The sequence below is a fragment of the Piliocolobus tephrosceles genome, chromosome 8 (assembly GCF_002776525.5).
Source record: "Piliocolobus tephrosceles isolate RC106 chromosome 8, ASM277652v3, whole genome shotgun sequence".
NCBI lineage: Eukaryota > Metazoa > Chordata > Mammalia > Primates > Cercopithecidae > Piliocolobus > Piliocolobus tephrosceles.
The window spans coordinates 41,524,626-41,596,714 of NC_045441.1; the positions used below are offsets into that span (position 1 = coordinate 41,524,626).

At 37.0% G+C, this 72,089-nt stretch overlaps 1 non-coding gene and 1 pseudogene across 1 annotated transcript; one reads left to right on the forward strand and one right to left on the reverse strand.

Moving 5' to 3' along the window:
• Positions 1–23,908: 23,908 nt before the first annotated feature.
• Positions 23,909–54,522, forward strand: LOC116418872 (annotated as a pseudogene).
• A 2,719-nt stretch (positions 54,523–57,241) lies between these two features.
• On the reverse strand, positions 57,242–57,425 carry LOC111555743. Its single transcript, XR_002735628.1, has one exon. It is a non-coding gene; the product is annotated as a U2 spliceosomal RNA (small nuclear RNA).
• Between the last annotated feature and the right edge of the window lie 14,664 nt (positions 57,426–72,089).

Genomic DNA, 72,089 nt, shown 5'->3' on the forward strand with positions numbered 1-72,089 from the left:
CTATGACTTTGCAAGGTTCAGACCTCAAGGCTGCTCTCATGTGTTGGCGTTGAGTGCCTGCAGCTTTTCCAGGCACAGCGTGCAAGCTGCCAGTGGATCCATCATTCTGCTGTCTGGAGAACTGTGGCCTCCTTTGCAGAGCTCCACTATGCAATGCCCCACTGGGGTCTCTGCGTGGGTGCTCCAACCCCACATTTCCCCTTGACATTGCCCTGGTAGAAGTTCTCTGTGAGGGTTCTACCATTCAGGCTTCTGCTGGGCTTTTCCACACATCCTATGAAATATAGGTGGATGATGCCAAGCCTCATTTACTTTTGCAATCTGTGTGTCCACGGGCTTAACATCATGTGGAAAATACCAGGGTTTATGGTAGCTTGTGCTCTCTGGAACAGCTGCATTAGTGTTATATGGGGCCTGTAGAGCCAAGGCTGGAGCCTTAGGCTGGGATACGGGGAGCAGTGTTCTGACACTGGGCAGGTCAGTAGGGCTCTAGGCTGGTCCTGGCTCAGGAAATCAATCTACCCTCCTATACCTCTAAGTCAGTGATGATACAAACTGCCATGAAGGTCTCTGAAATACCTTTGAGGCCTTTTTCCCATTGCTTTGGCAATCAGCACTTGTCTCATTTTTAGTCATGCAAATTTCTCTAACAAGTGGTTCATCATACCCTCTCCTGAAAATGTGTTTTCTTTCTCTGCCACATGGCTAGGCTGCAAATTTTTCAAACGTTTCTGCTCTACCCTTTTAAATTAACTTCCACTGTTAAGTCATTTTGTTGCTTCCACATCTTAGCACAGTTGTAAGAAGCAGCCAGGCTACATCTTGAATTTTGCTGTTTAGACATTTTTTCTGCCACATACCCTAAATCATCACTCTTAAGTTCCAACTTCCATACGTATCTAGGGCATGAACAGAATAAAGCCAAGCTCTTTGCTAAGGCATAACATACATGACCTTTGCTCCAGTTCCCAATAAGTTCCCCATTTCCACCTGGGACCTCAGCAGCCTGGACTTCATTTCATGTCCTTATCAGCATTTTGGTCACAACCCTTACAGCCAGTCTCTGAGAAGTTCCAAAATTTCTCACATCTTCCTGTCTTCTTCTGAGCCCTCCAAACTCTTCCAGTCTCTACCCAGTTCCAATGCTGCTTTTAAACTGTCAGGTATGTTTGTAACAATATCCCACTCTTGGTACCAATTTTCTGTGTTAGGCCATTCTTGCATTGCTGTAACGAAATACCTGAGACTGGATAATTTATAAAGAGAAAAGGTTTAATTAGATCATGGTTCTGAAGATGGTATAGGAAGCATAGTGCTAACATTCCTAGACTTCTGAGGACACCTCAGGGAGCTCTTACTCATGGTGGAATGTGAAGCAGGAGCTCGTATGTCACATGTTGAAAGCAGGAATGAGAGAGAGTGGAATGAGAGGTGCCACATACTTCACAGATCTCATGTGAACTCAGAGTGAGAGCTCACTTATAACCAAGATGATGGCCCAAGCCACCCATGAGGAATCAATTTGCATGATTCAAAGGTGAATCCAGGCTCCACCTCCAACATTGGGGATTACATTTCAACAAGAGATTTAGGTGGGAACAAATATGTAAAGTATATCAATCTTCTCATCAAATTGATCTTTTTATTATTTCATAACGTCTTTTTTCTCTCTCTTGTGACAGTTTTGGCTCAAAGTCAATATTCTTTGATATTAGTATAGTCACCTCTGCTTTCTTTTGGTTACCATTTGCATGGACAGTTTTTTATATTTTTTCACTTTCACTCTATATGCATTCTTAAATCAAAACTCAGTCTTTTTCAGAGAGCACACAGTTATATTTGCTTTTGTTTTTATCAATTCAGCTAACCTGTTTTTTCATTAGAATGTTTCATCCATTTACTTTTAAAGTAATTGTTGATAGTGAATGACTTGCTGTTGACATTTTTTTCAGAGTAAAGGTTTATATAATTTTATAACAATTTGACACTGATGAGGCATTTTTAGTGTATTTTACAAAAGTATCAATCCACAAAATATTAAGGAAAATCCCAAAAGCTTGGTCCTTCACTATAGTTTGACAGAAGGAGACAAGAACAAGAATGCACATAGCTATGCAGTTTAGGGTAGCAAAAATTTAGATACAACCCAAATGCTCATCAACAATAAAATGGAAAATCTTCGATATACCCATACAGTAGAATACAGCAGTGAAAGTGAATGAAGTTCAGCTACATAGTATTTATATATGGATGAATCTCAGAAACATAATGTTGAGTAAGATAAGCAAGTCACTAACAAATATAGTATAACTTCACTCATTTAAAATGAAACATATATTGAGATATGATTATTAGGAATATAAACATATGGGAAACTGTAAAGAAATTCAGGATGGTGATTATCTCTAAAGGAGAAAGAAGTGAACTGGATGGATCTAGGAGTGGCATAAGGGGAATTTTAACGTTAATGGGAATGTTCAAAATTAATGGCAACAGTGGGTAGATGGTTTCTTCAGTCTCCATACTTTATGCATACTTCATAAATATTTGTCTGGCTTTAGTTAAAAGTTGAGATGAATTTAGGAAGGCAAACCAGTAGAGAAAGTGACTAGAGAAACCCTTTTTGAAAAAACTCCTGTAAAGGCAAGAATGAAATGGAACAATGGAGCAATAGTTAGAAAGTAATGTAGGAATGCTATTTTTTTTTAACATATAGGTTCTTTTAAAAAAATTTTTTGGCATTTTATTAATTGTTTTGTGTGTCTCATAGTTATGTTGCCCTTTTTTCACTGTCTCACTGCCTTTCTTTATGTTTCATTGATTTTTTTGTGAGCGAACTGTTTTGATTGTTTATTCATCTTTTATGTATCTTCCATAGGAATTTTATTTATGGCTACCATAGGGATTATATAAACAATATAAGGTTATGCAACAATCTATTTTTAACTGATAACATGTTTAATAGCATATTAAAACTCTAATTTACATCTCTACACACCCCATTTATGTTATTAATATCCCCAATTAAATCTTTTAATATTAATTAATTAACACAGATTTATAATTATGTTATGCTTTAAATTCTATACAGAATTTAAAGTGACCTATGCACCAGTATTATGATACTACCAGATTCTTTATTTGTCCATGTTTTTACCTTTAGAAAGGAGTTATATATTTTTCATACGGTTTGAGTTGCTGTCTAGCTTCCTTTCATTTCAACTCAAAGAACTCTCTTAGAATTTCTCGTTGGGCAGATCTAGGTAGTGAAATGCCTCAGCCTTTATTTATCTGTGAAAGTCTTAAACTTTTCTTCATTTTTGAAGGACACTTTTTGTGGATTAGTATTCTTGTACTATAAAAAATGATTTCTTAGTTTGAGTTTTTGTTAGGTAACCATAGTTCATTTCTTTAAGGTCAGTTTTTGGAAACTCACTGTTACACCCTTTGATTAAGTCATATTTCTTTCTCTCTTGCTCTTGCTCGCTCTCCTTCCTTCCTTCCTTCCTCCCTCCCTCCCTCCCTCCCTCTCTCTCTCTCTCTGTCTCTCTCTCTTTCTTTCTCTTTCTTTCTTTCTTTCTTTCTTTCTTTCTTTCTTTCTTTCTTTCTTTCTCTTTCTTTCTTTCTTTCTTTCTTTCTTTCTTTCTTTCTTTCTCTCTTTCTTTCTTTCTCTCTTTCTTTCTTTCTTTCTTTCTTCTTTCTTTCTGTATATCATGTACTCTTTTCCTGGTATTTGACTGTATGAAAAAAAACCTTTCTCCAGTCTTCTGAACTGCATTTGTACAGGAGAGCACTTCCACCAATCAGCCTTGCTAGAGCTTCTCAGCCCTTCCCTGAAGATGCATCATCTCTGGACTTGCATGTGTAATTTTCTTGTGACAGAGGCTTGACTTTTCTTCTCAGTTGTCCATACTCTCTGACTTTTCATTGTATTTGTATGTACTACTTCAGTCTTTCTTGGGCTGTAATTCACACAGTAATTTTTTCTTTGCAGCTGGCATCTATCCTATGCTGCCTTTCCAATCAGTGTTCTGAGTCAGGCTAGACAGAAACTACTCTCTAGAGCATGCTTGTTCCCAAAAAGCCAGAACACATAGCTCATTCTTCTCTTTCCAATTGAGGGAAGAGCTGGTTGCTGATAGATCTTTAAATTTTGGAGTAAAATGGGAGATAGGGCTTGGAGCTGGAATAAGCAAATCCCTGCTTTGGTGTGAGTCTTCTTGGCTTTGACCTCATTTATGTGCTACAATTTTTTAATTGGCTTCTGGAATTCTCAGAAAGGTAACTTGATCCATATATTGTTGTTAAGTCAGTCTTACAGACACGGGCAGTGGCCTGGTGCTGCTTCTGCCATCTTTCTGACTTCAATTCTTGCTGTTTTCGTCTTATTTTGTGACAAGTTTAGACCAGTTTCCCAGAATGTTTTGATTTAAATCAGCGCTCATCCTTTACAATTGCTTCAAAAGTATCAAAAAGAGTAAGCATTATCTCCTTATTAATGATATTATAATACTTTCCTTAAAATGTTTTCTGCCTGTATGTAAATATTTGTGGCATTTCATTAAAATAATGTCCTTAATTATTATTATTATCATCTTACTTATTCTATATATTTTAATTTTACTTTTTCTAACTTTCCTATAATTTTGTTAAATTTTTTTAGAAAAAACTATGTTTACTACATTTTAACATTTGTTTCATTTATTTGCTTGTAGTACTTTATTTTAAGACTCTCTATATTAATGCTTTTATCTGTAGTGTTATCAACTTTTAAACTTTTTCATTAATTATCTATTGTCATATGTTTTCTCTAGGTTTTGTGGTGTATTTTGCTGCAGGTTTGTATATTTCATAAGCTTTGTGAATTTTTTTCTAATGCACCCAATTTGAGTTAAAATTCTCATTTCATTCCTTTCTGGTTTTATTAATTCTCATCTATATTTTTATTATTTATTTTATTCTATAAATAATAGGTATATCTTGTCGATATTAGGGCCACTGAATTTAAATGCGTAACTATTTATTTTCTTAGATATCTTACTTATTTTGTTTTATTTTTAATGCAATATATATGCATCCTATAGATTTAATTAAGTAGTTCTGAAAATTTTATATTACCAATTGTGTTTTCTTTTTCACATCCTGAGTTAATTAAGAGTAAACTTTAAGCCTGATAAACTTCATTTATTGAGTTTTGATACTTTCATATTAATGACTCAAATTTGATACTACTGTAATAAAAATAACCTGTTCTATGTAATTCCTATTATCTAAAATTTTTGAGACTTCCTCTGTGATCTTAACTGTCTGTAAATATGTATGCACATGAGTGTGTCTCTGTGTGTGTTTTGATTTTGATAAATATTATTTTTCAAATACACTTTTTATTTCTGCTATTTGATGTATTTTAATATTTACTCATATTTTAGGTAATTAGCTATTAAGAATTATTTCTAAAGTCAGATTGATATTTTAAATTTATGGATTTTTGCATTTTTCTGCCTTCTGTTGGACTGACAGAAATTTTCTTCATAGAAACTTTATTCACCTTGGTATTTCTGGGAGTGAACAATTGTATTTTATAATTTTTGTGGTCCCTCTTGAATTCCTTTTTCTTTTTTTGAGATGGAGTTTTGCTCTGTCGCCCAGGCTGGAGTACAATGGCATGATCTTGGCTCATTAGAACCTCCACCTCCCAGCCTTAAGCGATTCTCCTGCCTCAGCCTCCCAAGAAGCTGGAACTACAGGTGCCTGCCACCATACCCAGCTAATTTTTGTATTTTTAGTAGAGATGGAGTTTCACCATGTTGGCCAGGCTTGTCTTGAACTCTTGACCTCATGATACGTCCACCTCGGCCTCCCAAAGTGCTGGGAGTACAGGGGTGAGCCACTGCGCCTGGTTGGTCACTCTTGAATTTTTAATATATATGTTTAAATATTTTTAAATAAGTATGTACATCTATTTTGTAATTGCATCTTTCTAAATTAATGATCATAGCATTCATATGCTTTAATTATTCAACTCAAAACATCCATCTTGGCATTTTTAAAACTCTGAATTTAGCATTGTTCCTTTGTTTTTCTGATAACATAGGTTTTAATTTTTTAAATTTATTTTTAGGCTCATTTACAGACTTAGGCATGTTATAAAATGTACAAATATTACACTTTTTGTAAATGGTCTGTATTACTGTAATAAGATATTTGTTGATAGCATGATGGTCATTACACTTAAGCTATATATTTTCTCCTCTTATGACAGTGACAATATTTGATGTTCCACAATTACTCCACAATATCACTATGCTAGTTTTACTTCAATTAGCTTATGATAGAAGATACCATTCCACTTTGAAAAACTGAAGCTTTCATTAATTATTTTGTACTTTCAATTATTCAATAGAATTTCAATTACTTTCAATAATTCAATAATTCTCATGGATTTTTATATTACTTTTCTTTTATCTCTAATGTTTTTTTCCCTATGGAATGCCACTAGAAACAAAACTGAAACATCTCAATTTATTATTTGAATGTCTTTTTTTAATTTAATTTAAGTTCCAGGATACATGTGCAGGTTTGTTACATAGGTACAGGTGCCATGGATGTTTGCTGCTCCAATCAATCCATTACCTAGGTATTAAACCCAGCATGCATTAGCTATTTATACTGATGCTCTCTTTCCCCAATGATCCCCACCAAAAGCCTCAGTGAGTGTTGTACCTCTCCCTGTGTCCATGTATTTTCATTGTTCAGCTCCCACTTATTATTTTTGATACTTGCTTTATTGTGGTGGTCTGATACCAAACTGCCGTGTCTCTGAGGAATTCCTATATTCTTTTTTTTTTTTTTTAATTTTATTTTTAGTTCTGGCATACATGTGCAGGTTTGTTACATAGGAAACATGGGCCATGGTGGTTTGCTGCACTGGTCAACCTGTCACCTAGCTATTAAACCCAGCATGCATTAGCTATTTTTCCTAATGTTCAACTCCCACTTCTAGGTGAGAACATGCTGTGTTTGGTTTTCTGTTCCTACACTAGTTTGCTGCGGATAATGGCTTCCAGCTCCATCCATATCCTTGCAAAGGACATGATCTCATTTCTTTTTATGGCTGCATAGTATTTCATGGTGTATATGTACCACATTTTTTTTATCCAGTCTGTCATAGATGGGGATTTGGGTTGATTCCATGTCTTTGCTATTGTGTGTAGTGCTTCAGTGAAAAAATGCATCCATGTATCTTTATCATAGAATGATTTATATTCCCTTGGGATTGCTGGTTCAAATTATATTTCTGGTTCTAAATCTTTGAGGAATTGCCACACTGTCTTTCACAATGATTGAACTAATTTATCAACAGTGTAGAAGTGTTTCTATTCCTCTACAGCATTGCCAGCATCTGTTGTTTCTTGACTTTTTAATAATCACCATTCTGACTGGCCTGAGATGGTATTTCACTGTGCTTTTGATAATGATCAGCAACGTTGAGATTTTTTCATGTTTGTTGGCCACATAAATGTCTTATTTTAAGAAGTGTCTGTTCATGTCCTTTGCTCACTTTTTAATGGAGTTGTCTTTTTCTTGTAAATTTGTTTAAGCTCCTTGTAGATTCTGGAAATTAGCCCCTTGTCAGATGAATAGATTGCAAAAATTTTCTCCCATTCTGTAGGTTGTCTGTTTACTCTGATGATACTTTCTTTCGCTGTGCAGAAGCTCTTTAGCTTAATTAGATCCCAGTTGTCAATTTTTGCTTTTGTTGCAATCACTTTCAAGGTTTTCGTCATGAAATCTTTGCCTGTGTCTATGTCCTGAATGATATTGCCTACATTTTCTTCTTGGGTTTCTGTACTTTTGGATTTTACATTTAAGTCTTTAACCCAACTTGAGTTTATTTTTGTATAAGGTGTAAAGAAGGGGTCCAGTTCCAATTTCCTGCATATGGATATCCAGTTATACCAGAAACATTTATTAAATAGAGAATCCTTTCCCCATTGCTTGTTTTTTTGTCCAGTTTGTCAAAAATCAGATTGTTTTGAAGGTGTGTGGTCTTGTTTCTGAGTTCTCTATTCTGTTTCATTGGTCTGTGTGTCAGTTTTAGTACTACTACCATGCTGTTTTGGTTACTATAGCTTTGTAGTATAGTTTGAAGTTGGGTAGCATGATGCTTCCAGCTTTCTTCTTTTTCCTTTGGATTGTCTTGGCTATATGGGCTTTTTTTGTTTGTTTCATATGAATTTTGAAGTAGTTTTTTCTAATTCTGTGACGAATATCAATGATAGTTTAATGGGAACAACATTGAATCTTTAAATTTCTTTGGGCAGTATGGCCATTTTCACGATATGGAGTCTTCCTATCCATGAGCATAGAATAGATTTTTTTGTGTGTGTGTGTCCTCTGATTTCCTTGAGCTGTCATTTTGAGTTCTCCTTGAAGATGTCATTCACTTTCCTTATAAGCTGTCTTTCTAGGTATTTTATTCTCTTTGTAGCGATTGTAAATGGGAGTTCATTCATGATTTGACTCTCTGCTTTTCTATTGTTGGTGTGTAGAAATGCCTGTGATTTTCCCACATTGATTTCGTGTCCTGAGACTTTGCTGAAGTTGCTCATCAGTTTAAGAAGCTTTTGAGCTGTGACAGTGGGGTTTTCTAGATATAGGATCCTGTCATCTGCAAACAAAGACAGTTTGACTTCCTCTCTTTCTAGCTGAATATGCTTGCTTTCTTTTGCCTGATTGCCCTGGCCAGAGCTTCCAATACTATATTGAATAGGAGTGTTGAGAGAGTGCCTTTTTGTCTTGTGCCAGTTTTCAAGGGGAATGCTCCCAGCTGTTGTCCATTCAGTATGATATTGGCTGTAGGTGTGTCATAAATGGCTATTATTATTTTGAGGTATGTTTTGTCAATATCTAGTTTACTGAGAGTTTTCAACATGAAGGGATGTTGAATTTTATCAAAGCCCTTTTCTGCATCTATTAGCTCTGTTTATGTAATGAAATGCATTTATTTGTTTGTGTATGTTGAACCAGCCTTAGTTCCCAGGGATAAAACTAACTTGATCATGGTGGATAAGCTTGTCGATGTGCTGCTGGATTCAGTTTGCCAGTATTTAATTGAGGATTTTTGTATCAGTCTTCATCAGAGATATTAGCCCAAAGTTTCCCTTCCCTTCCCTTCCCTTCCCTTCCCTTCCCTTCCCTTCCCTTCCCTTCCCTTCCCTTCCCTTCCCCTCCCCTCCCTTCTCCTCTCCTCTCGTCTTCCCTCCCTCCCTCCCTTCCTTCCTTCTTTCCTTTTCTCTCTTTCTCTCTCTCTCTTTCTTTCCTTCTTTCTTTCTTCCTTCCTTCCTTCCTTCCTTCCTTCCTGCCTGCCTGCCTGCCAGGTTTTGCTATCAGGATGATGCTTGCCTCATAAAATGAGTTAGGAAGGAGTTTCTCCTTTTAATTTGTTTGGAATAATTTCAGAAGAAATGGTACCAGCTCCTCTTTGTACCTCTGGTAGAAATCAGCTGTAAATCCATCTGATCTTGGGCTCCTTTTGGTTGGTATGCTGTTTATTACTGCTTCCATTTCAGAACTTGTTATTGTTCTTTTCTGGCATTCAACTTCTTCCTGGTTCAGTCTTGGGAGGATGTATGTATCCAAGAATTTATTCATTTCTTCTAGATTTTAGTTTATTTACATAGAGGCATTTATAATATTCTCTGATGGCTGTTTGTGTTTCTGTGGAGTCAGTGGTGATATCCTCTTTTTCAATTTTATTGTGTCTATTTGATTCTTCTCTCTTTTCTTCTTTATTAATATAGCTAGTGATCTTTTTATTTCATTACTTTTTTCAAAAAAAAAAAAACTACTTCTGGATTTGTTGGTTTTTTTAAGGGGTTTTCATGTCTGTATCTCCTTAAGTTCAGCTATGATCTTGGTTATTTCTTGTCTTCTGCTGACTTTGGGGTTTGTTTCCCTCTTGCTTCTCTAGCTCTTTTAATTGTGGGGTTAGAGTGTTGATTTGAGATCTTTCTGTCTTTTCCATTGTGGGCATTTATTGGTGTAGATGTATCTGTTAACATTGCTTTAGCTGCACCCCAGAGATTCTGGCATGTATGTTGTCTTTTTGTTCTCATTGATTTCAAAGAACTTTTTGATTTCTGCTTTAATTTCATTATTTACCCGGGAGTCATTCAGGGGCAGGTTGTTAAATTTCCATATAGTTGTATGGTTTTGAGTGACTTTCTGAATCTTGAGTTTGAATTTGATTGTGCTGTGGTCTGAGAGACTGTTTGTTATTATTTCAGTTCTTTTGCATTTGCTGAGGAATATTTTACTTCGAATTATGTGATCAATTTTAGAGTAAGTACCATGTGGTGCTGAGAAGAATATATACTATGTTCTCTGTGGGTGAAGAGTTGTGTAGATTTCCATCAGGTCTGCTTGATCCAAAGTTGAGTTCAAATCCTGAATATTTTTGATAATTTTCTGTTTCAAGGATCTGTCTAATATTGAGAGTGGACTGTTAAAGTCTCCAACTATTATTGTGTAGGAATCTAAGTGTTTTTGTAGGTCTCTAAGGACTTGTTTTATGAATCTGGGTGCTCCTGTATTGGATGAATATAAATTCAAGACAGTTAGCTCTTCTTATTAAATTGAACCTGTTACCATTATGTATTGTCATTCTTTGTCGTTCTTGATTTTGTTGGTTTGAAGTCTGTTTCATTCGAAACTAGAGCTGCAACCCTTGCTTTTATCTGATTTCCATTTGCTTGGTAAATTTTTCTCCATCCTTTTATGTTGAGCATATGTGTGTCTTTGCATGTGAAATGGCTCTCTTGAAGATAGCACATTGAAGAGTCTTGACTCTTTATCCAGATTGCCATTCTGTGTCTTTTAACTGTGGCATTTAGCCCATTTACTTTTAAGTTTAATGAGGTTATATGTGAATTTGATCCTGTCATGATGCTAGCTGGTTATTTTGCAGAGATGTTGATGTAGTTTCTTCAGTGTCATTGGTCAGTGTTGTACTTCAGTGTGTTTTGTAATGGCTAGTAATAGTTTTTCCTTTCCATATTTAGTGCTGCCTGCAGGAGCTCTTGCAAAGCAGTCCTGGTGGTGACAAATTCCCTCAGCATTTGCTTGTCTAAAAATGATTTTATTTCTCCTTTGTTTATGAAACTTAGTTTGGTTGGATATGAAATTCTGGGTTGGAAATTCTTTGGATTTTGTGGGGGCATTTTTGTTGATGCTGCTGTTGTTATTTTCTGTTTGTTTGCTTTTCTTTTAATAGGGCCCTCTTCTGTAGGGTTTGCTGCAGTTCCACTCCAGAACCTATTCACCTGGGTCCCTCCCGCACCTGGAGGGGTCACCAGTGGAGGCTGCAGAACAGCAAAGATGGCTGCCTACTCCTTCTTCTGAGAGCTTTGTCCCAGAGGGGCACTGACCCGATGCCACTGGGAAATCTCCTGTGCAAGGTGTCTGGCAACCCCTGTTGGGTGTCTCACCCAGTCAAGAGTCACAGGATAAGGAATCGGCTTAATGAAGCACTCTGGCTGCTGCTTGGCAGAGGGCGCGACACATTGGGAGGAATCCCTCTACTTCAGACTGCCCAGATTTCTTGGAGCCAGCAGGATGAAAGACTAACTCCACTAATTCATGGAGACTGTGGGCACCCCTCCCCGCAGGGGCTCCATCCCAAGGAGATCAGAGTTCTGTTGGTAAATCCGTGGCTGAAATTGCTGCAATTCTGACAGGGAGGCCCCACCTTGTGTGGAGGGATGTGTCAGGATCCAGACCAAAGAGGCAGTCTGGCCACAATCTGTGAGTGCTGCCCTGTGGGGAATTCCTCCCAGGTCCAAATCACCCAGTCTGCCTTATACCAGCAGGTCAAAATGGCAGACTACAGCTGCAGTAACAGCTGCCAGTCCTCCTCCTGGGAATTCAGTTGTCTTAGGCAGCAGACATCCATAATGATGACAGCCACCCTTTTCCCCAAGAACTCGGTGGCCTTAAGTAGTCTCCAGCCTAGTGGCCACTGAGAATCTGCGCATCTCTGTGCTTGGGACGCAAGGCCTTGGTTGCATTGACTCACCGGGGAAACCCCTGATCCGTGGGTTGACAGATCCGTGGAAAAAGCGTGGTTTCTGTGGAAAAAGCGTAGTTTCCCAGGTTTCCCAGGCAGGGTAACACAATCAGTCACCACTTCCCATAGCTGGGAGTGAGGGCTCCCCTTGATCCATGTAGCTCCCAGATGAACTGCTGCTCCACCCTGCTTTTCCTGGCTCTCTCTGGGTTGCACCAACTGCCCAGTCAGTCTCAATGAGAGAACCTGGATATCTTGGTTGCCGGTACAGGATTCACTCATTGTTTTCATTTCATTGTCGCTGGGAGCCTCCAACTGCAGCTGTTTCTAGTTGATCATCTTGGCCCCTGCCTTATTATTGGCATTTCTTACATGGTTTCTCACATTTTTATCTTTCTCTATTGTAATTATATTCCGAGTATTTTCTTCACAATTGTGTTTCAATTAGTGGATTGTCTCTTACTAGTTTTGAGATTACATCACATTAAATGTTTTAATTTGGGTACAATAATATTCTTTTAAATACGTTTCATGTGATTTTCCCATATTTTTTATATTTGTCATTGTCTTAACTTTATTTCTAGCTTAAAATTTTTTGTTAACTATTTTCTTGCCACTTTAATAGATTTTCTTCCCTTTTCTTCTTAATTTGTTCTTGTTTGTAAAAAGGAATGCTGAAAAAATACTGAATATTACGGTTATCTTCAAGCTGTTGAATTACTTTATTGTTTTAAAACTGAAATCAATTAAGCCATCATGTTCCCATTTTAACCTACATTATAAATTTAATAATGATTCTAGCTTTTTCTTGGTTAATTCCTTTAAGTAGTATATTCACAACATAATTGAAGGGTTTTTTTTATTCCCAGACTTAATTGAAATATTGGTAAATATCACACTGTTTAACACATTTTAAAAACAGAATAATATATATTTTTTATTTCATTATATTCTCATATATAATTTTTTAAACAAAACTGAGATATGACTCATCACCTATCTTTTTTGCTTTTGTAGAAAAATAATTTTATTAATAACCTGAAATAATTTACATAATTTTTAATATTGAATCATCTGTGTATTCCTGGAAAAATTTTATTTGGTTGGTCATGATATATCTTTTTATAATGCAGTTAGTTCATCTTGCTATTTTATTAGAACTTATACAATCATGTACTTACTTAGACTGATTTGTAGTATTGTTTTCTGTATCTCTTCAGTTTATGACCAATGTTATGCTTGTTTCATAAAAATGATTTTCAAGTTTTGCAGCTGTTGATAAGCTATGATACATTTATTAGCATTTTTCATAACTAGTTTTATGAATATTTGGAAAATCTTTTCTGAAAAATTTTCTGGGCATGAACTTTTCTTGGGAGATGTACATTAAACTTTTGTATTCTACAGAGATTTTTCATTTCATTTGTATCAGTTTATATTTTACCATAACATTATCATTCGATCTCTCTCTCTCTCTGTGCATATATATATATATAAATAATATATAATATATATAATATAGAATATATTATATATATACATTTTTTGGATTTTCTTGAGACGGACTGTCACTCTGTCACCCAGGGTGGAGTGCATTGGCACAGTCTCCACTCACTGCAACCTCTGCCTCCTGGGTTCAAGCAATTCTTCTGCCTCTGCCTCTGAGTAGCCGGGACTACAGGTGTGCAACACCACACTCGCTAATAATTTTTTTGTATTTTTAGTAAAGATGGGGTTTCACCATGTTGACCAGGCTGATCTTGAACTCCTGACCTCAGGTGATCCACCTGCCTTGGCCTCCCAAAGTGCTGGGATTACAGGTGTGAGTCACTACTCCCAGCCTCAATTTATATTTTTAAATGAATTTTTTTATATCTAAGAAATAAATTTTTAATATTTTCATTAATTTATACTCAAACTATTTCTTTTTTTCTTTTTGATCTATTTATTCTTTCTCATTAATATCTCAAATTAATCATTTTACTTTCATTTTTATCAATGTATGAAACAGTACATTTTCCTCTGAGGAGAATTTTAATTGCTTTCCATTGAATCTATGTGGATGGTTTATTATTGTTAACATTATCTTTATTATTAAGGTTTTCTTCTTCTTTTTTTTTTTGAGACGGAGTCTCGCTCTGTGACCCAGGCTGGAGTGCAGTGGCGCGATCTCGGCTCACTGCAAGCTCCGCCTCCTGGTTTCCCGCCATTCTCCTGCCTCAGCCTCCTGAGTAGCTGGGACTACAGGTGCCCGCCACCGCACCTGGTTAATTTTTTGTATTTTTTTTTTTTTTTTGTAGTAGAGACGGGGTTTCACCGTGGTCTTGATCTCCTGACCTTGTGATCCGCCTGCCTCGGCCTCCCAAAGTGCTGGGATTACAGGCTTGAGCCACCGCGCCCAGCCTATTATTAAGGTTTTCTATATATCACATCATTTTGTTTTTATTTCTTGTTTAATCCTATTTATGTTTAAGAAAGTTTTAACTTTCTATGCACTAGAGATATTTTTGTTTCTAGTTTTGTCATTAATGTTTAGTTAAATTTATTGTAAAAGTAGGATATTTCCTGAAGCATTTTCATTTCTCACAAAATATTACATTATCCTCAATGTCAGCTTCTGTGACTGTTTCATGGTGTTATCTAGGATTTTGTAATACTGAATTTGCATATGTGTTGCTGTGTATGTAATAATACTAAGATCTAATTAATTAATATTTGTTTTCTCTTTATCAATAAATAGCTAAAATAATAGTCTATTATCAAGCAGAGTGGAAGAGATGAGTAACATTTTCATACTATCAAAATGATGTTCCAATGCTTCTTTAAGTTACTTAGAGTTTTGCGAATCAATATATATTTACAGAATTTATTTGCGATGCTGAGGTGGGTGGGTCACAAGGTCAGGTGTTCAAGACCAGCCTGGCCAAGATGGTGAAACCCCATCTCTACTAAAAATACAGAATTTGTTTGTTACCATTAGATTGTTTTTGTATCATTACAAGTTGCTCTCTTTTATTCCACTTATAATGTTTCTTGATTTAAGACTGAAAATTAACTTTTGTTTTAGATTCCCCATTTAATACTTGAGGTTAATATTTTTACTTGTATTGATAACAGCCATGCTTTTTAAAATTCCTGTATCATATGTTATGCCATAATTTGTTTTTATTGCTATATTATTTTTAAAAATTTACTATAAACCTTTTATTTTTCAACGTTCATTAATGTATATGTACTTATATACAGCTGTGTTTTATTTTTTAATTCTTTTAGTCTGATAATTGGAAGGCTTTTTCAAAAAAAAGTTGATGTAGAAGTGTTCAAATGCTTTAAATCATGAAATAGTATAATTATATCTTCCCATTGTAAATTGCAGTCATTTCATGATTTTAGGAAAATCAAATTTAATTCTTTTTCTCAGTGCTTGGTTTTAATTTTCAAATATCTACATAGGGCTTAAATGTACTAGAAATATACTTGAGGCCGAGTGCAGTGGCTCACGCCTGTATCCCATCCCAGCCAAGGCAGATGGATCATGAGGTCAGGAGTTCAAGACCACCCTAGCCAAGATGGTGAAACCCCATCTCTACTAAAAATTCAAAAATTAGCTGGGTGTGGTGATGGCCACCTGTACTCCCAGCTACTTGGTAGGCTTAGGCAGAGAATTGCTTGGTTCTGGGAGGCGGAGGTTGCAGTGAGCCAAGATCACGCCACTGCAGTTCAGCCTGGGCAACAGAGCGAGACTCCGTCTCAAAAATATATATATATGTGTGTGTAGATATGTGTATATATGTGTGTATATATTTGTGTATGTATGTGTAATATATGTGTATATATGTGTAATATATGTGTGTGTGTATATACTTGAAAAAGGGAATGATTTTTTGCATAGAATATTATGTAGTATATGTTTAAAGCTTGGAGAATGAGATAAAAATCAAAAGTGATTTTGACACGATATTTTGCGAGGGATTGACATACTCTAGTAATTACTAAACATTGTGACTTAATCATTGTACACTGCTAGATCCTTTTCCAAACGGTAGCATGACTACTTTCTGACAGGCCTAATTTAATTTGAGCAGCCAACAAAAATAACAAAAACTCAGATAATAAAATATCTTTTAAAATCATGAGGAAATACACTCATGCCTACCTCTCAAGAAATGTAAAAAGGAAAACATTTTAAAGAGCAATTGTAAATTTGTGTTTGTATTTGAAAGATTTTTAACATATACCAATAGCAATTATATTGGAATCATTGGGTAATATAATATTATATCATAGAGGGAGGGAGCCAAAATAGAAAATAAATAACTCAATATAGTAGAATTCCTGTATTAGTTTTATGTTTCTGTGTATCAAACTACCACACAATTGGCAGCTTCATATTCACAGTGGATCCCTGAACAATGCAACCTTGGCACCAATGCCCGAGTAGTTGAAAATCCGAGTATAACTTTTGGCTACCCAAAAACATAGCTACTAATGACCTACTGTTGATTGGAAGCATTATTAATAACATGAACTGCCTTACCCGGGTGTGGTGGCTCACTCCTGTAATCTCAGCACTTTGGGACACTGAGGTGGGTGGATCACAAAGTCAGGTGTTCAAGGCCAGCCTGGCCAAGATGGTGAAACCCCATCTCTACTAAAAATACAAAAATTAGCTGGGCATGGTGGCAGGTGCCTGTAATCCCAGCTACTCGGGAGGCTGAGGCAGAGAATTGCTTGAACCTGGGAGGCAGAGGTTGCAGTGAGGCGAGAGCATGCCGCTGCACTCCAGCCTGGGCGACAGAGCGAGACTCCGTCTCAAACAAACAAACAAACAAAACACAAAGCAAAACAAACAAAAAAAGGAAACTGCCCATTCTTCCATTAAATTAAGTCTGAGAAAAGGAAATGTTATTCAGGGAATCATAAGAAAGAGAAAATATATTTAATAATCATTTAGTGAAAGTGGGTCATCATAAAGGTCTTCATCCTCATGGTCATCGTGTTGAGTAGACTGAAGAGGAGGAGGGAGAGGGGGAGCTGGTCCCACTGTCCTAGAGTGGAAGCGGAAGAAGAGGTGGTAGATGTGGAAGGGGAAGCAGGAGAGGCAGGCACACTCCATGTAACGATGTGAGGGTTGTGGGCACCAATCCCCTGTGCAGGTGAAAATCTGAGTATGACTTTGGACTCCCTCAAACCTGCAGATACATTGTAATTTTTGTCTCACGTTTTCTGCTTTTTTGTTTCTCTAAAAAATGTTTCTCTATTTTTCTTCTTCCACAAATTCTTCTACCATTTGCTTTAGTGTCAGGGCTCAGTTATCATAAAAGGATACGTGTTGTAAAGAAGTCAAAAGCAGCTCTCTTGGGATAAGGACAACCTTTCTGCCACATTTTCTACTGTCTATTTGTTTTCTGGCACTAGTTATTCTATGCCTTCCTCATTATCTGCCACTGGTTTGAACGCACTCATCTCCATCAAGTCATCTTCTGTTAATCCCTCTGGTGTGGTGCCTATCAGTTCCTGATATTTCCAAGATTCATAACTTGAAACCATTTACACTACCACCAGTCCCATATTTTTTTCCATATGTACAATCTCTTTCATGATTTCCTTGATTTGCCTCTGTCTTTAATCCTGTGGAATCATGTATAACATCTAAACATAGTTTTCTCCAATAGAAATTTATTGCTTTTGGTTTGATGGATTTCACACCTTTTTCTGTAACAACAATGGCATCTTCAATAGTGTAATCCTTCCAGGCTTTTCTGTAACAACAATGGCATTTTCAATGGTGTAATCCTTCCAGACTTCTGTGATGTTCTATCAAGAAGCTCTTCTATAGCCTTGATCATCCTCTCCACAGAGGATTGACAATTCTCCTCTTACTGTGCATAAGAACCCAATTTATGACTTCCTGATATAAAAGCTGAATTAGAGATGTTGTGTTTGGGAGCAAGTAGACCACATTAACACCTCTGGTGTTGAACTAATGAGTTTATTGGAGAACAGGGGCATTGTCCAATATTAAAATAACTTTAAAGGCAGTCCCTTACTGGCAAGGCACTTTCTGATTTCAGGAATAAACCATTGATGGAACCAGTATAGAAAAGGGGTTCTCATTGTCCAGGCCTTCTTGTTGTACAAACAAAAAGCTGGCAGCTGGTGTTTATCTTTTCCTTTGAAGGCTCTGGGATTAGTAGCTTTATAGATAAGAGCAATCCTGATCATAAATTGGACTGCCGTTTGCACAAAACAGAAGAGTTAGCCTATCCCTTCCTGCCTTAAATCATGATGCTCGTTTCTCTTCCTTGCTAATCGATGTCTTTGTGGCTTATTTCCCTCCCAAGAATGGGGCACTTTTGTCTGCATTAAAAACCTGTTCAGGCAGATAGTCTTCCTCCTTAATGATTTTCTTAATGGCATCTGGGAACTTTTCTGCTGCCTCTTGGTTGGCAGAAGCTGTTTCTCCAGTTATCTTGACACTTTTTAAGCCAAAACTTTTGCTAAAATTATCAAACCATTTTTACACCGGTATTAAATTCTTCAGCTTTAGATTCTTCTCCTTCCTTTTGCTTTAAATTGTCATATAATGATTTACTTTTTCTCAAATCCTATCAGTCTATAGTGATGCCTTTTACATAGTCAGCCTGCACCCACATAAAAGCTGCATCTTCAATATGAGATTAAAAAAATAGTTACCAAAAAGTATACGATTTTCATGACTGCTAAAAGAGGTGCAGCTATAGCTTCATGAATTTTCTTTTCTTTTTGCACAATAATATTTATGCTGAATTCATATATCTTAAAATGGCAGGCAATCACAGCTGCAGACCTTTGTCTATGGTACATCCCAAGCAATTCAACTTTTTCTTGTGATGCCATAACTTTTCTCTGCTTCTTGTGAACACTTCCAGCTTAAACAGTGGTATTTTGTACAGGTTATTCAAGACTTACTATGTCGCATGGAACACAGTGAAAAAATACACAAGAGCCATGAGATATTGCTTTTTATTGGGATAAGCAATTTACTGAAGTGATGAGAGGCTCACATGGAGACGATTATCTTCACAGAGCATTTTGAGTGGATCCTAGCAATGCTTGGGTTCCCTGCAATAGCAACAGGGGATGGCTGTGAAATTATTACAGTAGTACAAAATTACTACAGCTAATTTTATGCAGTTATTATTTAATATTCCATCTTTATGTTTGTTTACATTTCTCTGGACTGAATGGTACCATGTATGCTTTGTGTTTGTGTGTGTAATTTTGATAAATTTTAATTTTTATAACAGATTTGTGTGCATTTTATGGTTGTGATAGTGAAACAGACTAGTAGCTACAAATATTTTCTGTCTTCATGACATATCTAATTTTTTCTTAATTTTTTTGATATTTCTAAGCTACACCATTTGCAAGTATTTTACAAATTGTCACAAATTCCCTAAAAAGTATTTTAATATATTTGTTGAAAAGAAATGTTTGTGTAAGTGATTGCATGCAGTTTAAACTGGTGTGGTTCAAGGCTCCAGTCTATATGGTGGTCAGAATTCCTCCTCAGGGTGATTGGATTCTCTGTTCAGAGTCTCACTGGGCTGAAATAAAGGTATCCACTGGGGCTGCAGTTCCTATTGGAGGTTCAAGATCCTTTTACCAGTCTTGAATTTTTTTTTTTTTTTGGCAGAATTCATTATCTTGGGAACGCAAGGCTAAGTTCACTGTGTTCCTGCTATTGGCTGAGAAAACTCTCAGCTCTTTGAGGCCACCAGTTTCTTACCACTAGACTCCCTTAAGTAATAAGTGACATGATATTTGTCATTTTCCAGGCTAATCAGAGAATGTCTTGTAACCAGCTGGAAAAAAAGTGGCATCTTTAAAGTGCACATGCCCAGGATAACTTCCCCCATTGTCATAATACGTAATATAATCAAGGGAGCGATATCTCATCTTAGCCGCGGGTTTCATCCACACTCAAGGGAAAGGAGGCTGTAAAAGAAAGATGGCTTTCTAAAACCCATGGGATTTTAATTTACAGCGGTGACAGGTCAATATCATTGAAAGAATATTACTGAAACGGTCCAAGAGAAGGTAGCCAGGCTGCATCATGCAAGGGCATCTGGCGAAGCACCATGGTCAGCCAGGAGGCAGAAGGTGCAAGAGAAAGCCTGCCCCAGAGTCTGTATTCTGCTTTCTATGGGAAAGAAGGGAAGAGGAGACCGTTGGAATAATTTTAATGGGCTCTAGAACATAAGGGTAGTCTCTAGTTTGCTCCTGGCCCTGGGGTGATTTAGGGAAGGGAAAGAATTGGCATTGTGTGTGACAGTTAGATAATGAAGGTGATTTGAGACATGAGCTGTACTACTTGATATCTATATGAAAAGTATGTTCAAAGGCAAGTTGTGTTTTATCTCTAAAAATTCCTAGGAGTTAGCTTGAATTACACTGGAATGAGCAACCTCTCCATAGGCAGGAAGGCTCTCAAGATGTCAAACCATCATAAAATATGGTGGGAAAAAACGTGATTAATACAGGATCATGGGAATCATCTTAGAATTCTACCTACCATAAATTGGTATCAAATTCATAGGAGTTTGTTATGATAACTGAAGGGACCCAACATTGTTTAATGAAAAGATTATAAACAAAGAATAAAAACTTTAGCAGTGTATGATCTTCAGCAAGCATCTTTATTATTCTGAAGTTTAGTTTCTCTAACTGTAAAATTAGTGTAATAGTATACATGCTGTAAATATGTAGGATGAAGTGAGAAAGTATATTTTAAGAGCCTACCATAGTATTGGCACAGAGTTGAGCTCCAAAATTACAAATATCATTATTATTAGTATGTTATTATATAAATTTGATTATTCTTAGATTCTTTCAGACTGTCTGCCTGCCTTCCTTCCTTCCTTCCTTCCTTCCTTCCTTCCTTCCTTCCTTCTTCTTCATTAAATTCCAAACTATGGAAACTCCTGGTTTTATTATAGCAGTGTCTGGACTTGTACCCTTTCTTATTTCTGAGATCTACATTGTGTTTTTCACAATGTTCCATTAATCATATTATTTACAAAAACACCTAAAATATGTAATACCACCTATTTTGTAGAACAGCAGGCACCAGAAAACAGGCAGACCAGTTTGAATCAATGAAGACTCATGCTATACTGGGAAAACTTTTGGATTCTTACTTGACAAGATTAGAAATAAACATATGTACATAGGACAGAATTGACTAAGGTCACAAAGTACGAACGAAAGGGAGCTGAGTTTGGAATGCATGGTGCTGCAGGGTTAAAAAGCCTACTTTTGGAAGTGTCCTTTGAATTGAGAGGGCAAAAGTGAGTGGGGGGTTAGTAGAAGAGAGATAAACAGACAACAAACACACCATGGTAAGGAAACAAAGGAAAAGGCCTAGCATGGTGGCTCACACCTGCTATCCTAGCACTCTGGGAGATTGAGGCAGACAGATTAATTCAGCCTAGGAGTTGCAGGCCAGCCTGGGCAACATGGTGAAACCCTTTCTCTACAAAAAGTACAAAAAAAGTTAGCCAGGTGTGGTGGTGCACACCTGTAGTCCCAGCTACTTGAGAGGCTGGGGTGGGAGGATCTCTTGAGCCTAGTAGGTGGAGGTTAGAGTAAGCCAGGATTGTGCTACTGCACTTCAGCCTGAGCAACAGAGCAAGACCGTGTGTCACAAAATGAAACAAAAACAAAGAAATAAAATCAGGAACTGTAATTATGTCTTGATATAATTTTGGTTGTTTTAATCAACATAGATATCTGACTATAATTAAATATGGCAAGAGTTTTAGACTAAAAATTCTTTGCTTGTTCAGGTTTTAAAACAACATTATAACTTTTTATCTAGGAGCTCTAACAAGAGAATAGCTGAGAAAGCTTTAGAGTTCTGCAGAAAGTGTGCATACCAATGATCCCTTCAGAAGAAGTTAGGGTGTAGTGGTGATTCTCAAGCTCCCAAAGGAGCTATAACAGGTGGAATCAGGGACCAACGAAAGACATTTTTATAGTCTCCTATACAGGTTTTCACTATGTTCTAAGCATTAGCATTTGTGAGATCCCTAGATGGCTGTCCAGTGAGTAAGATGTAAATGTTTTATTTTATGAAACCATTGTGTTTTGGGTATTGTTACAGCAACGAACTGTACGTAATTCAATAGTTAAAAAGAAAAAAAAAGGTCACTTTTTAATAGGTAATAAGTTATTAGGATGTCATGATGTCATGAAGACAAATACCAAAGTGCTGTGTAACACTCTTGAAGATTTATGGATATAAACGTTCCTTGGGCTTCCAATGGTGGATGTAGGTGTGGGGTTAAAGAAGCAGTAAATTGGAAAAGACCCTGAACCTGTAAGCAGAATAGATTAGATTCTCTTCCTTATATTGGACACTACATATTACATTTCAGATGTATTTCAAGAAATGGTATACTCACAAAAAGATGAGGAATGGAGCAGTATTATGATTGTAGTCATGAAAATCTATATCAAAGATGAAAGGAAAACATTCTAAATTAGGAAATTAGAGGAAACGGTATGTTCAGTCCTTGCTATCTATAGAGCTGTAAATTGCTGCAAATGATGAGACTGATTTATACAATACAAAGACCAGACAAAACATAACAAACAAATCAGCAAACAAAAAACAACATCGTTTTGATTTCATAGCAATCTTGCTGGAAATAAATAAATTCAGTGACAGCAGAAACTCCGATTCGGCAGAGACCACAGCAATGTCAGGTTTATTCGCAGAAATCTTGGGAAGGTGATGGACTTCACACAAAATACAGGCTGAAAGTCTAGAGTCAATTTTATTTCATTGCAAAAGTCAGGATGATATAAATGGATTTCTGAATTATATTTAGTAAAAATATGAATTTTAGAAGGCTTATTGCAAAATCAAATTTTGGGATTTTTAAACTATACTTCAGTGCTTCCCAAATATATTAAAAAATTCATAATCCTGGGTTTTCCAGAAAATTTCTTTGCAGTTTTTTCTTCACATCTACCCATCATTTCCAAGAAGTCTCATAAATTTTAATATTTTGTGACAATATTCCATCCTTTATCAACCCAGAAAACAGTATTGCTTTTGAGATATTTCAAACTAATGATTTTTTTTTTTTTTTTTTTTTATTCAGAAATTTTGGTCATTGATGCTAAAAGACGCCCCGGCTACTGGGAAATCTAACCCAAATGGTTGAAGAAAGTTTTTTTAAATTAGTTAAATATAATCTGTCTACATAAATTAAGTTAATCAAAAGGCTTCCATTTTGTCAACCAGCATGTTCTGTAATCACAGTTGAAATCTGCAAGGCGGGCCGGGCGCGGTGGCTGGTGCCTGCAATCCCAGCACTTTGGGAGGCGGAGGCAGGTGGATCACTTGAGGTCAGTAGTTGGAGACTAGCCTGGCCAACATGGCGAAACCCTGTCTCTACCAAAAATTGCAAAAATTAGCCGTGCGTGGTGGCACACGCTGGTAATCCCAGCTACTCGGGAGGCTGCGACAGAAGAGTCACTTGAACCAGGGAGACGGAGGTTACAGTGAGCCCAAATCAGACCACTGCACCCCAGCCTGGACGACAGAGTGAGGCTCAATAAAAAATAAATATTCACGCAGACAAATACTATCTGTGATGGCTAATCCTAGGGGTCAGCGTGGCTGGAGGAGGGTGTCTACGGCTGGGCAAAGTTCTTTCTCAAGTGACTGTGAGGGCGTCGCCAGAGGAGATTGACAGCTGAGTGGGTGACTGGGAGAAGAAGACCTGCCCTGAGTGTGGGAGACCAACCAATCCGCTGCCAGCGCGGCTGGAACCAGGACAACAGAAGATGGGGGATGAGCAGTGTGCAAGGTCCTCATCCTCTGGCTCACTCTCTCTTCCCGTGCTGGGCGCTTGCTTCCTCTCCTGCTGCCCTTGGGAGTCAGACTCCACGTTCTTCAGCTTGTGGTCCCTGGGGCTACTGGGCCTGGGAGGACTGACTGGGAGCATACTGTGGACCTCCCTGGTTTGGGGGCCTGGGACGTGGCCGAGCCCTGCGGCTTCTCTGCAGCCTGTTCCAGGCATTGCGGTAAAACGCCAGCCAGTTCCCCAAGTAAGCTCCCTATTCACACGCCCGATAGTTTGTTGGTTCTGTCCCTCTGAGGGACTTTCACTACCACTGTCGAACTCACACACAGAGGAAAGAGTGTTATGGAAGAGATGGAGCAGTCCACTCCAAGAACATTCTCATCCTATGGATTACGAGAATTGCCTGAAACAGTTTGGGTATATGCATAAATGTGATTTTATGTACAGCATCTTTAAGCATGTGGTACAGAGGGAAGGTGGGCAGCCCATAACTAGTACCTTGGCTTCCAAATTTGGGCTTCAGTTGTAGTTCTGACACTAGTTTCATGATTTTTAAAACTCATCACCCATTTGGGGAACTTTGTTTTGCCATCTATGAAGTATGGATAATTGTGCCACATAATATTTATTTGAAGAGTGACAGGATATCTGAAGGTCATGAATAGTCAAACATCACTTAAACAAAATTTATAGTTTTTTACAAAATTGAATCAAAATTTGATAAGGATTTATAAAGAGTAAGTCACATTTTTACCAGGACTTCATACCTGATATGCCCATCTGTTTTATTAAAATCATACGCGTTTTTTGAAGATAAAAATAGCAGCTAGACAAACTTTCAGAGATATAATAAAATGTTTTCCAAGCTACCAATGATTTAACCTAAATACAGAGTTCACCATTTTCTAAGCAATTAAGAAAATGAGATCTCTTGCTAATTAAGAATCAGTAAAATATTATAACCTGGTTCAAGTGACTCTTCTGTCGCAGCCTCCCGAGTAGCTGGGATTACCAGCGTGTGCCACCACGCACGGCTAATTTTTGCAATTTTTGGTAGAGACAGGGTTTCGCCATGTTGGCCAGGCTAGTCTCCAACTACTGACCTCAAGTGATCCACCTGCCTCCGCCTCCCAAAGTGCTGGGATTGCAGGCACCAGCCACCGCGCCCGGCCCGCCTTGCAGATTTCAACTGTGATTACAGAACATGCTGGTTGACAAAATGGAAGCCTTTTGATAATATATAATCTCATATATTATATATAATCTGTTATATATAATATATAATCTCATATATAATCTGTTATATATAATATATAGTTTCACATATATAATCTGTTATATACAATATATAATCTCATATATATTTTATATAATCTCTTGTATATAGTATATATAATCCCTTATATATTTTATATAATATCATATAATATACATAGCCTCTTATATATATTATATATAATGGCATAAATATGTATAAAATAAAAGATAAAATATATATGGTTCTGTCTCTCTGGAACCCTAACATAGGTGTTAAACATATTCATAATTTACTCTTTTAATAAACATTATTGAAAACGAAGTATCTTTCAAACATTGTGCCAGGTAATTGGGATTTAACGGTGAAAAACTACAGTTTGTGCTATCAATTTAGAAGGAAAGACATTTGAGCAAGCAATCATTTCAAAACCTAAGATAAGTGAGTAATTTCAGGACATTATGCTATGTGCTAGATTTATACAACCAAAAAGAGTGGAATGAAGGGGGAAAAAATAGTCTTTATTTAAATAGAAATCACAGGGATTGGGCGCAGTGGCTCACGCCTGTAATCCCAGCACTTTGGGAGGCTGAGGCAGGCCAATTACCTGAGGTCAGGAATTCGAGACCAGCCAGGCCAACATGGTGAAACCCCGACTCTACTAAAAAAATTTTTTAAAAATTAGCCGGGTGAGGCGATGGGTGCCTGTAATCTCAGCTACTCAGGAGGCTGAGATAGGAGAATGGTTTGAACCTGGGAGGTGGAAGTTGCAGTGGGCTAATATTGCGCCCGTGCACTCTAGCCTAGGTGACAAAGGAGACTCCACCTCCAAAAACAAATAAATAAAAATAAATGAATAAATAGGAACCACAGTAATAAGAGTGAGTTTATAGGTCCATTCTTTAATATTCCCAGCTTTTTTTATTAATAAATCTACAATTTTTAATTATTATGTATATATAATAGTTGAATATATTTCTGAGGTGCATGTAAAATTTTGATACAAGCATACAATGTTAAATGATCAAGTCAGGCTAATTGGGGTTCCATTACTTCAAGCACTTATTATTTCTTTGTTTTGGAAACATTCCAATTTCATTCTTTTAGTTATTTGGAAATATTGGCAATAATTGCAACATTGCTCTTCCTCCAGCACAAATTTCCTTTAGTCTTATTTACAAAACTATTGTAAGGAAGTTTAAAATAAGTTCAAAGTACGCCATGTTACAGGTAAAATTGTTCCATAACAAAGCACACTGAAAAATTGTTGTATTTATTAGTTGAGGAGACTAAGTCACAGCATCTGTTCCAATATATAGAAAACATATCTCTCTAACATGTGTGTATACAGACACACACACACACATATTTATAGTGCCAACCTAGGCAGCTAATAAATGTGTTCAGCAGCAATATACAAATCAATAAAATAACAAAGGGATAGATTGAATTAATTTTGTTAGAAGACACAAAAGTTGAACATTTATAAATTTTAGGTGGCTTGAACTTGATTGTTTCATTTCACTCTTTCAAAAAATAAAAGGTGAATTTTGTTTTGCTTTCACCCTGCAGAATTATAGTAAATGCATAATTCAAAAAATATAAAATAAAAACAAACCTAATTAGTACAGTGCATCATATAATATGTTCACTTTCTTTAAATTTAGTAAACTCCATACTACTTTATTACTGCAAATCTAATTACAATGAAGTTACGTTTTACTGACTACTTTCTATTTGTTAAGTTCTAGAGACTTATTTTTCAGGATAATAAGTACACAACAGCAAAAAATATGTATCGTATATGAGATGAAAGTGTCTAGAGGATACTAATTTTTTGGTGTATGAGCGTAAGCTATTTTTTTCTTCGTATTTGTATGAATTGCACATTGTGAGAAAGCAGTGCAGTTTTAGATAATTATTCTTAGACTTCTGATGATAATTCATTTTATTGAACATTAAAAAGGAAAAAGTAGTAGTTGTAACATTAATATAACACAAAGTAGGACTCTGCTGAGATTTTTTTTTTTCTTAACAATATATTTAGTATTTATTTCAATAAACATTCAGGTCTTTTTTTGTTTTAATTGTTGTAAAGCCAAAGGTAAAAATACCATAATTTATAATATTTCCTGGGTGAAATATTTAGGTTTAAATATATATTTTTCTCACATATTAACATGACTGCATAAAATTTGTGGTTATTAAAATAAAGCCAGCTCTGATTTAAGTAAATGATTTTTTCTTCTAAAAACTAATGAAAAAAATAGATCCTAAATCCTCCAGAGCAAAATAACCTTTAAAATTGGGACATAAAAAACATCTCATTTGGGGGTCTGCTCAAATGAGAATCTAAGAGATTTATTAGTTTTCTTACATGTCTTCTGTATTATGCCAGATTTAATATGGTGACTGAAATAGATCATATAATTCTATGCATATCATTAAGTAGGTCTCATTACTATATATACTTGTATATTTTTCTTTCCTTTTATTCTATTCATATACTTTGGAGTGTCATTTCCACTTGACTTTACGTTTGCACTTCTGCAGTTTTTCTCTGTAAAAGCTTTATGGTAATATAATGAATATATCGTACAATTTAGCCGCTTAGTGTACAATTCATTGCGTCTTAATATATAAACAATGTTGCACAGCCATCACCACCATCAATTTTAGAGCATTTTACCAGCAGTCCCTGTAAAAGAAACTCCATCCCACATTAACAGTCACTCTACTTGTAAATTTTCTTTTCTTTTCTTTTCTTTTCTTTTTTTTTTATCTGAGACAGTGTCTCACTCTGTCGCCCAGGCTGAAGTGCAGTAGCGTGATCTTAGCTCACGGCAACCTCTGCCTCCCAGGTTCAGGTGATTCTCCTGCCTCAGCCTCCCAAGTAGCTGGGGCTACAGGTGTCCGCCACCACACCCAGCTAATTTTTGTAATTTTAGTGGAGACGGGGGTTTCACCATATTGGCCAGGCTGGTCTCGAACTCCTGACCTTGTGGTCTGTCCACCTCAGCCTCCCAAAGTGCTGAGATTACAGGCGTGAGCCACTGTGCCTGGCCGCAGTCACTCTACTTTTACAGCCACCCCCACCCTCAACTCTAGGCAACTACTGATAAAAATTCTGCCTCTATAGATTTGCTTCTTCTGGACATTTTATATAATTGATATAAATGAAGTGTGAATTTTTGTCAAATGACTTTTTCTGTGTCTTTTGAGATAGTGTGTGTTACATCAATTAACTTTAAGATATTATGGCACTCTTGCATCCTTGGAAGAAATTGCCCTTGATCTTTGTGTATAATCTTTTTATGTTTCTGGATTCAGTTGCTAGTATTTTCCTGACACTTTTTACATATATTTTTGTAAGAGATATTCGCCTCTAGTTTTATTTTCCCTATCTTTTTCTGGTTTTGATACAGCATAATACTTGCCTCATAGAATTACTTGGAAAGTGCTCTCTCCTAATATTTTTGTAAAAGTTAGTGAAGAATTTATATTTATTATTTAAATGTTTTGTAGAAATCATCAAGCAATTTGGAACCGAGATTTTTTGTTTGTTTGTTTGTTGTTTGTTTTTTTGTTTGTTTTTGGTTTTGTTTGTTTCTGTCACCCAGGCTGGTATGCAGTGGTACAATCTCGGCTCACTGCAACCTCTGCCTCCCGGATTCAAGCGATTCTCCTGTCTCAGCCTCATGAGTAGCTGGGACTACAAGTGCATACCACCATGCCTGGCTAATTTTTGTATTTTTAGTAGAGATGGAGTTTTACTATCTTGGTCAGGATGATCTCGATCTTTTGACATCATAATCCACCCTCCTTGGTCATCTAAAGTGCTGGGATTATAGGCGTAACTAACCTTCTCCAGCTAGGACTGAGTTTTTTTTTTTTTTTTTTTTTTTTAAGAAATGTTTAAATTTTTAATTCAGTTTCTTGTTATAGATCTATTCTCATTTGATATAATTTTGTGAGTCAGTTTTGGTACTTTCTCAGAATTTGTTCATTTTGTCTAAGTGACAAAATTTTTTGGCATAAGTTGTTTTTCGTGTTTTCTTATAAGCCTCTTTATTATTCTACAACATTGGTAACCATGTCTCCTCTACTTCCACTCTTGATATTAAGTTGCATCCTGTCTCTGTTTTTTTTTTTTTTTTCTTTACTAATATAACTAATGGTTTGTCAATATTTTGGTCTGTTCCAAGAACCAAATCTTGATATCATTAATTATCTGTCTTATTTTCCAAGTGTTTATTTTACTACTTTCTACTCTAATCTTTATTACCCTTTTCTGCTTTCTGTATGTGTGTGTGTTTACTTTTCTCAGTGTTTTAAGAAGGTGGTTCTGGTTATTCAAATCAGTTCTTTTTTTTTAAATATAAACTTTTCAACTTTGAAGTTCTTGTTGTATAATTTAAAAATTGTCTGGCCTTTCTTTCACTTTCTTACCATGAAAGTTCTAAAAACTCTTATAACTTTCCAGTGATGGAAGTATCTTGGTTATTCAATGCTCCCTTGAAATACACCTGAAATTGTACTTATGAGGTGACTCATGGTAAGACCTTAAATAGCTTTTAAGATTGGGGCTACTAATGTCAGAAAGGCCACTCATATGATTAGAGGCTTGCAGGTTTGTGCAAACAATATCAGCCTTACCCTTAACCTCTGTGGAAGGGAGGGAGGCAGTACATTGAGTTAAATTATGTGACCAATGGATTACATTGACCATGCCTGTGTAATTAAATTTCAACAGAAACTCTGAACACTAATGCTTAGTGGAGTTTCCTGATTGGTGAACACACTGACATGCAAGGAGAATGATGCAACCTAAGAAAGCATGTAAATTCTGTATTCCAGACCCCTGGGAACCTCACCCTCTGTATCTCTTTGTTTTGCTATTTCTGAGTGGAGTCCTTTATAATAAAATTGTAATGCCAAGTGTAGTGTTTTCATCAGTCTTATGAGTGGTTCTAGTGAAATTATCTGACCTGAGGAGGGTGGTGGAAATATTCTCGATTTGTAGCCAGTTGATATGAACTGAAGTCAATCTTGTGGACTGTGCCCTTTAACTTCTTGAGTCTGTGCTAACTCTGGGTGATTCATCCCAGAATTGAATTGCGCTACCTCAGTTAGGGTTGGTGTCAGAATAGTTGGTGTCAGATGTGGGAGTCACTAGCATGACCCTGGCTCATTGAAATCTGTGCTTTGAGAAGAGAAGTAATGAAAGGGAAGGAGATGGGGAAGCTTGATTTACAAGTGGCCATGAGGTTCCCCATGGTTTAAAATAGCAATATGATATGCTGTAGTCAGTTTCTGAAAGTAAAGGTTACAAATGAAATTCAGCTATGATTGATTCTTCTCCTAGAGAGTTGCATTACTGGGTGTATAAGAAAATGTAAAATAGAAAAAAAAAATAAGTTTAGAGAAAAACTGGTGTTTGAATGTGTAAACTAGTTTTATTTAATTTACCTAAATGTATTATGGAGATAGTTAGTGTGTCTGACTAGGGGACATTTCCTCTATGTACTGTTATAAAACAGAAACATGGAAATCTGCCTTTAAAACTATATTAATTGGACCTGCTAAATAGGAGTTAATATGATTGTGTGAGCCCAAGCAAGAAAGAATAGAAACAAGAGTGCTAGTATAGAAAAGTTATCTGTGCGATAACCTCGTGTGGAGCACAGGCTGGGGCTTATAATAAAAGCCTGTAAGTGTCTTCTAGTGAAGGATATTTCAACCACAGTTTGAAACGTCTAATGTTTGTCCTCAGATGGGTCAGCCTTTGGCATGTGGGCTTTCATTATGGAAGAGTGGATTCAAAGAGTTGCTTTCCTTGATATCTCAGTTATGCTGCCAGCATCTTCTGATATCACACCCAGAAGTTAGGCTCCACTAATTGCCAGCTGATTCTATTGCTTTTAACAAGGCCTGGGTGGAGCATAAATTGTTCCACTTCTGGTATAATTGATGTTGGACCCTTTTATAGACTTTAAGATTGATCTTTGAGGCTTTCACTGACATGCTAGGTGGACTCTTCTCATCTTTCTCTTTCCTGATTTTCTCTGATAAACTTCTAGCTGGTCCAATGTTTAGCTTGTTGCTTCCTCTTTATTGTTTACTGCTAAAGCCTCCACTGTTTTTGAAAGCACCTTTAGGATCGAACTTCTTCACAATCTGTTCCAAACAGAGGCAAGGATGCCCAAGGAGCTCTCTGCTCTTGTGTTGTTCCTCTCCTTCCAAGAAGCAGCTCCAAACCCTGCTCCAAAGCATGGGTAGGGATGAGATGCTTTTCTTATTCGAGTTACTGCCTTGCTTTATGAATAGGGTAATGACAAGTGGTGATCACTTCTAGTCTTCTTGGGCTGCCTGACCAGCATGGAACAGACAACTTACAAGTCATCTGGGGTGAGACTGATAGGGGTTCAGTGTTCCTGGCCTGCTGTTCCTTTGTTAGGGCTTCTTCTCTCTAAATGAGGCCTGGATGGAAGAAGAAAGTCCTGTGCTTCTTAGCCACTCTTGTCTGGAATAGAGCTTATGCAAAACAAAGCAGGGGTGGAGGATGAGAAATGATGGTATTCTGCTCTTCATGCAGAGATGCCTTAATTTTAGAATAAAAGGTAGAGGGAAAGGGAGTCCTGCGTTCTTGGCCATTGCCACTAGGATTCAAGCTTCCATCATTCTGAGCCACAAGGCAGGAAGACAGAACGAGCTATGGTTCAAATGCCACTGACCACTGACTTTCCCTGTTCATACTAAGATTTGGTAGATTCCTTAAGTTTTCTTGTTCTCCGTTCCTACTTACCCATAAGACAGTTTCCAGAGACTTTAAATAGTTCTTTCTTTAAAAAAATAATTTTTATCGGTTATGATCATTTGTCTGGGAAAAAGATTCTGTAGGGTTTCTCATGCCTTCATTCAAAAACCCTTTTGTGTTGTCTGCTTTCAACCTGTGGTGACACACAAACTGAAACATCCACAAACTTCAAGTCTAAAGATAATAATTACAGATGAGTATACGTTACTACAATTCAAACCCTTATAATCATTTTCAGAACTCAGCTTCAGGGAAAGGAATTAGAGAAAATGGAATAGCAGGCAGATGACCCATCCGCTGATATAAGATAAAACATGGCTAGAAGAAGTCTTTTTGTATTTTTTTACAAATAGATTTACAAGCATTTATTCATGTATTCTTAAGACGATCACTATTGAATATAAAATGCCTGTTAACACTGCTTCTTATTTGTTATTCATGTAAAATAATCACAGGTTCCTTGGTATTTATTTATTTATTTATTTATTTATTTTAATGTGGTTCAGGAAAACAACACCTACCTTCTCTCTATTCTTTCAACTCTGGAGTTGACAACGAAGGGAAAAAGGAGTAGAAGAAATGTGATAGACAATTTTTTAGTTATTTTGTATTCATTCTGGTGAAATGAACATTGTTTTCAGTTTTTCTACCATGTAGAGAATATTGCACTAGAAATGATAATTTAAGCCTAATGCTTCTCTGGGTGGGGGAAATAAGAAAATATTAAGTGATGAAGAGTTTTAACGAACCAGATAAGTTTTTTTTAATGCCATAAAATATCTTGCATTTATGATTACTGATTTTTAATTTATTTTTGGGGGAAATTCAGTATGCTGTCATAGGTTTATTTTTTTCTTATTTTAACTCTATTATTCGAATTGGTATACATTTATTTTAAATCTGTAGGTAAAATACAGATATGATAGGCAGGCTAGGATGATTAGCTGTGGTTTTTGACTGGCTTGGCAGTTTGGGGATATTGCATTTAACCAAAATATGCTTGTTTTATAAATTCTTGAATTGCTACAAGGATCACTATTCCATGGCTAAATAAAATAACAAGGGGTGCTCATTTCTGATTAAGTGATTTGAAAGATTGAGTCGGCCAGGCATGGTGGCTCACGCCTGTAATCCCAACACTTTGGGAAGCTGAGGAGTGCAGATCACCAGGTCAGAGGTTCGAGATCAGCCTGACCAACATGATGAAACCCTGTCTCTAATAAAAGTACAAAAATTAGCTAGGCTTGGTGGCCAGTGCCTGTCATCCCAGCTATTCAGGAGGCTGAGGCAGGAGAATTGCTTGAACCTGGGAGGCGGAGGTTGCAGTGAGCCGAGATCGTACCACTGCATTCCAACCTGAGTGACAGAGCGAGACTCTGTCAAACAAACAAACAAACAAACAAACAAACAAAATACACAAAGAAATAAAAGAAAGGAAGAAACATTGAGTTAATGGGAATCTGATGAAAATATTTTCATATTTTAAATTTTAAAATGCGATTTTGGGACAAAAATAAGCTATAAGCTAACAATTACAGGTTTTTGTAATTGATGAAGTAAGTGTAGAAAATATCACAGCCAGAAATGTGGGAAATGAGCAATGATGATGAAAAGGAAATGGAATTGCTCAGAAAGAAAATAAGGGCTACACAGTAGCTAATTTACTGCATGACTGATTGCCTATAGGTATGGAGACAAAGTGAAAGACATGTGATATTAGATACTTAGATTTTAAAAACTTCATTAAATAAATAGAATATTTATGAATACGTGTAGGAGCTATATCTGCCTACAATGTTTATACTGGCAAACAATAGGATATTGTTGTTATTTCATACTACAAATATTAAGACAAGAATAGGTACACACTTTAAAAAAATGTAATGAAGCCCCAGAAACACATTTTAAGATTGACGTCAAGAAATTAAGGAATATAAAGTCAACTTTAAAGAACATCCTCTTTCAAGCTTGTCAAAAGCATTGTAGTATGGGATGGGAATGTAGAATCAAAGGCGAAATACAACTTATGTCAGAATCACCTTCGGTGCCAATTAGCAATGTAAATTCCTTTGATGAGATTTGCTGGGATAAGCAATTTTGAGGACAAGGGTTGGAAATCAACAGTTTACAAGATATCCAGGTGATTCTTATATATGCTACAATTTAAGAATCACTGCCCCAGTCTATTACATTACTAGACAACTTACAATACGGAATCTATTCAATAAAATATACAGTGATTTCAGAAACTGAGGAATGAAAATGCATTTTTCCCTTCATTCACTTTAAAGAGCATGGAGCCGGGGAAGGACTGTGTGGCCTGTGTGATGCAGGAGGAGATGCCCTTAATGCACCCGATGCTTTCTTAAATAATAAAATGTGAAAGTTATTTTTTATTTAATGATGATTTTCTTTAAAGGCCTGTATCATACCACTGATAGTTAATTCATTATGAGTTATTACAAACGGTTGAAATATACATGCTTCAGATAATCTGGTTTGATCCATAGCTAAAATTAGTAACAATTAGACATACCATCTAAACTTTAGTTTTTTTTTTGTTTTTTTTTTTAAACGGAGTGTCACTGTTGTTGGCCTGGGGTTGGAGTATAATGGCATGATCTAGGCTCACTGCAACCTCCGCCTCCCAGGTTCCAGCAATTGTCCTGCCTCAGCCTCCTGAGTAGCTGAGATTACAGGCACCCGCCACCAAGCCCAGCTAATTTTTGTATTTTTCGTAGGGATGGGGGTTTTACCTTGTTGGCCAGGCTGGTCTCGAACTCCTGACCCCAGGTGATCGACCCACCTCAGCCTCCCAAAGTGCTGGGATTACAGGCTTGAGCCACCGTGCCCAGCCAGTAGTATTTTTATAACAAAACATTGGATATTTTTTGTACTTATTAGGGATTAGGTCAGATCTACATACTCTGAAAGTCGGTCAAAAGAAGTTCATTCACATGTGAAAATAAAAGGCACAGGTCTGTTCCAATATGATCAGGCTGCTATAACAAAATACCATAGACTGGGTGGCTTAGAAACAACAGGAATGTGTTTCTCACAGTTTGGGAGGTTGGGAAATCCCAGGTAAAGTCACCAGCAAATTTAGTGTCTTGTGAGGCTGTGTTCTTGGTTCCCAGACAGTTCCTTTTAGCGGTATCCCCACATGCAGAAGCAGAGAATGAGCTCTCTGGGATTTTTTTTACACAGATGCTAATCCCATTCACGTGGGCTCCATCCTATGAACAAATCACCTCCCACAGGTCCCACCTCCCAATACCATCACACTGGGGGTTAGGATTTCAATATATAAATTTTGTCATGACACAAAGGTTCAGTCCTGCGGGGAACTCACTAAAATTCTACCTACACATTGTGGGAGAATTCAGGAGAATAAGGAGAAATGGATGTGTTTCTCTTGTACATTTCATTTGCACGAAATTTATTTCTGAGTTTTCACTAACACTTGCTAAAATAGGGAGTGTCAAAGCTTCCAAATTCTAGCCAATTGAAACATTCTATGTGCGCATTTTATTTTCAAGTTATCAAGGAAAAGCAGTTGTTAGGGATGAAAATCAGTGACTAATATAAAGCTCTTCATTTTTAGTCCGATTTAATAAATTTTTTTGTGGAAGGAAGTTCTCACAAAAGAATAAAGTCCAATAAATATTTTATATTTCTTTAGCCTCAGTCCTCAGAAAGAGGACATTTTAAAGAAACATATGAAAGGAATGTAAAAAACACATTCTGAAAGTTTTGCACTCATTTGCTACAACTTCAAACCATTTAATTTTTTCCTTCAGTCATTACTCTGATTTAATTGCTGTCATTTAGAACTTTTAAAAACATTCAATCAGCTGTTTTCTGTTTTAAAGCTACTAATTTATTAATGATTTATGTCACTTCACCTCTCGAATTCTTGTTTGTTTTTTCTAATTCTAGTGTAAGCTTGTGGAAATTAGATCTTTCTGTACCTCATATGTGTGAGTAAGGTTTACATTTTATTTACCTATATACTTGCACATAAAAAAGGGTGTCCTGTCTACCCAGAGGAAGGGCCTAGAGTCAAAAAGACTATTTGACAATGAAGATTCTACTCTATATTGTGGCTGTACATACCCATTGCCGAAAATTTCTGAGACATAGAATTATTTTGATGAAGCTGTAGATACATTTCAATGAACTCACTAAGCCAGCTGACCTTAAGATACCAGTTGCCATTCAGGAGTTAGCACTTTCAAATAAACTCAGCAGATACATTTCATGTCAGTATTAAGCATATGGTTCAGTACAATGTAATTCTCTAAAATATTTGTTAAACATTCACTCAGTCAACCAGTCAAGAAATACTTATTGAAAAATCTACTATTTGCCAGGCACATCATTCAACTGGAGACTAACAGGGACCAAGACATGAGCATTGTCCTCCAGGAACTTCCAGCCCTCTCAGAGATACAAATGAGTGCATAGGAAAGTAAAACACTGTGTGATATAGAGAAAATAGAAAATTAACATAAAGAGGCAGCTGATACCTTTTGAAAGTCAAATAAGGCTTTCCATGGTGGAATGAAATAACCTAAGATGAGATGGATGAACAGGTTTTAGCGTATCAGCAGTGGTGGTGGAGTGCTCTGCAGTGTTCTAGGCGTAAGAGCATGGCAGGTGCAGACTTCCAGAGTTTGGAGAGTATGAAGTGGATTGATTGAGTTTCATTTTATATCAGTATTGCAGTGGTATTAGGTTCATGTTCAAATGTTTAATTGCCATTATGGAGTGCCCTTAGCTGAGATGAGGCTTTAGCGGCATGAAGTAATGGCACTTTGGGTGGAATTCAGAGTTAAATGCACTTCTGTGTTTCTCAAAATTCACTCCTGTGTTTCTCAATGCTTGGTCTAGGAGCTAAGAATAAGTGTATGTATCCCAGGACTACATAAAAATCTCATTATCTGTCTCTAGTGTCAGAATCTACCACTGAATGCCTACAACTTGTCCCTAGAGCACAACCTTAACATTCAAGTCTGGTGCTTACCTTTTTCTTCTGAACTATTTCTGTTTTATCAAGTGTTTGTTTATTCCTCCGAATAAACCACAGCATCTTGAGCTTCCTCAGTGATATGGAGGAATCTCCTATACAGGCCAACTGACTCACTAGATGTCTGGGTTTTTGTGAGGTACTTGAATGGTCGTTAGAAATTCTACATCATGAAACATCTCTTTGACAAGCACTGGGCCATATGGGAGAGATGAAATTGATTGGATAACTCCTGATCAGCCAGGTGGAGATCAGGATGCATGGAAGCTAAAGTTCCATGCTATGCCCAGGCCTTTACTCTCCATGGTCTGTCTACTGACTTGGAGATACACAGATGCCAAGAAGAAGATCTTCAAAATGATGCTTGCAGTGACATTGTTTAATATTCCCTGTTTTGTGGGATGCAGGGGTCTTTACAATTGATGAGGCTTAACAAAATTTATTAACTCATCTGTAGCATATGTTGAGAACTGCATTTTTCACAGTCATCTCAAAAGTTCCCACCAGTCACATCCCCACCTAATACTGAATGTTTTGCACATAGGAAGAAAGAGGGGATTATAAGCTATAAAAATATTTGGCTATGATAATGTTAAATGTATTCCAAAGCCCAGGCATACCTACCACAGAAGTTAACATATTCTGAATTCATTAAGACAGTCTCACCTTCTGACAATGAATTTTGCTACTTTAAACTTCTAATCTAATTGTTGATCAGAGTATGAAGGAAAGTTTATATCTCAGAAGAGGCTTTCAAAGCAATTTACAGGTCACAAAAAATACACAAAATAATAAAATAACACTTGCTAATATTTAAAGTTTGGTTAGATTCTAGTCCCAGGGATTTATGTGCTTTACCTCCCCTCACATACACTATTTCTATGAGGGAAGCACTAGTATGACCTTAACTTTATATTTGAGGACGCTGAGGTTGAAAGAGTTTATGCAACTTTTCTAAGTTCTCACTTAGACTAATCTAAAGCTCAGGATTGTAATCATGATCCCATCATGATTCCCTTGGCTTAAATTTTAAATTTAAACAGTAACACTTCCATCGTCCTGGTTTACTCACTAATTTCTTCTTGTGTTCAGACTTTTACTTGTTCACTCACTAAGTTTAGCATGATCAGTTATTGGGGCACCTCTGCTCTTCACCCAACATCTATTCTCTTGTATCCACTGCTCACAAGCTATCTACCAGGAATAATTTTCACGTGGAGAGCCAGTGGGGCACAAATATGAAGATGCATGGATTCTGCCCTTCGTTTCTCAGAGGGAGACATACAAAACCCATAACAGGGCTGACATGGCCAGAGCCATGGGGAGGGGGAGGCTGAGGTGTGGCGCAGCGTGAGAAGATTGGATCCCCAGAGAGGCGGGTGGGGAAATTTGGGCTTGCAGCTGCTTGCTGTGTAATCAATATGCTTTTCAAAGATTCGAGGGTTGGAACTGGGAAGAGGCCTGTGTAAAGAGAGAAATTCATTCTCTGACAAAAAAAAAAAAAAAAAAAAAAAAATCCTCAAATACAGCTGGGTAGACAAATACATTTTGTGAATGGTCATTTTGATTACTTTACCAAGAGCTAAAGGAAAAAAAAAAATTGACTATTTGCTTATAAATGGAAAGCATATGGATTTCTCAGCCTTGGCTCCGTTGCTAACTTGGCTTCATTATTATTATTGTAATTATTATTTTATCCAATGGTGATGCTTCTTTAGAACATCAGCCATCAGATTTCCAATATTCATTATCACCTGGTGAAGTTCCTGCAGTGGTGGTGTATAAGTAAGGGTTCTCCAAAGAAGGAGAACTTATAGGATATGCATATATCATGCAAGTGTGTGTGTGTTTATATGGATATAGGATGTGTGTTTATATACATATATGTAGCGAGAGAGATCATAGGAATTGGCTCACAGGATTACAGAGCATGGCAAGGCCAAGATCTGCAGGCTGGCCTGGCAAGCTGGAGACCCAGGAGAACTGATGCTGTGTGGAGGCTAAAGTAACGCTATCCTGGATGCTCATCCAACATGTTGACTTCTGACTAACTCTGGTTTCGGGAATGCCTCTAAGATTTCTGTGTTACCTACTGTTCCTTGTGTAAACATGTGCTTACCATAAATCTTGCCCTTAAGCAGTTGTCCTACACATCCCTTCTGAAGCATGGACATTCTGTCTCCATGGTACATAAGCCCTTGGTCTTGGGGATAACTCCATAGAATCCACCATCTCATCCTGGTGGCCGTCCAGTGCATGGTTCTGTTTGTAAGTCCCTGTTGAGTGTTTCTGAGAAACTCGATATGTCAGACTCTGTCTTTAGCCTCTCAGCTTCCTCGGCCTTTGGGAGTGGGTTTACATAGACATGCCCATTGTGGAACATGCTATGAGTTTCAGTCCAAGGAAAAGCTGATGTTTCAGTTCTAGTCTGAAGGCAGGAAGAAGCTGATATCCCGGCTCCAAGGTACTCAGACAGGAGGAATTTTCCCTTACTTAGGCAGAGTTGATCTTTTTTATTCTACTCGGCGCCTTTACCTGACTGGATTAGGCCTTCTTACATTAAGGAAGGCAATCTGCTTTATTCAGTCTACTCATCCAAAAACATCCCCAGAAAAACATCCAGATTAGTGTTTCACAAAATATTTGAGCACCCCATGGCCCACTCAAGTTGACATGAAATTAGCTATCACAGGTGGCTCTCAGAATGTGGTCCTGGAATTGACAGATAAACACTATCTGGGAATTGCTAGACATCCGCATTTTTAAGTGCTAACCTGGATCTACTGCCTCAGAAACTCTGGGGATGGAGCACAGCAGACTGTGGTTTCAAGAGCATTGCGGGCAATTCTGATGCAAGCTAATGATTGAGACCCAGTGGCAACCGGATTGCTCCTGCTTCTCTCGGATGTTACTCATTCATATTGAAACTTACCTGTTCAGAGAAGAGAGTTATTATTTCAGGGTGCTTCCTGCAGTTCAGATCTGCACTGGGTGAACGCCATGGCCTATTAGCCCAAGGAGTGGAGACATCTATTACTTGTTAAGGAGAATTTTCAGAGTCCAGAGTGCTAACCATTACATCACGGGGCCAGATGTGGTAGGGATAGTTTTCAATGTGTACATTTAATATGCTACTAACAGGAAGTTGTGACGACCGTCATTAAGCTATAGTATTAGTACTCTTCACGGTGCAGTACACCAATTCTAGACTACGAATCAAAACACCAGTGGTTTTGCACCAGGGCCAGCACACACCCAGTTGTGCTGCCTTGCGGCATGAGTTAAATACCTCCAGCCTTGAAGTCTTTAGCTGTTACTTGCACAAATAATGCCAGAACTGTCTACCTCAGATGTTTATTTGAGTATAAAATGAGAGAAAAAATGAACGAAAGCTTTTGATACTTGTGAACACCGATCAAACACACAGGGAGAGAAAGGCTAAGTTTGATGTATTTTAAAAAGCAGCCTCGAAAATATCAGCGGGAGAGAAAGTGTCTGTCTTACAGAAAGCAGTAGAAGAATGATGTGTTCTCTTGCTAATATTTCCTTCATCTTGAAACACCCATCCCTGGGAAATTGAGGTAGCAAAGGAACAAATAGCTAGGCCTCTCTGTGGTCTTAGTCCTAGTAGTCCACACGTGAAATTGACAAGAAGCAAATAGATTAGACTTTGGCAAATTCTTATAAAAATGAATCAGGGGATTAAAAAAATAAGACCTGCCTTCAATGATGATTCAAATTTGAAGAAATCTGATTGTCAATGAAGCCACGCACACAGAACTTGGTGTGGAAACTGAACAGCTCATACAGGGTATTTTGCCCTAGAGCTCAATGAAGGTGTAGTTATGGTTGATAGTGGATAAGGGAGCTCCTCTCAGAGCACAGAGCCTGGGTCTCCCAGAATAGGTACTGATGGCCTCAGCAGCCCATCTGGAGCAGCCACAGTGGGGATGCCAGCTGCAGCGGCAGAGGCGTGGCTGGGACTGTGCACTCCGTGGAGTGGAGCAGGCAGGGGCCAGGAACAGGAGAGATCCCCGCCCTCTTCTGAGTTGGCAGGTGAGGAGCCCTGCACTCCCAGATGCAGCTGCCTCCACCCAGCCATGGTTTTGCACCCAGGCATCCCTGCATTCTCGGGAGCCCAGGAATCCCCCTGCCCAGGCAGGCTCAGAAATGTCTGCTCCCACTCCTCCTCACTCTTAGCACCTGCTCTGGAGCAAAGTTAAGGCCAAACTTGGGTGCTGTCACTACCGAGCTGGTTGTGCACATACCTGGGGTGGCACTGACATGCCAACTGCCTGCTGCCACAGCCCTCTCCAGACTTTGGGTGCCAACAAGCACAGGAGGGAGGCTGAGGGGGAGTAAGAGCGGTTCAGTTCGGGCCTGCAGGTGCCCCTTGGCACAAACTACCTGGGCACCATAGATGGCATGTTGATGGTGGCAGGAGGTAGACAGACTCCTGGGTGGAAAAGGACAGGTCCCTGGTAAAACCCCACTTTCAAGTCAGTGACAGCCTGTAGACTGGGGGTCAGGCTGCCAGTTATGAGTAGAGTCTGCAGTCCAGAGTGAGAACTTGTGGGGCTTTTTCTGGGCCTGCCCATAGACAGACAATCAGCATATACTTTCCTCCTTCTGAGCCCATAAAAACCCTGGACTCAGCCAGACTCAGACAGATGTCAGGACTACCAACTACAGAAAGGAGCTACCCACTTCAGGTCTCCTTGACTCTGTGAGATGACCTCCCTGCAGATAGGAGCTACTCACTCCAGTTCTCCTCTCTGCTGAGAGCTGGACCCTCATCGGGACCCCCTGCCTGTGGAAAACTGCTATCCACTTTTGGTCTCCTGAGAGCTGTTCTGTTGCTCAGTGAAGCTCCTCTCCACCTTGCTCACCCTCCAGTTGTCCACATAGCTCACTTTTTCTGGACGTGGGACAAGAACTTAGGAATCTCCAAATGGCAGGAATGTAAAAGCTGTGACACAAACAGGGCTGAAACATGCCCCTGCCACTTGCCACATTGTGGGTGATGAGAAGGTCAGAAGAGCTGCAGTCTTTCAGGGATCCCAGACCTAGGGGTTCCCTGAGCTAGGGCTATGTCACCCTCTTTGGGATTCTGTGGCTCCTGGCATCTCCAAGCTTCTGGGTACAATTGCATTCCCCTCATCCAGAGGCAGAGGGCTGCAGCTGAAGCCACGTGCAGCACATCTGGTCCTGCTGCAGCCTCACGTACAGCTGGCACCTGTGCTGGCACCTGCAGCTGCCTGCCCCACCAGAGCAGTTAGCATGCCTGGCTGTCTGCAGTGGACAGACCCCGTGCTCAGTCGCCCACACACCCCTTGCTGCTCTACACCTTGCTTGCCCTTGGCAGGTGTGGGATCCAGGACAGTAGCGTGAGCTGAATGCAGCTGCCAGTCTGAGTGGGTGGAATGAGCCCAGCAACTAATACTCAGGCAGAAAGTGCCTCCAGACACAGAGATTTCTGGCTGGTGAAGTGACTCCCTAAGGATCCCATGGTAATAACAAAGCATTGGATCTCCTGTTAGGGGTTAGAGTTTTTCTCTTCCTGACAGGCAGGATTATCATGTGCCAGGGATGCCTGTTTTACATTTTTTATTCTTAAGGGGAATTTTGTTGTAACTCTTCTGTGTGTGCTCCAACACTGCAGAGACATATAGGTTATCATTGAACTTGAGACTAGCTCACATCACAGATAATAGATTACAAACTAAAGGTAATCTAGGTGAATTTTGATAATACTTCTTCCTTAAAGATGTGAGCATGTTCCATGTGGAGGAACTGAGATTGGTCACGGGTAACTGTTACCCTGTTTTCTGGGCTATGACAGACAAACTGAAATGTAACTCCCATCACAATCCACTTTTCCCAAGTTTTTCTTGCAAATAAAGGTAACTATGTCATATACATCTATCAAGGGAGTTTTTGTTGGTGAGGTATGTATATATCTCTTTAAGAACAAAAAGCACAACCTTACTAATAGTAATGTTTTTGGGTCATTTTCCCAACCCCCTTCATCCAACTTGCAGTTTTTTGTGATGCTTGGAGAAGCCACCGGTGTCTGCTAGCCATGCAGATGAAACATGCAACCAGCCAACCCTGGAATTCTAACTTCTGAATTTTTGACATAATGAACAAATAAACCCCTCTGTGTTTAGGTCATTTTGGACCGGTTTTCCTGTTATTTGAAAATGAGTACATTACTACATGATAAATGAGAACTAGAAAAAATAAATCCACCCACTGGCAAAAGGAGATCATGCAGAGTCTTTTCTATCTCAGTCTGGATTTGGGAAGAAAAATCTTCTTCAGTAAAAGTCCTTAAATGATGTTCTTTCTCAGAAATTTGATGTTCATGCTTTTAATAACTGTACAGCTTAGTCACTTTCAAGCAGATATTTGGGTAAAATGTAGTTGGAGGCTGGTTTTGCCACTGGAATACCTGAAAGAAATATTCAACACCAAACATAGGATTCTTCGTGATAAGATCTTTTTCAAAGATGTGCTCATAATACAAAATTAGGAATTAAATCACATGGACACATGCATTACAATGATGAAAATTAAATCTGCCAAACAATATCAAATGCTGGTGAGAACCATGAGCAACTGATACTCCTGCACATTGACTGTGAAACAGAAAATAGTACAACTACTTGGGAAAACAATTTGGCAATCTCTTATAACATTTAAAAAGCCTACACAAATATCCAGAAATTCAGCTGATAGGTGTTTACAAAAATGAATTAAAGCAAATGTCCATACAAGATTATATTAGAATGATCATCACAATTTATTCACTTTATCCAAATCTGGATGTTATGAATAAGCATATTGGAGTGTACTCATACAATTGAATTAATACATAGAAATTTAGATTAAAAAATATGGACACATGGAGCAACATGAATGAAGCTAAAAGTTATGTTGAACAGAAACAAAGCAGATACAAAAGAGTACATGCTTAAGATGTATGTTTATGTAAATCTCAAATACAGGCAAAACTAATGTATGGTAAAAGAAATCGAAACAGTACTTATCTTTAGGTAGCAGTTAATTGGGGCTGTTTGTAAATAAAATTCCTTAAATAATGATGGTTGCAGGTTTCCTGATTTACTAAAACTCAGAAAACTATGTAAGTTCTATTCCTTTTACTGCATATAAATTATACATTCATTAAAAATGATCAAATGCACAAGCACACAGCACATGGGTATAGTGCCAGCATGTCATGGGTAAAGAGTGAGGCGGCAAAGTAACAGCAGATTAGAATTTGGATAATTTAAGATGGTCAAACTGCAGGTGAAAATTACAAAAACATCTGAAATGTTTAAAGGCATTACAAAAGGAAATGATAAAAAGACATGAACAGTGAATAGGAGGCAGGCACGTTTGAAAAAAGAACTAAACAGAAGCCAAATGTCTGTCAAAACCAATAGCCTAAAAGTGTAAATCATATACAATTTGAAGATGAGTTAATAAATTGTAAGCTAGAGATGCAGGAACTATCTGGAATGCACCACAGTAATATAAGATAGAAAATATGTAAAAGAATATGACCAGATAGTTCTCAAAAGAAGACATTTATGCAGCCAACAGACATATGAAAAAATGCTCATCATCACTGGCCATCAGAGAAATGCAAATCAAAACCAAAATGAGATACCATTTCATACCAGTTAGAATGGTGATCATTAAAAAGTCAGGAAACAACAGATGTTGGAGAGGACGTGGGGAAATAAAAACACTTTTACACTGTTGGTGGGAGTGTAAATTAGTTCAATCATTATGGAAGACAGTGTGGCAATTCCTCAAGGATCTAGAACTAGAAATACCATTTGACCCAGCAATCCCATTACTGGGCATATACTCAATTATAAATCATTCTATGATAAAGATACATGCACACGTACATTTATTGAGGCACTATTCACAACAGCAAAGACTTGGAACTAATCCAAATGTCCATCAATGACAGACTGGATTAAGAAAATGTGGCACACCACAGAATACTATGCAGCCATAAAAAAGGATGAGTTCATGCCCTTTGCAGGGACATCGATGAAGCTGGAAACCATCATTCTAAGCAAACTATCACAAGGACAGAAAACCAAACACCACATGTTCTCACTCATAAGTGGGAGTCGAAAAATGAGAACACATGGACACAGGGCAGGGAACATGACACAGTGGGGCTGGTCGGTTGCTGGGGGGCTGGGGGAGAGATAGCATTGGGAGAAATACCTAATGTAAATGACGAGTTGATGGGTGCAGCAAACTACCGTGTCACGTGTATACCTATGTGACAAACCTGCACGTTGTTGCACATTACCCTAGAACTTAAAGTATAATTTAAAAAAAGAAAAAAAAAAAGGAAATATGTAAAAGAAGGGAAAAGAGACACGTCTGACAGGATGAGACAGTAAAACATATTCCTAATTTGAGAAAGATAAAGTAGAGAGACTGGAAGATTAGCAATATTTGGAGAGAATGGCTGAGAATTTTTTAATTGTTGAAGGATATGAATATTGATATTCAGGAAGTGTGAAGTTACCCAAGCCATATGTATGAAGTTATAAAAAAATAGGATGCTGAGTTATAGAGTATGTTGTCTGTCTAATTGTTATTTTTGTCCAGGCAATCTATAGTTTTGGTGATATTAAGATTGTCATTTTTTTTGGAGATATGGAGGTGCCAAGTTGTGGATTTATTTGTTTTTTTTTTTAATTTTGCTTGGACTCACTATACCCTTTTTACATGAAGGCTTACCTGCTTATATAATTCAGCACTCAACAAAGTGATAATGTACATTTTTAAAGCACCTATTTAGAAAAATTGAGCCTGCATAGGTCTCAATGCATGTCAACAAATGTCTAAGAATATACAAAGAATATATTTTCTAACTATAACCAATCATATTTAGAATTAAATCTAAGTGGTAGTGAAGCAAATAAACAAGCAAAAGTGGAAATTAAAAAAAAAATCCGAATAACTAATGGGTTTAACAGGACATAATAATGAAAATTACAAATTTTTAAAATTAACAAAAAACTGAACCAAAGGCAAACTTACAGAGTTTATTTAACATGGTACTTAGAGAGGAAATATATTTACCTCAGGGTGTTCACCTAGAAACAAAGAAGAAATATATAACTTTGTTAAGTGTTCAATACAGGAATTCAGAAAAAGTAAGAATAACTTTTTTTAAATGAAGGAAAAAACATTAATTAAAATATTGGAAAATAATGAAAAAAATGGTAAAATCAAACTTTAAGTTTCTGGAAAGAAGCAAACATACAAAAAAATACAGGAACCATGAAGAAAACAATAGATACATATAGAAATGCATTAATCATAGTAGAAAATGTAAAAACATAACTCACTTAATAACTTCGTTCAAATTTGAAACCACAGCATAATAGATAATTTTTAGAAAACATATACATTATAAAAAATATTATTAGATTTACAAGACCTGAATATTATGGCTTGCGTTTTCAGAGCATGTGCAGTGTGCCTCTGCATATCTTGCTTTTTTCAACTTGCTCTCTTCTCTTTGCTGAATTCTCTGAAATCTCCACAATATATCTTCCAATTCAGTGATCATTAATTTCAATAATTCTTTCTTCACCACTATCTAATCTACTGTTTAATCTATACATTGAGCTTTTTTAATGATTACATTTACATGTTTAATGTTTCTAGTTAGTTGTATTTTAAACCTGACATTCTTTCTTTCTTTGTGATTACGTTGTCTAGCAGTTGATACAAAAGAGAAAGGCAAGATCTTCAACACATTACTTCAGTACAAGCATAACATAAACAGCACTGAGACAACCTTTAGTGCTTCTCAGCAAACACTGCCCTTGCCTTGGGTGCATTCATCATTCCTTTGCTTTGTCAAAAAACATAATGCTACCACACCAATGTATATGTTATTTCAAAAGTTTTTCTTACGCTAGAGATTTATGCAAAAAAGCATATATATGTGTATATATATGTATATCTCTTAAATATTTTTCCAATATTATGCTTCTATACATTCGTGTTGTTTCATCTACACTATGAGTATATCGTATATACTCCATGCCTATTCTGTATTCCTAATCTTTCTGATGAGCATTTGGGCTATTTCCAAGTTTTGCTGTAAAATAGTGTTGCTCTAAGCATTCATGTGCACATTCCTTGACAGTTATATGTAATGGTTTGTATAGAAACTATATCTAGAGAAGTCAAATTGCTACAGGATTCTAAGGAACAGGCAATGTTTATTTGCAAAATAAACTCTAATTTTTTTTCAAAGATATATCCTATCAATAAGTGCAATAGCAAGTGACTGCTCATCTCTTCAAATTTTTGCCAAAACATGCTTTGACAAATCCTTAACTTTGCAAATCCATGTAATCATGTTCTGAGGTTTAGAGTGAATGTTTTTTATTAAGTTAAGGAAGTTCTCTATCTATCTATCTATCATCATCTGTCTATCATCTATCATGTCTCTATCTCTCTATCAGTCATCTATGTATCATTTATCTTTTTTATACTATCAGTGGATATAATACTATATTAAATAATCTTCTGCATTTAGTAACATGAGGTCAAAATCTTCCAATTTCTCTCTCTCTCTCTCTCAACTGCCCTCATTCTCTTCCTCCTTGTCTGTCTTTCTCTATTGGAAAAAAAATGCCTAGCTTTATACAATGCCATAGAAAAAAGGGCTCAATTTTTTACTATAAATATTTTGGATTATCCTGGTTAAATTTGTTCCTAGCCATCATGTAACTTATGTCTATTATGATTGTTATTTTAAAAAGTTTAATTGTCTAACTCCTGATTGTACATAAAAATGCAGTTCATTCTTATATATTAATCCTATATCTATACCTTTATACGTTACTATGTCTACATCTTTTAATGAAATATGCATTTTCTATAGATTCTCTTGAATTTTCATTGTAGACAATTATATATTCAACTATTTTCATTACGTTTATTTCTTTTAAAGCTCACCTCATTCTTTAAGACAAAGTTACTGCATTGGTTGGGAGATTCCATAACATGTTTCAGGAAACTGTGATTGTTGGCATCTTTGTCTTTTCCTTGATCTGTTAAATAATTATTTTTACAGATAACTTATGAGAAATATATGTTCTACAAGGTTGGACAGGTTTTCAAATATATAGGACACGTTTTCAAGTTGAGGAAGTTCTCTTCTACCACTTAATTATTTTTAAATTTTACAATGAATGAGTGTTAATTTTCATCTTATAGCTACTCTGCATATTATTGAAATAAGCATATTAATTCATAAGTGGTGAATTACATCAATTTGATTAATGTTTATTCTGTTTTTCATCCACTTTTTAAAAGCAGAAAATTAGCTATGTACATAATGATTTGCCTTATATGTTAATGTACTTGGTTTAATCATATAATGTTTAGGATTAGTACATTTATGTTAATGAGGAAAATTGAACTGTATGCTCCTTTCTTACATGAGTCGTATCTCGCTTATATGTTTAGGTTACATTAGCTTCATAGGAAGAGTTGGAATGTAAATTATCTTTTTTTAGTCTGTTATTATAAGATTTTTAAATTACTGATTGAAATTTTAAAATGTAGGGTTCTTCAGATATTTATGAATCAATTGTGAGAAGTTACATGGTTAATTTTATAGAGATGGTTTAATATATACAAATTTTCAAGTTTATTAATTAATTTTATGATTGAAATTTTCTAATTAACTTTATAATCTCTGTTTTATCCCTAACCACATTCCCATTTTTATTTTTAATTTTTATTTGTGCCTTCTTCCCTTTTTAATTTATATCTGATTCAATTTGCCATAGTGTTATCTTACCTCTTTATATTTATTCATTCATTCATTTTAAAAGAATTTATATGCATTTTGAGTTAGAGTTATCAAATAATCAACTTCTGACTTTCCATGCTTTCTATTGCAGATTTTTATTCTATTTTTCTAATTTCTGCAAATATTTTATTTATTTTCTTGCTCCTATATTCTCCATTTCATTTATTTGTGCTCGAGTAGGTTTCTGGGCTTGTTTATTTTCAGACTTTATTGTTTTCTGATAAAAAAAATTTACAGAATATACTTTACTCTTTCAAGAGCAGTTGCATTGCTACCAGAATGGCTAGAATTCTACTAGAATTGACGTGTAGTGTTTGTTTATTATTCATTTCTGAGAATTATTTAGTTTTCCAAAATATGACATATCTTGATTCATAAATTATTTACAAGCATGTTTTTAAATCTCCATTTTAAAAATCTTTAGTATACATGTGTAGATACACACATTTATGTATTACATTCAATTTCAACTGTATATATAAAGGTTATATGTAAAACAATATATTTTTCAAATGCTTACTGAAGAAATAGTTATTTTTAATCTTCAACTTACTGTTTTATCTTTTATTATATGTTATTTTCTAATAGTTTATATAACCTTCCTTATTTAAGGAAGACTTGTTACCTGAATTTTTCTCGTTTTATTTTTTATCATGTAAATTAGTTTAAGTGGATTAATACCTCTTAGGTCCTTAATATTTTCTCTTTTATACTGAATTTTTGGTAGATTATAGCTATTAAAATTAGTCCCATCATTCTAGAATTTACTTTACATTATGTGGTAAACAGTAAAATGCCTAGAAAGCCATCATCACTAGATTTGTTACAAATGATGTACCATGCTTCACTCTGGAACAAAGTTGGCAATAGACTTAATAGAGTGATTTTTTATCTCTTCTCGATCAATTAATACCACCCAAAGGCCTTCTTTATATGTTACTATGAACAGAAATATTATCTTTTTTTAACTAAACAATCAGTTTTGTTCATACCCCAAAATGTAGTTTACTTTTAATTCCACAGAATCTATACCATGACATCATAGATGGTTTCATTTTGGATTATTTTTATTAGTGCTATTCATTTATCTTCTATACCAGGAGAAATATCTCGTTTTAATTTGCACTGCTTTAGGGGTCCACTAAGATACTTTGTCAATGAAACATGATTCCAAATAAGACATTGAATTAACCTGCAGGATGGAGTTATTTAGTGTTGGTGTAGGATATATTCTTCATTTCTCTAGTAATTTTGACTTTGGTGTTGTAAAATCTACTTTTCCTTCTAACTACAATGAAATGACAGGTTCAGATGCTTCTTCAATTTTTAATTCATTATATTAGAATAAGTTATCCACTTTCAAAACTATTTCTTGTTGACATGAAAGAAGACATCCATCTATTTAACACTATTGTGGAAGGCATGGAGCTTTGCTCATTGAAGTCCAAGTCAATTTCATTTTACTTTCATTATTTATGATACATTTTTTGAATATTTAAAGTAGGCTCTTGATCTTGGAGTTTTGCTCAAATTTAAAATGCAGAGGGAAAGCTGGGTTGCTCCCTATGGAACAATACCATAATGCAGGTTCTTATTTCATTCTCAGATAAAATCTGAAGGTGAGAAAAGAGCAACTAGCACTGTGATCCCAGCTTTTCATCAGGTGCCCCATCAACTTTATTGTACTTAATCCTTATTATAGCCATTTTAGAGTGGTAATATTAGTATCTTCAAGGTTAGAAAATTATTGAGAAAAGTTAACCACCCTATCCAATTCACAAGACTAATAAGTGGTGGAACTGTTATTTGAACCAATACTTTCCATGTTTCAAGTCTGTATTCTTCTTTAAAAATTCTGCCTTTCAGCAGGGCATGGTGACTCATGCCTGTAATCCCAACACTTTGGGAGGCCGAGGTAGGTGGATCACTTAAGGTCAGGAGTTCGAGACCCGTCTCTACTGAAAACACAAAAAATTAGTCAAGTGTGGTGGCACACACCTGTAGTTGCAGCTACTCGGGAGGCTGAGGCAGGAGAATTGCTTGGACCCAGGGGGCAGAGGTTGCAGTGAGCCGACATTGTGCCACTGCACTCCAGCCTGGGTGACACAGCAAGACTATGTCTTAAAAACAACAACAACAACAACAACAACAACAACAACAACAACAACAAGCCTTTCTTTCACTCAGAGTCTAAGAATGTATATTTTTGTTGCTCTTAGTGTGCATTAAAATTAATTCTAAAACTGCCATGAGATTCCTGCCTTTCTCAGAAAAATCTAATGGAGAAGTTTAGAACAGCTTCCCGGCTATGAGAAGTAACAGTGATTCACCTTCCTTGTGAAAGATTTTTTGCTGACTCCTCTCTTCAAGTATTTCAATGGCTTCTTAGAAGACACAAAATTATAGCTTTTAAATTGCCAATGTCACATTAAAAGAATCAGTAGTTCTGGAAATGGCATGCCAACATTTTCCCAATAATTATTGATAACAATTTTATTATTGAAATTGTTTTCTTTGGGAAGATATGAGCCTGTGATTCAATTTAATTATTAGGAACAGTTTTTTCAAGTATATGCATACACACATGAAAACATACACACATGAATAATATTTACATATATTATGGCTCTCATTTTACTATGTTGTGATTATTTGATAAATGAATATTCTATAAGGTGCATATTTTATTGAAATTACTTCACTTACTCCCACATGAGAAATTTTCTCTTGAAGTACTCAAAATATTGAAAATTTCTTAAGACGTTGCCCCAACATTATTCAAGCTAACTAATCTATAGATCTCTAGCAAGCACATTTCCTTTAAAAAAAAAAAATCACCATTTTTATTTTCTACTATTCTAATACATTACAAATTCTCTTTAATTCCTTAAAATCCTTCAGTCTCACAATCTCACTTGAATTTATCTGAAAGGGCCCTTCTTATTATTGAAAAGTGATGTATCCTAATCCAAAGGTATTGACTGATTTAACATAGAACAGTTCTCTTGAGTTTTCTTAGAATCAGAGTCACTCAAGTTGTAAAGCCACTTCCAGTGCCAGCTGCTATCTACAAAATTTGAAGTCCTTCCACCAGGAAAATAGGGGCTCTTAGGTTATGGACAACACACTGCTTCAATTCATGGACTCAAATTAATAAAATAACTTTCCTTACGTGGAACAGAAATCTATCTGCAGGACCACTCAGTGTGCTATTACTCTTAGCCTTTATAAAATAAAGCTATCCCTGTCTTCAAAAATAACCTTTTCATTTTTAAAGCCAAAATTTATTTGTTTTCTAAATAAGAAAACTCAAGTGGTATTTTTCTATCCTTAAAAACAAAATAATTCTTTTTCAATCTTATTCCTGAAAACATGGCTTTATTTCTGCAATTCTCTTCTTCCTTCCCTTTCAATAGGGATTCCCTTATACTTATATGCTATTTCTGGATTTCTCAGGTTTTGGCATTTTCGAATGAGTGTAATATTTTCTATGTAGTAATATTTAACACTAATGCATGCTATCACTTGAGGTGGTTTTTTTTTAACACTTTATGCTTTGTTGTATACATAATATCTATTTTAATTTTCACAAAATTCCCTCTGATAAACTTTTTATTACCACTATATCTAACTAGAAAGGAGAAATTAGAACATGGAACAGAATGATCTGTAATGTATTACAAATGTATCTTTATAATAACCTAAGGTCTAGGTTACAGTTTACATTTTTGGACTCCCTGTATTGCTGCAGCCAGGACACTAAATCTTTCTACCTCCAGCTCTATCCAATGCTGTAATTTAGGACTCATCTGTATAGGCACTCCAGCTCTGTCCACACCCATGCCAACAGCTCCTTTGATCTATGGATCCGTAAGTGGTACTGTGGTCCAACCTAGGTAAAATGAATCTGGAAGACGTTTCATAGCAGCCCTGTAGTGAGCTTAGAGTTTTTTAGTTATGGCATTTTGGGGGCATGTTTAGACAAGAGAATGTACTTTTTACAGGTCTGAAAATTACTTAGAAAATTTCATAAATTCAGAAGGTATGTCATTTTAAACACAGAGGTCTTTTAAACAGCTTAGTGCTTAGTACTCACAGTACAATAATATAAGCAAGTTTGGAAGATATTTGGCTAGCAATCTGCTTAAGAGTAGTTTCTTTTGAAAAACAAGGCTTCATGAAGGTTGTCTTTTTAGGAAGACATTTTAACGCAGTTTGAAAGTATGAACTCTTCCATTTTATCAAAATAATCTTAAAATTGCTAGGAGGTTAAAAATAATTCAGTGGAAAAAAAACAGTCTGTAACAAAGTTTGTCAGGGCGTAGGACTTAGCATTTCTAAGAAAGGCTAAACTGATTTGGTGGATAGGATTCAGTAATGAAGGTCAGGACTCTGGCATTCTCAACAGCAAACATTGCTGCTTCTCCTTCTTGACAGGGATGGGCATAGAACTACGCTAGGAACTTCCTCAAACACTGCTGAGGACTTCATGGCTGAAAGCCAAATATTCAGGTATTTAATAACACTGATTTCTTACCTAGTGTTAAATCCTGTGCGTAAATGATTGGAGTCAGCATTTTCTCTTTTGGTTTCTAAATTGTGTCTTTGTTATTTCTCACTTTGAATTTAGTCCCCCTGGGATTACAAGAGGGTTGAAGCAATGTTGTGACACATTGCAACACCTTGAAATACATGGACACTTTCAAATCATTAAAGACTCTCAAGGTAAGACACCTACTTGGTAGGATAGTCTTCTTGTCCACCTTGCATCCCATAAGCTAATTTTCACTGGTCCATATACTATAACTTTGGAGGAATAGTTGTCAAAGGTGGCAGGGCTATGTTTTCCAGGAGCTACATCAGTTGTTGCTGATCATCGACAGAATATTACCTCCTAAGATCGCAAACTTCGTGGTCTCCATCATCAGGTGTAGATCGCTAGGGCCACCCGCCATACCACTTAGCTGTGAGTTGACCAGAAGCAAAAGCCCTGAGGTAGCCAATACAGAATTCTGGATAAAAAATGGAGAAAATAAAGAAAATAGCTGTGAATATTAGAACATTGAAAAGCATGCCTAGAAAATAAATAATGAAAAACTTATTGAAAACAAGATGATACTAATAATTGCATGGTAACCTTTATATCTCAAGTGTGCAAAACATAAATGAAAAGAGAGTTGGGAATCTCAAACTTTAGTTTTCAGGTCCAGGTCTCTTGTAGCAATGTGGACTGTTGAGATCTACCAAAAGAAATGTTGACTCAGTAGGTCTTGCATAGATGCAGGAATGGGGTTTCCAAGCATCCTGAGTCACCCTGACACAAGTGGTCCTGATCCTACTCTGGCAGGCAATGAAGATGTGATTGGAGTTTGGTGGTGAAGCATAAGGCCAGCAAATATATGGAGGGCATATCAGTCACTTCACTCACCCTATTTCAAGTGACTGTCTCTTCTCATAAATGACTCTCTCCTCTTTGTGTGCTAGGGCAACTGCTCTGTGGAAATGGGGGACAGTGGGCATCTTATTTATGTGGACTTGTCCTTGCACAGTTCTTGAGTCTATGGGCAGGGGCGGCTCTGGTCTGCTCTCTGGGCCTCAGACAAGTGTGACCAGTGCAGCCTTACGTCCCAAGCCAAGCAGCTCTCTTGGGGATGCTGCTGATTCAATACATGTTGACTTCAACTGTGCAGGGCCTGGCTGTATATCCTGGGAATAGTAAAGCATCTTCTGTTGAAGAAGTCCTCTGAACCAGGCAACGTATATGCTATAAAACCTGATATGCACTATTTTCTTCTGAGTTATTTTCCAGATATGCTGCATTTGGGGTATCAATTTTGTTTTCAAAGCAACAAAATAATTAAGGTGACAGTGATTTGCCAAGCACTTTAGTTTTTGTGTTGTTTGTTTGTTGTTGTTGTTTTGTTTTGCTTTGAGACAGAGTCTCACTCTGTCGCCCAGGCTGGAGTGCAGTGACGTGATCTGGGCTCACTGCAACCTCTACCTCCCGGGTTCAAGCGCTTCTTCTGCCACTGCCTCCCAAGTAGCTGGGACTACAGGCGCACGTCACCATGCCTGGTTATTTTTTGCATTTTTAGTAGAGATGGGGTTTCACCATGTTGGCCAGGCTGATCTTGAACTCCTGACCTCAAGAGATCCACCCACCTCAGCCTCCCACAGTGCTGGGATTATAGGCGTGAGCTACCATTCCTGGTCTAAATTTTGGTTTCTATTTTTGTAGTTATAAAAAGTATTACTACACTGTTATAAAACAAGTGTCACTTGCATCATACTTTATGGAATGTATTGTGGTGTTCCTAGTGACCTAACATAGCCTTTGCAAAAAGAAAAAAGAAACAATGTAAGTAATTTTGAATAAAACATACTCTTGCCATCAAATTAATACCATTTGTAACAGCGAGGCCTCATAGAACATCTCCCAAGCTATTGATTTTCTCAGAATGCCTCCTGAACTCTTAATTCAAACATGATAGAGTGCTAGAAACTCTAAATATGCTTTTCAACCAGTGTTGATACGGGGAGGCCTATAGGCAATACACACTTCTCAAAGCATTTTATACAAAAATCACATGTAGTCATCCAAAAGAGTAAACCTAGATCCCAAACTTTTACAACCATATACAAGATTTAGCTTAAAATGCATCAAACACGTCAGTTTAAGATCTAAAATGATAAAACTCTTAGGAAAAAATATGGGAGGTAATCTTCATGGCATTTGATTCAGAATCTTTTCTTTATTATTAGATATGACACTTAAAACACTGAAACAAAAAATTAATTAAATTGAACTTTCTAATTTTTTTTTTTTAAACTCTTCTACTTATCATGGGATGCTGTCAAAAGAGTGAAAAGACATTCCACAAATAGGAAATATTTGTAAACCATATACAAATGACATGGAATTAATATAATATAGATGGAACTCCTACAACTTAAGAATAACAACAAAGAACACAACTTAAAAATGAGCAAAAGACTGAATAGACATGACAATGAATACATAAAAATATGCTCAACATCACTAGTCTTGAGAAAAATAGAGATCAAAACCACAATAAAAGACTACTTCACATCTGCTAGAATGACTATTACTTAAAAAATATAGAAAATCAGTTTTGGTAGGGAAGTGGAGAAATTGGAATCCTGCTGTATTGCTGGTAGCAATGTCAAATGGCGCAGCTGCTGCAATTTGGTGTTTTCTCAAAAACTTAAACATAGAATTGCTATGAAATCCAGTGGTTTCACTTCTAGGTATACAGTGGAGAGAATTGAAAACAGGCACTCACACAAACATGTGTACACTCATGTTCATAGCAGGATTATTCACAATAGCCGAAGAGTGGAGATAGCCCAGGTTTCCTTCAGCAGACAGTTGGATGGATACATGCAGTGTGGTGTACGCATGCAATGAATACTTTTTCCTATTACAAGTAATGATGTTCTGATACAGGCTACAACATCGATGAATCTTGAGAACATCGTGCTGGGTAAAATAAGTTATGCACAAAAGCATCTGTTTTGTACGGTTTGACTTCTATCAGCACCTAGATTGGGTGAATTCCTAGAGACAGAAGCAGAATGGAGGTTGCAGGGGCCAAGGGAAAGGGGAAAGGGGAGTTATCATTCCTTGGTAGGGGCTTTTGTTTGGGATGTGAAAGTGTTCTGGAGATGGATCATGGTGGTGATCGTGCAACATTGTGGGTGTGTTTGTGTTACTGAATTGTATACTTGAAAATGGTTAGGATTCTAAATTTTATGTTGTTTTATCAAACTAAAAGAAAGTGTCAGAAAACTTGCCTTGATATTCTGAATATGATTCACGGAACATCACAATCTCACCTAGATACTGAAAAAATGTGTGCACCAAGTGCAGTCAAATAGAAAATGTATGTGGCCAGTGACTTTCATTAGGAGAGGCTTTGCTGTGCCCACTTATTAGGAGCCATTCTCTATTGTTTACTGCACTTGTCCTTAAACTGCTTCCACTATGACTTTCTGATAGAACCCTTGTTTTTGCCCAGTATTATAAAACGAGTTACATAAAGGCAGAGCAAATGCTAAAGGAAACTGTCCAGAAGGAAGGGCAGTAGTAAGTGGAGAGACGTTATTGCAAACAAGCACCTGGGAACAGCTGTGTTAGTTGGTAAGTGAAAAGGAGCTCATACGCAAAGCCTGTTACACCCCAGTATGTCAGTTTGCTGCTTAGGTGTGGGCTTTTTCTGTGTTTGTTGTGCCACTCACTGTTAACTGGTTATGTGTTTCTAACATTCCTCATTTCAGTTTATAGAAAATCGTTACCTAATTGCCAGTTTTATGCAGAACATCTGATTAGCAGGAGCAAATGGTCAACGTTAAGCATGGTGTATTATTTTCAACCATCTCCCTGCTCCAAAAATCCACTTAATATATTGTCCTGGGATAAAGGACGTACCAGATATTAAACTGATAAAAACAGATCCTACACTTGACCTTAACCAAAAGACCTAGAAGGGATTCTCTCCTTTAATCTCTTGCTCCTCAGATTGGGTAGGAGAAATTTTGTCTTAACATTCCGTAGCTTTGCTGAAGCAAGTCCTTACACATACATTCTTCATTAGCCTTATATTCATTATATTCTGATCCTGCTTTTTATGCATAAAAAAGAGAAGTAGGTTCTAAATAGTTTGTTTTCTACTCTTTTTTCTAATAATCAATTGTATCAATTCAATTCTCTCTAAACTCATTTGTTAGGAATTTGAGACAATGGACTGGAATAAAAAAGGAACTTCAGTATTCCAAAAAAATTTAATATGAATTTGCTCTGATCTATGTCCATTTTTGGACTTATTCCCCTTTGCTTTTTGGAAATCCTCTATGTTAGCATACAGCATATTTTGCTGCAAAGGTTTGTATACCTAAAATTCAACCTGGAATGCCAACTCTTTCTTTTCTGGAAAAGGCTTGTTTGTGTTTATTTAACTGACCCTGGTCAGTGATAGCCTAATTAACTCTAAATTTTGTTCTCTCCTGCTTCTTTTTTTACCTTCAGGATGATTCTGTGGGAAACAAACAAAACAAAACAACAATATCTAAATTTCAGGGGGGAAAATGTAGGGTGTCTGAATAGCTGAATGTGTATCTGTCATTGTCCAAGTCTCTGGCATTCTGTAGTGCACATCTAGATCTATGTTGACATGCTTAAATTCTTTTGTTTCACCTTTCTTCATAAATGACATTCTGATTTGGCTCATTCATATCCTATAACTAAGTTTGGGAGAGATATTCATATTGTTAGATATATAGGGAGATCTACGATGACTCCTAATATCTTCCCTTATTTTAGGCCAAAGTTTATCAAGTACATTATTTACAATGTGCTTTTTTTGGCTGTTTCCTTATTTAATTGAAGATATATGTTTTAGTGTCTTAATTGATTCATGCTGCTCTAACGAAATTCCTTAGATTGGGTAATTATAAATAATAGAAATGCATTGCTTATAATTCTGGAGACTGAGAAGTTCAAGATCAAGGTGCCAGCGGATCTGGTGCTCAGTGAGAGCTCCCTGCTTCACAGATGGTGCCTTGTTCCTGTGTCCTCACCTGGCAGAAAGAGTGACTGTTGTGTCCTCACATGGCTGGAGGGCAAAAAGTGACAAACTTGCTCCATCGCACCCTTTTATAGGAGCATTACACTCATCCTGAGTGCAGAGCCTTCATGGGCTAAGCACCTTCTAACGGTCTCACTTTTAATGCCATTGCACTGGGAATTAAGTTGCAACATGAATTTTGAAAGGGACACAAATACTCACAGTGATATATTTTTGTTTTGGTGATTTTTAAGGGAAGGAGGTCATAGATAAAAATGGTTTGATTTGTTCAACCTTTCTTGAAAGTATTGAATTTTTTAATGAAGTGTTTGCAAATAGTAGCACATGAATAGTTAGGCAGAATCTAATTCTTGATGATTTTTTTCTCTAGAATTAACAAATTTGCGACTAAGGCCTTAGTCCCCCCACAGCCTGGTTCATCTTTCAGTTTCATTCAAGATGGACTGTATGGAAATATGAATGAGCAATGTCCATATCACCTTTTAGTTTTACAAAAGTTGTGCAGCTAACCTCACATCTGCTCATTGACTATGTTACTTGTGGAGTTTATCATATCTACATGCAGAGAAAATATACTAGTGCTGACCCGTGTTATCACTAATTCCAACGAAGGGAAGACTGGTCAATGAAGAGGTGAGAAATGCAAAGAAAGCTGTCTTTTTTCCTCTGCCTCCCCCAGCCTGTGTAACAGCCAGGTTGTTAATATGAAGGGAAATGGTAAAATCCCTGCAGTCTTTGCGTTATGGTGAGATTGAGCAGAGGGCAATCTTGGAGGCTGGTGTGAAATGACTGTAAGAAGTCAATGAGAAGCTTAACTGCATGGGAAAGGCACAGAATAAATTTTTAAATTTGCTTATTTCCTTTTTATGCTGTTAATTTCATTTTTACCTTTTGCCTGCTTTTTTAAAAAAGGGACTGATTACTTGCTTTAATCTGTCTTTGTATTGAAATGTCCTTGTATAGCCTCTTGAAAAATCTTTCTTTTAAAGAGGTGTTCATCTCTAACTTCACAGAATGAGAGAAAAGCAAGTAAGAGCTTCACACTACTTGCCTAAAACCCCAATAGAAGAAAACAAGACAGATCCACACTAACAGTGTCCAGGCCTGTGGAGGAAGGCCTGCCCTTAGAAACTGTCTTTTTGAAGCATCTTGGTTTTTCCTATCACCATAATGCAGAGACTGCAGGGATTTTACCATTTCCCTTCATACTAACAACCTGGCTGTTACACAGGCTGGGGGAGGCAGAGGAAAAAAGACAGCTTTCTTTGCATTTCTCACCTCTTCATTGACCAGTCTTCCCTTCGTTGGAATTAGTGATAACACAGGTACCAATTGTAAACAGTGAAGCACAGATTTGTAGCTGGAGGGGGACCCTCGGGGGAAGAAGATATTCTCCTGTTTCCATAAGGCACTTGGTAGCCTCTTGGAGTGGAGAATACTGCCTCATTGTCTGAAATAAGCCACCCATGAACATTCTTTCAATAGTGATGCTCTACTCATTCTTCACATCTCATTTCCAGGGTTTCAAAGAATCTGTCCAGCACCCTTCAGACCAGGCAAAGGAAGGACTCTTATTCTTTTACCTGGCAACTTCTGGTGTAGCACTTGCCGTGGAGTGTCCTTTATGAATGAATTTGGAAATTTTCACTTCATGTTTATGGCTCATGCTGGAATATAGTCACTATGAGAAAGAGACCTATGATCTTTTATTTGTTGTTTTTCTTGCCACAGTTAAATGTGGTATCTTGAATAACATCTGCTCCAAAATAATCACAACTAATTTTCCTCACTGCAGGAATATTTTTAAAGCTGGGAAAGCTATTTCTCTCATGCAGTTCTTACAAGTATACTGTGGCCTCCACCTACTTTCTCCTGAAGATCCTGCTTCCAGGGGTGGGAATCACTCAGACATTTATAAACAATGGGTACTTTGCTCTTGGGGGAAAGCAAAAAGATCATTCAGGGTGTACATAGGGCTGGCAAATCAGAAGAATATTTTTCTAAGTTTCTATTCAAAGAAGAAATGCATATCATTAAATTTGGCTTATAATCAAGAAAGCTAGAAAGCAGGAGAGCATTCTCAGATATTTCAAGGAAGGTGGTGTGAAGTGCAAGATCCAGAGCGAAGGATGGCTCTTCTCTGCTTGAAAGTATTTCAAGGATAGGCTAGGTTCCCTTGCCGTGGCTGGAGGTCCCCAAAACAAAAGGAAACTGACATTGTTTCCTCAGGAGATTTACAGGCCCAGGAGAGCTGGGAGCTTTCTATCATCAGCTGGCTATGCTGAGGGGTGTGGATGTGAAGAGCAGAACTTTAAGAAGCAAACAAATGTGTTTGTGAGCACATGCCAAAGGTTTATGTAACTCATTGTGAACTAATCATGGGAAAGACAAAGTTCAAAGAGAATTAAAGGAGTGGGGCAGGCAAGGGATGCTGAAATGCCATTACTATCTAAATCCCAAAACTGGTTCTTGTTCTCCAGGGAACTAAAACTCTAGCTATTAAGGTCATATTCTCTAGCAGACTGTAAAACTAGGATGATATCCGTCTTTATATAGATTAACTTCTAACTTGATAGGGTTGTAAAATATCTGAACTCTTGCTGTTGAGAATTGTTAGTTAAAAATACATTCCCTGAGAAAATCATATTCATCAAGTGAAGTCATGCCAGTTTATCAGAAAGACTCAAATCAACTTACAGAAAAAATCTCTGTCTCTCCGTCTCTCTCTCCCTCTCTGATATAGCTATGGTATATAGATATGGTATCTATGTGATATACATATAGATATGATACCTGTGATAACAATATGAGAGAGAAAGATATAAATACATACATAGCTATAGATAAATAGATACAGATACATATAAATACACAAGTCATCACTGTGTTTTCATGTTTGGATAGACATATTTTAACAGAAATTTGAACAAGATATCTCTGAGGCCCTAATTGACTTCAATATTCCACAAGGCAAAGTTTTTGAGGTACCTAGTTTTAACTGACAGTATGGTCATCTGATCTGGTATTTCTCCTGGAAATGTGGATGTCTCTCAGTAAAACTAGCAGGAGGAGTTGTCACAACTGTCACTGTGCCCCTTTCTCCACATGTCAGTTATAAATTTACAAGTAATTGTATTTAAACCAACTATTAAAACAATATGTCCATCAGAAACCTGGTTCAGACCATTAGCACCTTCATGGGTAAAGCACTTAAAATCAGAAGTGATGGCCTGGGGAGAGAGGAGGCCCTGCAGCCAGGCTTTTCCCTAACCCCACCGAGGTTGGGACCTGACCTGGGTCCTATCACAGAATCTGATGACGCCATCATGTAAAGACCACTGGACTTTTAATGCTAAGTACTTTAGCGAAAAGCATTTGAAAGGCAAACATTTTATTCACGTATATTTCCATTATCCCTTCAAGTTTCCTATGTGATTTAAGATAAAGATAGACTTTTTTTTTTTTTTTTCTGGCTTTGGCTCTGGCCGGTAGCAGTGAATTGTTGCTCAAAATGAACACTATTAGGTTGCTTTCGTTTTTAGCCTTCCAGGTATTTTTGAAAAAAGTACTGTGAGAAAACAGAAACTGCAAGCAAGACAGCTACCAGGATTAGGGATTACAGTGATTTCAACCATCACTGGATACTCCCGAAAGGGTTCTCTGAGAGAGCAGCTGTGTCTGCCCTGCTTTGGCGTTCTTTCCCAGGCATGGAGACCGTTAAGTCCAAATGTAATCCTTATCTGGTCATACAAGCCCTGACATTACTCATATATGCAGATATTTTAAATTCTTCCAATTTTTTTTTTAGGGAGGAGTATTAAAACATGAGTAAAAATTAGTTTGTGGGCTCACTAAGAGTGGGATTTAATTTGCATTTTTTTCCTCATTGATTAGCACCAAGCCTGGAAGAACTTGTGTTCATTAAGAACTTGTTGATTGAACAGCAAGAAAGGGGCTTGTCTTCCATAAGGAGATCTCTACTCTTGTGAATTTTACTCTCTAGCAGAGGGACATGGGCAACAGACAACAAAATAAATGTTACATGGTATATTTGAACAATATAAATGCCATGGAAATGAAAAATAAAACTGCAGGGCAAGGAAGAGAGATAATGTCAACTGAGATCTTAAATGAAGTGGGAATGGTGGGCCTCACAGAGAGGGGAGGTGACAAACTTGAAGAAGGTGAAGGGGCAAGCACAGATACTATCTGGGGAATGTGCATTCCCAGCAGGACCATAAGTGCTGAAGCCGTAGGTGGAAGTGTGCCTGGCACTTGCCAGGAATAATGAGGAAGCGGAGGTAGCAGAGGAGAGCTAAGCTGCTAGGAGAATGGCACAGGACATTGGAGAGCTGATGAGGTCCAGATGACATGTGGCTTCACAAACCGTTGCAAGGATATGGCCTCTACTGTGAGTCAAATGGAAATTTATTGCAGGATTTGAAAAAAGAGTGATGGCCATGTCCAGTGGCTCATACCTATGATCCCAGCATTATGGGAGGCCGAGGCAGGCAGATCACTTGAGCCCAGGAGTTTTAGACCAGCCTGGGAAACATGGTGAAACCTTGTCTCTAGCAAAAATACAAAAATTTACCAGGCGTGGTGGCACATGAAAATAGTCTCAACTAATCAGGATGCTGAGGTGGGAGGGTCACTTGAGCTGTGGAAAGTGGAGGCTGCAGTGAGCTGAAATCATCACCACACTCCAGCCGGGGCAACAGAGTAAGATCCTGTCTCAGTAAAAAGTAAAAGTCATTGATGTGGTTTGGTTCTGTGTCCCCACCCAAATCTCATCTTGTAGCTCCCATAACTCCCACATGTTGTGAGAGGGACCCAGTGGGAGATGATTGAATTATGAGAGCTAGTCTTTCCCATACCCTTGTCATGGTAGTGAATAAGCCTCACGTGATCTGATGGTTTGATAAGGAGAAACTCATTTTGCTTGACGTTCATTTTCTCTTTGCCTGCTGCCATCCATGTAAGATGTGAATTGCTCCTCCTTGCCTTCTGCCATGATTGCAAGGTTTCCCCAGCCATGTGGAACTGCAATTAAACCTCTTTCTTTTGAAAATACCCCAGTCTCAGGTATGTTTTATCAACAGCATTAAAACAAACTAATACAAGCATGATAAAATGTGGATTTATGCTTGAAAATATTTGAGACTACTCTGTGTGTGGATGGAGATTAAGAAGGGGAAGGAAATGGAGATCCCTAGGAGGTTGTCAGTAATACAGGTGAGATATTGATGACAATGACTGTAGTGGCAGCCAGGATCACAGACCAGGTGGAGCAAGAAAAATAGTCAGATTATGGATTTTTTTTTTTTTTTTTTTTTTTTAATGGGAGAAGCAACTGCATTTCCTAAATTTGGATTTGGAGAAGAAGAGAAACTGACAAGTCAAAGTTGGCATTGAGGTTGCAGGCATGAACAAGTAAGAATGAAATTTCTATGCAAGAGATCAGGGAAAGCTGCTGCTGGAGCAAGTGAGGGGGTAGAAGAGGGGGTGTTGGGCTGAAATCAGGTTTTTTTCTTTGCCCCTGTGAGGTTTGAGGTGTCAAGTAGACATCCCAATGGGAGTTTCAAGCAAGTTAAATATTTGAGGGCAGTACCTCAGGGAGATGTCTGAGATTGAGATATGGATTCTGCTGTCAGTAAATATTTCTTCAACAGAAGTTTGGTATTAGGGAGAAAAGGAAAATCCTGGATCAGGGAAGCAGGGGGACAGCCACTGTTCAACTTTATCTCATTGCAAAACAAAAAGGACACAATGGGAGGTGTACATGGGAAATAAAATAGATTAAGACAGTCTTCTTGATTTCACAGTCCTTTTTTTTAAACTACATTTACCTTCAAATAATATTTTTAATTGTTCAATAACCTTGGAATAATTTTTGCTAAGTGCAACATTTCCAATTATCATGTTTATCAGTGAATAATCTAAGTATATAAGTGGGACTGAATTTGAATATTTACTGTCATGCATTACTTCTGTCAACACTAACTTTCTAATTCAAACCATATATTTTATCTTTAATTGATTATCTATTACATAATCAGACAATAATAAATACCATGTGATTATTACTTTGGAAAACTTAATCTAACACAAAGTATATTCTGCTGCTAAATCTGGTGAGAAACGATGCGTTTGGTGAGCTTAAAGCAATTGAGAAAAAGTAAGATAATATGGTAGACACCGTTTTGTGGACTGTGCATTTTTAAATTTGCTACTATATCATTGGATTGCTTAAACTGGAGAGCTATGAAACCTAAAAGAGTTTGTTTTTCCTAATAAAGTGCTGCCATCTCTGTACTGTGATCTGCACACATCAGAGAATGGAGGCTTAAAAAGCAGCTAGAGAATGTAGCTCCTCAGAGAACAGAAATTCCTTCTGAAATCATAAAGCTTCATTCCCTCTCAGAGTGGTGAGGGTCTGCCCCTGCCTGTCAAGTAGTTTGCCAGGCCGAGAGGTGTCTTGTGTAGTGCAAATTGTGTTCCTGATCATGGTACCCACCATTCCTAGAATATGCCTCAGAGGCCCCAGAGCTGAGTGATGGTAAGTGGCTAGCACCAGGAGTGAGCAAGAGTTGAGCACATGCTATCATGAAGGTGAACTTGTCCAAGGAAATACTTGCTTGTGGTGACATTTCTTTCTATGCAGAGAGGCATACCTTGTTTCTGAAAAGAGCTGAGTGCTTGAAATTTTCTTTGAGCAGAATGTTTGAAATCATGCAAACTGAAGTGGCAAATAAGGCAAAACCATTCCCCACATGTAGAAAAATCAGCAGAAGCTTTCAAACATATGAGTTATGAAACAGCACAGCTGGGATTCTTTTTAGCAATGTGTCAAGTTATTACTCAGAGCACCGAAGATGTGTTTTTGCTTCCTGCTACATTTCACTGAAAAGCGGTTGAAAAGGACTGGCTGCCCTCAAAATGTGGAAAGAAACATGAAAAGTGGTATATGCTACTCAAGCCTACTCAAGCAGGCATTTCTCTATTTTAATGAAACATTAGCATTTGATATTCATCAAAATTACAATTAAAACACTGCCACTCAGCCAGATTATTGGTTATCTAGGTCCTTCTGTGAAATGTACTGGTAGGGGACATAGTATAATAGCATGGTGGAGAGAATCCCTGATTTCGGGTCACACGACTTGAATTGCAGTATTTGTTCCGCATGTTTCTAGATAAGAGAAGTGAATTTTCACAATTTTAAAATGGGGATATAAAAACACGTACCAAAAGTATAGGTGTTTTATGATGAATAAGTGGCAAAGGTTTGTGAAAATTACTTTTTATTTTACTAATTATTCTAATATTACGTTTAAAAATATAATATCTCGCACCCACTAGGAGGATGACAACAAAACCAAACAGACAAAATCAGGGAAAAAATTGTTAGCAAGAATGTGGAAAAATTGGAATCCTTGTGCACTGATGGTAGGAATGTAAAATAGTGCAGCTACTGTGAAAATAATTTGGCAGTTTCTCAAAACAATTAAAGATAGAATTGCCATATGATCCTGCAATTCCACTTTTGAATATATACCATAAAGAACTGAAAGCAGTGTCTCAACAAGATATTTGTTCAATGTTTATAGCAGCTATTCATAATCGGTAAAAGATGAAAACTACCCAAAGTGCCTGTAGACAGACAGAAGGTTGGATTAAAAAAAATGTGATGCATCCATACAATGGAATATCATTCAGCCTTAAGAAGGAAGGGAATATTAAAACATGCTACAACAGAAGTGATCTTCAATGACATTAAGTGAAACAGCCAGCCACACACACACACACACACACACACACACACACACACACAAATATGATTATGTATGTTTTCACTTATGCAAACCACTTACAGTAGCCACCTTCATAGAGACAGAGAGTAGAATGGAGGTTACCAGGGCCTGGGGGAGAAGGGAATAGGTAGCCATTGTTTAATGGGTATACAGTTTCAGTTTGAAATGATGAAAGTTCTGGAGATGGATAGAAGTGATGGGTGCAAAACAATACAAGTGTACTTAATACCACTGAATTTTACACGTAAAATACTTAAGATGGTATATTTTAAGTTATGTGGATTTTCTTACAATAAAAATTGGATCGAAGAAGAACCAAATAAATGGAGACTTACTCTATGTTTATGAACAGGAAGATTCAATATTGTCAATATGTTAATTCTCCCCAACATGATCTGTAGGTTCAATGCAATCCCAGTCAACATTCTAGCAAGTTCATTTGTGAATATTGAGAAGCTGATTCTTAAGTTTATGTGGAAAAGCAAAAGACCCAGAATAGCCAACACAATTTTGAATGAGAACAATGAAGTTAAAGGACTGACACTATCTGACTTCAAGACTTACCATAAACCTATAGTAACCAAGACCTTGTGGCATTGGTGAAAGAATAGACAAATAGATCAAAGGAACAAAACAGAAAGCCACATATTTTTATAGTTAACCAAATTTTTACAAAAGAGCAAAGCCATTCAGTTGAGAAAATATAGTCTCTTCAACAAATAGTGCTGGAACAATTGGACATTCACACGTAAAAAAAAAAAAAAAGGAGTCTAGACGCAGACCTTACATCTTACATCTTTCACAAAAATTAATTCAAAATAGATCACAGAACTCAATGTAAAATTCAAAACTATAAAATTCCTAGACGATAGCATAGAAGAAACTCTAGATGACTTGCGTTCAATGATGGCTTTTTAGCTATGACACCAATGGCCCAATCTATGAAAGAAAGAAACACAATGGAAGTTTCTGCTCTGTGAAAGATACAGCCACTAGAATGAAAAGACTAGACTGAGGAAAAATATTTACAGAATAAACATATGACAAAAGACTTTTGTCCAAAATATACAAATAACTATTTTTTAACTTGGAATAAACTTTAATTAGAAGGAAACAGGAATATTCAATGGACTCCCAAGACAAGAATGTAGACGTGTATCAGAAGCTGAGCACTGATGTTGCTACTAGAGTCTCTCTGAGCCCTTATTCGATTCCCACTTCCGGAGCTGCTTTCATTATTTTGCCTTTCAGTTTCAAGACAGACAAAGAACTCAACACTCAACAATAAGAAAATTAACAACTTGGTTGAAAAATGGGCCAAAGACCTTAAAAGACACCTCACCAAAGATGATAGGTAGGAAATAAACACAAAAAGATGCTCTACATCAGATGTTCATCAGAGAAGTGAAATTAAAACAACAATGAGATACCACTGTGCATCCCCTAGAATGACCAAAATCCAGAACACTGGCACCAAATATTCTTGAGGACGTGGAACAGTTCTCAATGCTGATGGGAATGCAAAATGGTACAGTCTTTTGGAAGACAGCCTGGAGATTTCTTGTAAAGCTAAACTTGGATTTACCACACCATCTACCAAAGGTGCTCCTTGGTGTTCTCCCAGTGGAGCTGAAAATACATGTCCCCACAGAAAAACAGGCACATGGAGGTTTACAGAAGTTTTACACATAATTTCCAAGACTTGGAAGCAACCAAGATGTCCTTCAGTCAGTGAATGGATGAATAAACTGTGGAACATCCAGACCATGGGATATTATTCAGTGCTGAAAAGAAATGAGCTAAGAAAGCCATAAAAAGACATGGAGGAGAATTAAGTGTATCAGTTGAAGAGTCCAAAAGGCAACGTGCTCTATGCTCCAAATTTATGACATTCTGAAATCGGTGAAACTATGGAAACAGTAAAAATATTAGTGATGCCAGGGGTTAAAGGAAGAGAGAAAGTGATAGGCAAGAGAACTGGATTTTTAGGGCAGTGTAAATACTCTGTATAATACTATGATGGTGGGTACACAACCTTATACCTTTGTCGAAATCTGTAGGATGTTCATCACCAAGAGTGAACCCTAACACAACCTATGGTCTTTGGGTGATAATGATGCATCAATGCAAGTCATAAATTTGGAAAAATTTACCTCTCCTGGGAAGGAGATGATAATGAGGGAGTCTATGCATGTGTAGCAAGAGGGGTTATATGAGATATTCATGTACTTTCTGCCCAGTTTTGCTGTGAACCTAAAATTTCACTAAAAGTGGGCAAAATATGTGAACAGACAATTCTCAAATGAAGACATACATGCAGCCAACAAACATAAAATAAAGCCCAATATCACTGATCACTAGAATATTGCAAATCAAAACCACAGTGAGATACCACCGGTCAGAATGACGATTATTAAAAATTCAAAAAACAGCAGATACTGGCAAGGTTGTCAAGAAAAAGAAATGCTTTTACACTTTTGGTAGAAGTGTAAGTTAGTTCAACCATTGTGGAAGACAGTGTGGTGTTTCCTTAAAGACTAGAGACAGAAATACCATTTAACCCAGCAATCCCATTACTGGGTATATTCCTAAAGGAGTATAAATCATTCTATTATCAAGACACATGCACATGTATGTTCATTGCAGCACTATTCACAATAGCAAAGACATGGAATCAACCTAAATGCTCCTCAATGATAGACTGGATAAAGAAAATGTGGTACATATACACCATGAAATACTAGGTAGCCATAAAAAGGAATAAGACTATGTCCTTTGCAGCAACATGAATGGAGCTGGAGGCCATTATCCTTGGCAAACTAATGCAGCAACAGAAAAGCAAATATTGCACATTCTCACTTATAAGTGGGAGATGAATGATAAGAAACATGGACATATTGGGGGGAAGAACACACACTGGGGCCTGTGGGAGGATGGGGGCAGGGAGGATGGGGGGTGGGATGCTGGGCTTAATACCTGGGTGATGGCATGACCCGTGCAGCAAACTACCATTGCACACATTTACCTATGTAACGAACCTGCACATCCCACACATGAACCCATGAACTTAAAAGTTGGAAATTTCAAAAAATGAGAAAAAAATTGCTCTACAAAATGAAGTCTTTAAAAAAATGGGAAAATTGCAATCTCTTACTGATATCAGTTATTATGCATCATTTCTCAAAACCTTATGAAGATTGTTGCTGAAAATAGGAACCAACACATTGTTTTTGTTATTGGATCAGAAAGAATTAAGAAAGCTCAGGCCAGGCACAGTGGTTCATGCCTGTAATCCCAGTACTTTGGGAGTCTGAGGCAGGTGGATCACCTGAGCTCACGGGTTCTAGATCAGCCTAGACAACATGACAAAATCCTGTCTCTACTAAATATACAAAAATTAGCTGGGCATAGGGTGGACTTCTGTAATCCCAGCTCCTCAGGAGGCTGAGACAGAAGAATCACTTGAATTTGGGAGGTGGTGCTCCAGCCAGGGCGACAGAGCAAGACTCCACCACCCCTCCCCACCCCCCCACAAAATAAAGAAATAAAGTAAAAAAGAAAGTTCACCATCTTTGAGGCACGAGCCAACAGGGGTGAAAAAGCCAAAGATGCCAACATCTACTGTTTTTTGGTTGTGGCCATTCTTGCAAGACTGAGGTGATATCACATTGTGGTTCTGATTTGCATTTCCCTGATGATTATTGATGTTGAGCATTTTTTCATGTTTGTTGGCCATTTGTATATCTTCTTTTGAGAATTGTCTATTCAAGTCCTTAGCCCACTTTTTGATGGGATTGTTTTTTTCTTACTGTTTTGTGGGAGTTGTTTGTAGATTCTGGATATTAGTCCTTTGACAGATGTAAAGATGGTGAAGATTTTCTCCTACTCTGTGGGTTGTCTGTTTACTCTGCTGACTGTTCCTTTTGCCATGCAAAAGCTCTTTAGTTTAATTAGGTCCCAGATAAATAAACATCTTAGTTTCTATTTCATTTGTGGTGAACAGGCAACCCTTTTACACTGCTGGTGGGAATGTAAACTAGTACAGCAGCTATGGAAAACAATGTGGAGATTTAAAGATCTAAAAACAGAACTACCATTTGATCCAGGAATCCCACTACTGATTATCTACCCAGAGGAAAAGAAGTCATTATTCGAAAAAGATACTTGCACACACACAGACATGTTTATAGCAGCACAATTCACAACTGCACAATCGTGGAAGCAACCCAGATGCCCATCAATCAATGAATGGATAAAGAAACTGTGATATCTATACACACAATGGAATACTAAGCAGCTATAAAAAAGGAACGAATTAATAGCATTTGTGGTGACCTGGATGAGATTGGCGACTTACTCTAAGTGATGTAACTCGGGAATGGAAAACCAAACATCATATATTCTCACTGATATGCGGGAGTTAAGCTATGAGGACGCAAAGGCATAAGAATGATATAATGGACTTTGGGGACTTGGGGGGAAGAGTGGAAGGGAAATGAAGGATACAAAACTACAAATATGGTGCAGTGTATACTGCTTAGGTGATGGATGCACCAAAAATCTCACAAATCACCACTAAAGAACTTAGTCATGTAACCAAATACCACCTGTACTCCAATAGCATATGAAAAAATAAAATTTAAAAAAAGCCACAGACAAGTGGATGAAAGGAATAATTGATTGCCATGATTTCCAAGTAGATTTGCTGGGTCAAGATCAAGGTTAGGGAAAAATTTACACACTGTGAATACTTTTTTTATCTGCATCGAAGTTGAATAGAAAATTCAAATTTTCTTAAAAATAGTTGCATATGCTCTATTAAATTCATTTAATTGTCATTTATTTTATTGTGTACAATAAGCATTACATACACTGGGTAAGGAATTAAGTAGCTGTAAAATAAAATAGGATGAAAATTATGCATTCCTCTTCTCCATTTTTTCTGGAAACAATGTTAAACCTAAATGATTTTAAAACATAGTTACTCATTCTTAAGGTATTTTTTTCTGCTTTTCAGTAGACTATTAAAAATTTTTGTAAAACAACTCATTAATAAATAACATAATCTATAAGCACACAAAAGAAACTATGTATGAAAAACAAAATGCTAACAACAAAAATTTGAACCGAAATACTAAAATGTCTACTAAGATAATATAAATAACTAATAATTAGACAGTTTCACATTCTTGAATTGAAAGCTATAATTAAAACTATATATATGTATATGTGTGTGTGTGTATACATATATATATATACTGCACAAAATGCTACATCATGTTTATACTTTCTTGATGCTCTTAATTAGAAAAACATGTTGGAAAGCAATTTTAAAATAGGTGTCAACACATTTGTTAATAACATCAATGCAATATTACTAAAAACCATACTTCTGTAATTCTATGAGTATAATCTATAATCTGTAATATTAATATAATAGTATTTATTAGAGAAAATATTAGAAACCAATTCAATACCCAGCATTCAAACACTGAATATGAAAACTACCATGTTTCAAAATTTCAGGAAAATATATAGCCTTAAAAAAGTGGTTGTGAAGATTTCTTTTAAAACCATCGTTTATTACTTTTCTATTACAGCATAAAAAATGATCACATTTAATGGCTTAAAACATGCACATTTGTCTTAATGGTACTGGGTGCGGAGTCTGTCCATGACTGGGTCCTGTGGTCAGGGTCTTGCAAGGCTGAACTCAAGGGAGTTACCATGTTTGTGTTTCTTTCTGGAACCCAGTCT